Genomic DNA, 72,089 nt, shown 5'->3' with positions numbered 1-72,089 from the left:
TGTTTCTCACTTTTCTCTCTCGTCTCTTCTGTTTCTTGTTTTTCTCTCTCGTCTCTTCTGTTTCTCGTTTCTCTCTCGTCTCTTCTGTTTCCCGTTTCTCTCTCTCGTCTCTTCTGTTTCTCGTTTCTCTCTCGTCTCTTCTGTTTCTCGTTTCTCTCTCTCGTCTCTTCTGTTTCCCGTTTTTCTCCCTCGTCTCTTCTGTTTCTCGTTTTTCTCTCTCGTCTCTTCTGTTTCTCGTTTTTCTCCCTCGTCTCTTCTGTTTCTCGTTTTTCTCCCTCGTCTCTTCTGTTTCCCGTTTTTCTCTCTCGTCTCTTCTGTTTCTCGTTTTTCTCTCTCGTCTCTTCTGTTTCTCGTTTTTCTCTCGTCTCTTCTGTTTCTCGTTTTTCTCTCGTCTCTTCTGTTTCTCGTTTTTCTCTCTCGTCTCTTCTGTTTCTCGTTTTTCTCCCTCGTCTCTTCTGTTTCCCGTTTTTCTCCCTCGTCTCTTCTGTTTCTCGTTTTTCTCCCTCGTCTCTTCTGTTTCTCGTTTTTCTCTCGTCTCTTCTGTTTCTCGTTTTTCTCTCGTCTCTTCTGTTTCTCGTTTTTCTCTCTCGTCTCTTCTGTTTCTCGTTTTTCTCCCTCGTCTCTTCTGTTTCCCGTTTTTCTCCCTCGTCTCTTCTGTTTCTCGTTTTTCTCCCTCGTCTCTTCTGTTTCTCGTTTTTCTCTCGTCTCTTCTGTTTCTCGTTTTTCTCTCTCGTCTCTTCTGTTTCTCGTTTTTCTCCCTCGTCTCTTCTGTTTCCCGTTTTTCTCCCTCGTCTCTTCTGTTTCTCGTTTTTCTCCCTCGTCTCTTCTGTTTCTCGTTTTTCTCTCTCGTCTCTTCTGTTTCTCGTTTTTCTCTCGTCTCTTCTGTTTCTCGTTTTTCTCTCTCGTCTCTTCTGTTTCTCGTTTTTCTCCCTCGTCTCTTCTGTTTCTCGTTTTTCTCCCTCGTCTCTTCTGTTTCCCGTTTTTCTCTCTCGTCTCTTCTGTTTCTCGTTTTTCTCTCTCGTCTCTTCTGTTTCTCGTTTTTCTCTCGTCTCTTCTGTTTCTCGTTTTTCTCTCGTCTCTTCTGTTTCTCGTTTTTCTCTCTCGTCTCTTCTGTTTCTCGTTTTTCTCTCTCGTCTCTTCTGTTTCTCGTTTTTCTCCCTCGTCTCTTCTGTTTCTCGTTTTTCTCCCTCGTCTCTTCTGTTTCTCGTTTTTCTCTCTCGTCTCTTCTGTTTCTCGTTTTTCTCCCTCGTCTCTTCTGTTTCTCGTTTTTCTCTCTCGTCTCTTCTGTTTCCCGTTTTTCTCTCTCGTCTCTTCTGTTTCTCGTTTTTCTCCCTCGTCTCTTCTGTTTCTCGTTTTTCTCCCTCGTCTCTTCTGTTTCTCGCTTTTCTCACTCGTCTTTTCTGTTTCCTGTTTTCTCTCTCTCGTCTCTTCTGTTTCTCATTTCACTCTTGTCTCTTCTGATCCCGTTGTTCTCCCGTCTCTTCTGTTTCTCATTTCACTCTTGTCTCTTCTGATCCCGTTGTTCTCCCGTCTCTTCTGTTTCTCGTTTTTCTCTCTCGTCTCTGTTATCTCTCGCTCACTCATGTACTGTTGGTCTGCAGGTGATCCGCAACTATGAGCTGGTGGGTCGAGTGAACCTGGACCAGCTGGACCTCCTGAAGGACAAGATGAAGGACATGAGCAGCAGTGAGGAAGAGGAGCGAGAGGAAACAGAGCCTGTGGAGGAGGAAGCAGAGGAAGAGGAAGAGCTGCCAATGGAGGAGGAAGAGGAGGAGAAGCTGCCGGAGGACAGACAGGAGGAGACCAGCTGCCAGACTGAGGACGCAGGTAACAGATAAACTTCTTCATCTGCTGAAAAATGTTAATTCAATGTTGTAGACTGCATTTCCAGAATGAAAATAAAGGCAGATTTAAAATGTTGTTTACACACGAGTTTAAAGTTTAAAGGTGATTTTTAGATCCTATAATTAATAAAAGAAATAAAAATAGAATAACATTGTTTTTGAGAACAAAAATGAAGTGAATTGAAAGATAGATAAGAATATATATAGTAATTTATATAAATATAACTGCATGTTATGCTGTATGGGATTGTAATATACAGTCACCGGCCACTTTATTAGGTACACCTGTTCAGCTGCTCATTAACGCAGATTTCAGCCAATCACATGGCAGCAGCTCACTGCATTTAGGCATTTAGACATGGTCAAGACAATCTGCTGCAGTTCAGAGCGAGCATCAGAATGGGGAAGAAAGGGGATTTAAGACACTATTTGTGAGTATTTCAGAAACTGCTGATCTACTGGGATTTTCACGCACAACCATCTCTAGGGTTTACAGAGAATGCTCTGACAAAGAGGAAATATCCAGTGAGCGGCAGTTCTGTGGGCGCAAATGCCTTGTTGATGAGGTCAGAGGAGAATGGCCAGACTGGTTCAGCTGATAGAAAGGCAACAGTAACTCAAATAAGCACTCGCTACAACTGAGCTCTGCAGAAGAGCATCTCTGAACACACAACACGGCCAACCTTGAGGCGGATGGGCTACAGCAGCAGAAGAGCACACCGGGTGCCGCTCCTGTCAGCTAAGAACAGGAAACTGAGGCTACAATTCACACAGACTCACCAAAACTGGACAATAGAAGATTGGAGAAACGTTGCTGCTCTGATGAGTCTCCATTTCTGCTGACACATTCAGATGCTCGACTCAGACAACATGAAAGCATGGATCATCCTGCCTTGTATCAGCGGTTCAGGCTGGTGGTGGTGGTGTAATGGTGTGGGGGAGATTTTCTTTGGGTCCATTAGTACCAATTGAGCATCAACGCCACAGCCTACCTGAGTATTGCTGCTGACCATGTCCATCCCTTTATGAGCACAGTGTCTCCATCTTCTGATGGCTACTTCCAGCAGGATAACGCAGCATGTCATAAAGCTCAATCATCTCAGACTGGTGAACATGACGATGAGTTCACTGTACTCAAATGGCCTCCACAGTCACCAGAGCTCAATCCAATAGAGCAGCTTTGGGATGTGGTGGAACGGGAGATTGGCATCATGGATCTGCAGCAACTGCGTGATGCTATCATGTCAATACTGTTTTCAGAATAAAAACAAGCATGTTTTCGGAAATATTATAAAGTGTAATATAGATAGATAGATAGATAGATAGATAGATAGATAGATAGATAGATAGATAGATAGATAGATAGATAGATAGAGCTATGATTATAACCGCATGGTTTGGTGTGTGTGATCAGAATATAGCGCTGAATATATCAAACGTATAGCTTGTATTCAAAACACTTTAGATGAGCACCTTATAAATGTATACATATCTCTGAGAATGACTGCTGAAGTGTTCTAGTTGTCTAGCAATGATTCTTTCTCAGATCTTGTGTCTGGTCTTGTTGTTGTAGATGCTGCAGATGTTGCGTCTCCAGAATCTCCAGGCAGCGTTGCAGTGAAGCGTTTTCCATGCGAGTTCTGCGGCCGCACGTTCACACTGAGCACAGAATGGGAACGACACGTCCTCCGACACGGCATGTGAGTCTACACAGCACTCTTCTTGTTTGCTCACTCATTGGTTGATTGAGGGGATTATTGTTTGCAGGTGTGATGTGTAGAGTAACTATATCTTGAGCTCTCCTGTGTGATCTGATGACGGCCATGTAGGTTGTCATATTAAAACTGTGTGCTGATTTGTTCACCTTTTCTATAGTTTACACACCACTGACATGAGCTTACCAGCCCCAACACACACACACACACACACACACAGATACACTTTTGAACATAGATATGAACATGAAATGTTTACCTTTAATGATTGCCGATCTTCAATGCTTTGCTGCATCATAGATTTAAGGTTGTTGTAATTTTAAGGAAGACACTCGTCAGATTGTAGCTGATGTAAAAAAAAAAGTTCAAAAAGTCAAAAAAAAAGTTCATCGTCTTATGAAAATAATATAACAATAAATGTATATTTTATTATATAACAGTAAATATGTATTTTACAAAATCAGTTTGAGCCCTTCAGTACTATTTAATTTGGCTGCAATAACAGACATGACCACCAGATGACTTTCAGTTTACATTAGTGTGCATATAATGTAGTGTAAGTAGTGTTTTGAGGAGCATAAAGCATATTTTTTCATACTTTTGACAATATTTCTTAAGTAGTATGGGCAGGTTGGTGGTAATTGATTTGAATTTAGCCTCTAAAAACATGTTACAAATTGATTGCTGTAGCAAAGTAATGCTTTACTCTGACGAGTATCCTTATTGCAGATTAACAAAAAACTGTTTCTCAATATTATTTAGCAAAATTCAGTCACTAGATATGTAAACTAGAAATGTTAAGCTTTCAAATGATAAACAGTTTGTCATGACTGCTTTGTTTATGTTATAATAATATGGTTTAAAAATGTAAACGAAAATATTCCCGCAGGTTATATATAGGGTGACAGTAAATGTGTTTTAATCTATTTCTCTTCCTGCATATCTTGAAACAGCAGTAAAATCTCTATTCCGAAGAGTTAGACCTTTCCAACCATATACAGTGTGTCATGATTAGAGTTTAATTGATTTACAATAGTAAGAGCTGTTGACGCTGACCTTCATTCGTGCTTTCAGGACTGTTAACGGCAGCAAGACAGAGGGCAGTCCTGTTCCCTCCTCAGCGCTGCCTCTGATTGGTCCCCTGGCTGTGATTGACAGAGAGCTGGACCAATCCGGCGACACCGACGATCAATCCGACCAATCCAAGTGTCAGAATCCGAACGAAGAAGAAAAAAAGACGCTGGAGACCAAAAACGACCCATAGGAGTAAAAGGAACGCTGTAGAGAAACTCAAGAATGTCGTACGTTTGTGGTTTTCGTCTGTCCGTTTTTCATCGGTTTGGTTGCAGAACAACATTTGGCTGCTTCATGATTGTTTGGGTGTCTCGGCTCGGAGGTTTGCTAGATGTTTCATGTTTGTTCAGTTGCTGAATCTTACACTGAATTTTACAAAGTGTGACTTGGTCCCTCAGGACAGATGTTGATATATTGGTAACCAATAGTGAATGAAACTGTGAGTCTGATGTCGCGCTGGAATCTCGAGTCCCTCCGCCCAGAGATTTCCCATGATCCTTCATTCCAAAGCCCCCTTTTTTCCACTTCCCATGCACTTTTAAGAGTAAAACCCTGAACCGTACCAATCGAATGTCTTCCGCGCGCACACACTGATAGTCTTGAAGACGGTGTGTCGGCGCTTCAGAAGCTTCTTCAGGAGGGACTCGGATTCTCTCCAGATGTCGCCTGACAGTTTTACTTTTTTACATTTTAGCCTTGTGTTAATCTTCCTGTAGCTGAATTCCTTGAGGAATAGTTGTCATCTTATTTATCTAGATTTATCAGAGGTTTGATTCTTTTAGACGTGATTTTAGAGAGTGTGTGTGTGTGTGTGTGTGTGTGTGTCCCGCTCCCCTAAACAAAACAAAAAAAGAAACTGGTAGCAGGGTGCTACTGGGGAAAGATCTCTTGCACTTCTGCTTGACTTTAATAACGGCTGATGCTCTTCGTCTATTGGTCCAGAGACGTTCCTGATGGATCTAATTGGTCGATTATCCTCCCTGTTCTGCATCTGATTGGCTGATTCAGATTAAAGGAACTCTTCCCGAATGTTCAGTTATAGCTTAACGTTTCTACAGCGTTTGTTTTTAAATGTCATGAATGTTTTCAGATCCAAAATCTAAAAGTAGTGCTCCATAATGCTACCACACAGTCTCCAAGACACAACATTTGAGAAGGGATGTTGTGAACACTTGTGTGGAGTAATGTTCTGCTCAGTGTTCTTTATTTGTTGTTAGCTGTGTGAAACGCTTACATTCAACGTTATGATCAAACATTCTTCCAGGAGCGTTAGGAGAGCGTCTGTTCAGAGTTTTCTGGTCTGTAGTAACGTTCGTAACACTTTTATACATCTTTCATTGATTCCTAAATGCTTCTCTTTTGGTTTAGAAAGCATTTAAAATACTTTTCCCTTAATATTACTCAAACAATGCAAACAGGGACAGTTTGAACTAGAGATCAGCTGAAATGACACCCGAACCCGCGGCTTCATACGAATCCTCCACCCGCCCACACATAAAGTTTCATCTGATGTATGTATGCGCACCCGACCCGCGCACGATCGTAGTTTTAATAATTGAATTCTTGGTTTTTGGCATGATGATAGGTCAGCGTGGATATTAACAGCAGATTCAGTGAGCTGTAATCAGCGCATCTGTGATAGTGAAATAATACGTTAATCGTAAACGTTTTTAAATGTATTTATAAAAACAGACGTTTGTCTTTAGACAACATTTTCTTCGTTTTCAAACACAGAAAGTAACAATAAGACATCTGAGCTTTTACAGATACAGGAACAAGATAAAAAAAGGGTGCCGCTTCAGTGTAAACAGCAGCCATGCTGTGTTTGCTTGGCCGTTTTCTTCGCACTGCTGAAACAGAACAGCATCTACTGTGCCTGCATTGCATCCAAAACACGGCCAGCTGCACTGAATGAGCGTTCGCTCGCTCCGCTTGTTGTAGGAATGAACATCATTCTCCTCGCATGGTGCTGCAGTCGTGGAATTAAGCCGTCTTGTTTCTCCAGAACGAGAGCAGATTTTCCTCTGATGACTCCTCTAACTGAACCTGGTCACACTTTACAATAAGGTTCATTAGTTAATGTTAATTAATGCATTTACTAACATGAACAAACAATAAACAATACATTTACTACAGTATCTGTTCATGTTAGTTAATATAAATACAGTAGTTCATTGTTAGTTCATGTTAACTCATCACGGTGCATTAACTAATGTTAACAAGCATGGACTTAATTGTTAATAATGCATTAGTAAATGTTCAGTTTTGATTAATAAATGCTGTACATGTGTTGTTCATGTTAGTAAATGCATCATTTAATGAACCTTAATGTAAAGTGTAACCCTGAACCTTTGAACAGTAGGCTACTCTTGCACTTCATCCATTATTATTGGCCGTCTCATCCACTCTCTGCTTTTTCACTGGTCCACTGCCATGTCCAATAGTATCTGGATGCAGCCTTTATGATGCAAGCTGAGACTGCATCACTCAGAGATGCAATGTCAGACACAATGCACTCGATGGAGCGAGTGACGTCACTGTGAATGGTAGGGTTAGGCGAGTCCATTAAAAAGCATTGGATGCAGCCCAGATTGCACTGCACCAGGTCTGCAGACAGACCCCTCTCGCCATGTCCCGCTACATCCACCTGCAACCCACCCGCAATTAATCATAATGTTCATATAATGAACATAAGAGAACATGTTCTTCCAGTGCTATAACTAAAGGCCGGATAACACTGAATGCTCCTTCTTCTAATGTTCTCCAAGTGTTTTTCCTTCATGATGCAGTTGAGGACAAAATTATTAATTATCATAACTAATAATATTGACCTTAGCAGTTTTTACATTTAAAATATACATATATATTCCAGCAAAACTAGAAGAAGCAAGACTTTCTCCAGAAAAAGCATATAGGAAAATACTGTGGTGGAAAAATGACTTATTAGAGATATTAGAAAAGGCTTGAGTGACTGTGTGTGTGTTTCTGAAAATCTTTTGTTGGACATGAATATAACATTCAAAAATAATAATAATAATATTAATATAATAATTAGTGCTGGGCAAAAATGAATCGCAATTAATCACATCCAAAATAAAACTTTGTTTTGACATAATGTGTGTGTGTGTGTGTGTGTGTGTGTGTGTGTGTGTGTGTGTGTGTGTGTGTGTGTGTTTGTGTGTGTGTGTTATATATTTATTATATATAAATGCACACGGCGTCACAGTGGCGCAGTAGGTAGTGTTATTGCCTCACAGCAAGAAGGTCGCTGGTTCGAGCCTCGGTCGGATCAGTTGGCATTTCTGTGTGGAGTTTGCATACTCTGCCCTTTTTCCTCTGGGTGCTCTGGTTTCCCCCACAGTCTAAACACATGCACTATAGGGGAATTGGGTAAGCCAAATTGTCCATAGTGTATGTACGTGTGTGAATGAGTGTGTGTGGATTTACCAGTGATGGGTTTCAGCTGAAAGGCATCCGCTGTGTAAAACACAAGCTGGATAAGTTGGCAGTTCATTCCACTGTGGCGACCCCAGATTAATAAATGGACTAAGCCGAATAGAGAATGAATCAATGACATGCCAACTGAGCCGAGGATCGAAGCAGCGACCTGTGAGACGACAGCACTACCTACTGCGCCACTGCGTCGCCCACATGCATGCATATATTTGAGAAAAAGTTTCTTTATATTTAGATATCAAATAAATTATTCAAATATATATCAATTGAAATATCTATGTTCCAAAATAGTTTTCTATAGTTTTGTTTATTTGTATTTGTGTGTATCACATAATACGTCATAAATATAATACACCAGCCTGATCTCACAAGAAAACGTAAGTATTTTACGTTTTGCCAGTTTAGTGGCTAATTCGTACGAATTCGTACGATTTCAGTCGTACGAAATGATACGATTTTAAAAAGGAGGCGTGGCACCTGACCCCACCCCTAACCCCAACCGTCATTGGGGGATACGCAAATCGTACTAAATTGTACGAATTAGATCTTACGAATTCATACGAATAAGCCACTAAATGAAAAAGTTACGAACTGCCGTGAGATTGTGTTGAATACACACAGATGTGTTATGTCAAAATAAATGTTTATTCTGGATGTGATTAATCATTATTAATCTTTGTTCAGCACTAGTTGTTATAGATTAATTCAGAAAACATTCATAAGTAGCGTACCAATAATGTTTGAATATCCAATAATGTTCAACATGATCACATTGTTCTGTTAGCACACGCAGAACCCAGAAGAACGCTGTGAGGACATTAAGGAATAATGTTTTCATAACGCTTGCAGCACCTCTGAATGAAAGAGTGTATTTGGTGTGTCCTGTTATGCTGTTTCTACACTGGACTAGTGCTGTCAGGCCTCCTGCACACTGTGGTGATCTTTACTTGTTTATCTCCAGCATTTTTGGAGAGATTTTTGCCATTAGTTTCCACTGATTTTCCAGTTGAGTGAATGTGCAAAATCCCTCCCTGACACTAGATGGCGCTTAATGCAAAACAGAAATACTTCAGAACACAAGGTGGCGCTTCGCAGCATTACGCCTTTGACATGGTTATTGCTAGATCAGATATGGTTTGTGGCCGGAAGTTAATGAGAATTGGTTCTATTATTTATAAAATTTTCAATTTATTGTATTTTATTACCGTCCACCCCCACCCTCACAGTAATAATAATTATATTAAATTGTATTTGTAATGCGCTTTTCTTAAACTCAAAGCGCTACAGGCAGAATACCAGCAACACAAGGTGAGCAAAACAGCACAATAAAAGATGCAATAAAACAATAAAAATATGAAGCGTAAGATGGAATAAAAAGTTAACGAAATCTCATTGGTCAGACAGTTTTATCACAGCGCTTCTTGCCAAAAAATAAATCCGAGGCATTTTACAAATGTTTTTTTTTAAATAAAAAGAGCTGCATAAAAAACTGAGGTAATTGAGTCCCTTTCAGATTTAAGTACATGTGTTGACTAATCTCATTGGTCAGACAGTTTTAAACGCTCTGCGTCAAACCCAAAAACACGAACTCGAGGTGTTTTTTTTTTTCGTGTGTGTGATGATTTTTTGGCATATCAGTGCATATTTTGTGCATCACACTCATGTTAACTCTCTTCTTTTAGTCACGAGGCGTTAAGCGTCAGTTATAATCGTCTTGATGATTTCGTAATTTTACAAATTCAATTTTAATAAAAAGTGCATTTAGTTATAGCTGCTTAAAAAATGAGCTAATTACCTTTCACAATTAAGTAAATGTCTTCACAAGTCTCATTGGTGGGACTGTGTTTACCGTGGCACATCATGCCAAAAAATTTTATTCTCGCTTTATACGCGCCTGGTATTTTACACATGGATGCTCACACTCGCATTAGCATTCTTTATGTAGAGTGCAAAACGTTTATTTAGCTGTAAAACGTTGCCATGATAATCGTCCCAGTGTGCACATGGCCATTTTGAGTTCCTATAAGCTGAGGACGAATGAAAGGGATTCCTGCATGTAGCTACTTAACGAAACTAAGGTAATTACCTTTCAGAATTAAGCAAAGAATTACCAAGTACAGTTACATAAGTACAGTTTTACAATTATTTCTTTACCAATTACTTTAGTTGAATAGTCTTTAAAGTACATCATGCCAGAAAACGAGTCTTAGGTGCTGAAAACATTGTGAAAAGTGCTCACGATAATCGTCCCAGTGTGCAGGTGCCCATTTTGAGTTCCTATAAGCTGAAGGATGAATGAAAAAGCAATCGGGCGAAAGTTCTGGATTGTTCCTCTAAACAAACGCTCTCCTCATCGAAATGCGAGACGTGGTTCCCTTTTAAAAATAAAGTAAATTTTCACCAATCTCATTGGTTAGACCATTTTTACACGTTGCGTCATATAAAAAAAAAGTAAAAACGAACCTGAGGTGTTAGTTGTGCGTTTTGCGTATCGGTGTGCACACTCACATTAGCACACTTTGTTTAGTCATGAGGCGTTAAACATCAGCATAACTGTCCTAATAATTTCCTAATTTTATGTAATTTTCAAATTATTGTTATTTAAATTAAATAAAAAAGTATTTCGTGTTTAAAAAAAAAACTGAGCAAACTACCTTTCACAATTAAAGTTCTTCTGTATTCCTATTGGTCAGACCATTTTAAACCTGATGCGTCATGACAAAAAATATCATGAGGTGTTTTTAATTTAATGTTGTGGACGTTACGTCAGTATCTGACGTCAGTATGACGCTGGTTTAAGATGTCGACTCGATGTTGGATTTTGGTCACTTTCCAACACAACCTAAAATCAACCAAATATCAACGTCATTTCATGATGTAATTGGACGTCACAATAACGTTGTCCTTAGGCGATCTAAATCTAGCCTAATATTAACGTCTTATGACGTTGTGTGTCTGCTGGGTTTTTAGTTTCTATAAGCTGAAGGACGATTGAAAAAGCGATCGTGCGACTGTTCCTCTAAGCAAACGTTCTCGTCCTTTAAATACAAGACGCGGTTATCTTCCAGAATGAAGTACATTTCTCCACCAATCTCATTGGCCGGATTTTTTTACGTGACGCGTCATACCAAAAAACCAACAGCAGAATTTTTTTGATTTGTCGCTCACATCAGCGTTTTTTATTAAAAGGGTAAAACGTTTATTTATTCATAAAACGTTGGTTTTGTCGTAAAACATTGCCGTTTTAATTGCACATGATCGTCATCTCAGTGTGCGCGAGACTTTGTGACTTTATCTAAGCTACAAATGAAAGCGATTCCTGCTTTTAGATTATAGCTGCTCAGAAAACTGAGCATTAAGTAAATTTCTCCAACAATCTTATTGGTTGAATCATTTTAACGTGGCGCGTCATACCAAAAAAATAAATTGAGGCGTCTTTTATTTTATTTTTTTTTATTCGCTTTTGTGTCTGCCGTTTTACACAAGCTCACATTACCCCCTCTTTATTTAAGGCATTAAAAATTGTTGATAAGTGCGCACGATAATCGTCCCAGTGTGCACGAGACTGTTTTTAGTTCATATAAGCTGAAGGACGAATGAAAAAGCGACCGTGCGACAGTTCTCGACTGTTCCTCCAAACGAACGTTCTCCTCCTTTAAATGCGAGACGTGTGAAGTCGTCGTACCGTAAGGCTCAGATTGTTGAACATGAAAAAATACTAAAAAAAGAAGAAGCTGCTGGAAAAACCCTGAAGCCTTACAGACTCTTGTGTTTCTGCGGGGCCCGGCGGCTCCTCCAGGGGCCAAACCTGTATAAAGTCAGTGTTTGAGAAGAGCTCTGTTCCTTTAAGTGTCGTTCTCATATTTAACTTAAACAAAAGCTGAAGAATAGAAAGAGAAAATACCGATCGATAGCTACCTTTTTATTTCATTTCTAGCTCTCCACTGTTGTAAATCGTCTGGTTAAGAAACAAGTACTTTAAAAATAAAAAAAGAGTTGTTTTTGTAGCCGTTGAGGGCGCAGATGAGGGTCTGTCCATCCGTCTGTCCGTCCGTCTGTCTGTCTGTGGTAACACACTGGATCTATACTGTACATATATTACGCTTGACTGGGTTTCTTCCCTTTAATCCTCTGCTAGATCCTCCTGTACTCCTGATGAGTTCTGATGGTGGCTTGTGACGTCGACTAGACTGGTTGTTTACAGTTTTATTCCTTTTGATTTCTCTATATTCTGTACATATTGTAATTCATTGTCTTTTTTTAACTTGGTAATAAAGTTATCAGATAACCTAAACGCCTGCGCTGCTGTCTGATATTCTTTCAGTGGGGGGATGAGCATTGCCTTTTAAATAAATTTCTTTATTTAAATTTTTTTTTTTCATTTTTTTTTTAATGCTTTGTTTTTATTTAAATATCATTTATTTGTTTAATTAACTTCATTATTTATTTATTCATTTTCCTTCGGCTTAGTCCTTTTACACACTCATACACTACGGCCAGTGTAGTTGATCAGTTCCCCTATAGCGCATGTGTTTGGACTGTGGGGGAAACCGGAGCACCCGGAGGAAACCCACACCAACACGGGGAGAACATGCAAACTCCACACAGAAACACCAACTGACCCAGCAGAGACTCGAACCAGCGACCTTCCAATAATTTTCAATTGACCTTCTTGCTGTGAGGCCACATTTATTCATTGTTATTTTATTTTTTATTATTGTTTTGTTTTTCTCTGGTTATCTTCATTTGTTTATGAATAAATTTTAATTCTTTATTTTATTCATTTTTATTTTCTTTATTGTCATTTGATTATAAATTTAATTGTTTATTTATTTATTTTTTAATTTATTAATGTGTTTTGTTTTATTTATGTCAATTTATTTGTTTGTTTATTTGTAGTTTTTTATTGATGTTTTTATTTGGTTATCTATCCATTTGTTTGTTAATTAAATGTATGTATTTTTTTATTTATTTGTATTGATGTGTTTTGGTTTTATTCATGTCAATTTTTTATTCTTTTTTCATTTATATGAATTTTTTTGTTTTTATTTGATTATTAATTTATTATAAAAAATGTATTGATGTGTTTTGTTTTTATTTATGTCAATTTATTTGTTTGTTTATTTATTTTTTGCTTTTATTTGGTTATCTGTTCATTTATTTGTAAATAAATGTAATAATTATTTTATTTTTGTTTTATTGATGCGTTTAGTTTTTATCTGTCATGTCAATTTTATTATTTATTTATTTATTTTGTTTATTGTTATTTTTTTATTCTGTTTTTATTGATTTATTTTGTGAGATGGGTTGTGGATGGAAGGGCATCCGCTGCGTAAAACATGCTGGATAAGTTGGCGGTTCATTCCGCTGTGGTGACCCGGATTAATAAAGGGACAAAGCCGAAAAGAAAATGAATGAATTAATTATTTTGTTTTGTTTTGGGTTTCTAGCAATTGTTAATTAATTATTAATTTTATTTATTTATTCATTTTCATCCGCTTTTCCTGGGGTCGGTCCGTGGGGGCAGCAGTCTCAGAAGAGAAGCCCAGACTTTCCTCTCCCCATACAATTCCTCCAGCTCCTCCGGGGGGATCCTGAGACATTCCCAGACCAGCTGAGAGACATAGTCCCTCCAGCGTGTCCTGGGTCTTCCCTTAAGCCTCCTCCCGGTGGGAAATGCCTGGAACATCTCCCTAGGTAGGCGTCGAGGAGGCATCCGAAACAGATCCCCGAGCCACCTCAGCGGACTTCTCTGCATGTGGAGGAGCAGCGGCTCTACTCTGAGCTCCTCACCATATCTATAAGAGTGCGCCCTGACACCCTGAGGAGGAAACTCATTTTGGCTGCTTGTATCTGAGATCTTGTCCAGTAAATCGAGAGCTTTGCCTTTCGGCTCAACTCCTTCTTTACCACAATGGTCTGAGACCACATTACTACTGCACTGATCCGCCTGTCAATCTCACACTCCATCTTCTGCTCCATCGTGAACAAAACCCCAAGAGACTTGACCTCCTCCACCAGGGGTAAGGACTGTTCTCCAACCTGGACATTATTATTTAACTTATTTATTTATTGTTATTTTATTCATTTATTTTACTGTTATTGATGTTTTGTTTATGTGGTTGTCTATCAGTTTGTTTGCTAAAATACTAGTATCTTAAAATAATAATTATATACATAATTTATTGTATATATAAATATATCCAATAAATAAATACCATTTTAAACAATAAAAACAACAAGAACAACAGTAATGGAATAGTTTTAGAGGCAATAAACATTCAAACACATCAGATGAGCGTCTTCATTGCAGATGAAAATGATCATATTTAGGTCTGAGAATTTATAATTATTAATAATATTGAGCTGGTTATTAATGTTATTAACATTTTTTTTTCCTTTAACCACTGTGGATAAAAATAGTTATGATCATATATTTATGTCTGATGTTAATTTTTTGTTTATTCATTTTTACTAATATTATTACCTTGTGCTGTTCATGCTTTGTTATTTCCTTTATCCACGACAGATGAAAATAATTATGATCATATTTTTTTATTATATTAATATTTCTGTCTGAAATTTAAACAAGGACATGATTAATATTTCCTTGAGCGCTTTATTGATACGATTAGTGTGTGTTTGGTCAGATGATAAAGAGGTCAGGTCTGAATCTGGAGTGTGTGAAGCTGCTCTTATAAAGCTTGATTTCACAGATATAACATCATCTTTTAAAAATATCTGCCAGACATGAGGGATCAGCGGATCAGAGCTGCGCACACACACACACACACACACACACACACACACACACACACACACTAGTGTTTCTGCAGGAAAAAAAACCCCGGAGAGTCTTCAGAGCTTCAAACAGCTCAGAAACAGATGATCAGATACGGAAAACACACACACACACACACACACACACACACACCACCACCAGACAGAGTTACAGATGATCTGATCATTAATAATCTGATAGATTACACATTAATGGTAAAGTAATCTGATACTTCACATTTAGATTACTTTTGTGCTAACACTGACGTCAGATATGGTGGAGCAAGAGAATCCTGAGCTAATTACACACACACACACACACACACACAACCATCACTCTCACACACTATATTACACACACACTCACTCGCTCTCTCTTTCTCACACACACACACACACACTATTACATACACACTCTCTATTTCTCACACGCACACTCTTACATACACACACTCTCTTACACACACATTACACACACAACCATCACTCTCACACACTATATTACACACACACACTCACTCACTCTCTCTTTCTCTCTCACACACACACACACACACACCATTACATACACACTCTCTATTTCTCACACACACGCACACTCACTTTTACATATGCACTCTCTCTTTCTCACACACACACTCTTAGATACACACACACACAACCATCACTCTCACACACTATATTACATACACACTCTCTCGATCTCTTTCTCACACAAACACACACTATTACATACACACTCTCTCTTTCTCACACACACACATACAACCAAACTATCAGTCACAAACACACTCTTACACTCTCTTTCTCACACACACACACACACACACAACCATCTCTCACACACTATATTACACACACACACACTCACTCGCTCTCTCATTCTCACTTACACAAACACATACACACACAACCATCACTCTCACACACTATATTATATTCACACTCTCTCGCTCTCTCTTTCTCACACACACATACACACACAACCATCACTCTCACACACTTATATAAACAATCTCTCGCTCTCTCTTTCACACACACACAAACGCACACAACCACACTATAACTCACACACACTCTTACACACACACACTATTACATACACACTCTCTCTTTCTCTTACACACACTGTTCCTCACAAACACACTCACCTACATACACACACTGAGAACCACACATACTCTCACACACGCAACTACACCATTGCTCACAACCACACTCTCTCTCCTTACACACACACTATTCAATGCACACACTGAAAAAACTCATTTACACACACACACACACACACACACACACTCACACACACAAGCAAAACAAAAATACACAAGCACACACACACACACACGCAAACAAGTTCTCTCTCACACACACAAAAGACCAATACTCTCTATTACAAACATACACACACAAACACATACACTCACTCTCTATCACACACACACACACACTCAGACAACCACGTCGATGACCTGATTACGTTACCTCACTGAGTGTGAATCCACTAATATAGACTGTTCATGGGTGACACGGTGGCTCAGTGGTGTCGCACTGTGGCCTCACAGCACTCAGGACGCTGGTTCGAGTCTCGGCTGGGTCAGTGTGTGTTTCTGTGTGGAGTTTGCATGTTCTCCCTCTGTTGGCGTGGGTTTCCTCCGGGTGCTAAACTAAATTGGTCGTAGTGTATGAGTGTGTGTGTGAATGAGTGTGCATGGGTGTTTCCCAGTACTGGGTTGCTGCTGGAAGGGCATCCACTGCGTTAAACATATGCTGAAATAGTTGGCGGTTCATTCCGCTGTGGCGTTCCCTGATAAATAAAGGGACTAAGCTGAAGGATTTGGATTACTTTTGTGGTAACGTTTATTTGATATAGTAAGGCAAATGTAATCCTGTCATTTTGAGACACACTTATTCTCCCACACACAAACACAACTCACACCATCACACACACAACTGTTGATTCAGCTCAATTTAAATAAGCAGCTTGAGCAGACAGCACAGGTCGTGTTCTGAGTGTGTGTTATTAGCTGAGCTTGTCCCTTTTCTGTTGGCATGATCACGGGTAGTGTGTGCTCCTGCAGGTCTGCTGACGTACACAGGAGATTCTGTGGCCCCGCCGGCCCCGACTGTTCCTGCATCTGTTGCGTTTCCACTCGCTCCGTTTGCTGGAGGAGCTGCGGGAAAAGGAGAAAACGATGGAGAGAGGGGTCTGGCTGCAGACCAGCTGCACATGCACACGTCTCAGGCCATGTCCACACAGGTATTATATGGAGTTTTCCCTGTGTTCATTAAACACACACACACACACACACACACACACACACAAATGCAATGTGATGCATGTGAACTGTGGATGAAGCCTCCGGCAGACTGTTCCCAGAGTTACAGAAAATCTTCATCCAGGCTGCAGTTTTCAGAAACTTCTCTACATTCTATATATTTATTTATGAATTGGTCTTACACTTCATACTTTCAGATTTTGCATAGTAGATGTATTAAGTCTGGTACTTTTACCATGAACCCATATTGGTAGATGTTGATATTTTAGAAGTTTTGGGATGTCTTAAAAATGAATTGAGTGTGTTAACTAGCGACATTAGGAGTTAAGAAATGCAATAATGTTTTTTCTCTGTATCTGAGTATTGCTGCTGACCATGTCCATCCCTTTATGAGCACAGTGTCTCCATCTTCTGATGGCTACTTCCAGCAGGATAACGCAGCATGTCATAAAGCTCAATCATCTCAGACTGGTTTCTTGAACATGACGATGAGTTCACTGTACTCAAATGGCCTCCACAGTCACCAGAGCTCAATCCAATAGAGCAGCTTTGGGATGTGGTGGAACGGGAGATTGGCATCATGGATGTGCAGCCGACAAATCTGCAGCAACTGTGTGATGCTATCATGACAATATGGAGCAAAATCTCTGAGGAATATTTCCAGTAGCTTGCTGAATCTCTGCCATGAAGGATTAAGGCAGTTCTGAAGGCAAAAGGGGTCCAATTTATAGGCTACAAATCCCCTTATATAAGCAATTAGACTTTTAAAATGTCTTTATCTGTTTTTTTGCATCTAAACGCAACAGAATAAACAAACAAATAAATGAATGTAACTGTAAATTTTATACTGTGATAAAAGTCTTTAGATACTTTTAATATTTGTATTTTCCGTCATCTCGCGATCTCTGCGTTTTATACGCGCGCAGTGACGCAGGCACGTCGGAGCGCGGCGCATGCGCAGTGTGGCGAAAGGGGGGACGGGCCGTGGAGTGTTTATGCGCGTAATGGCGGCGGACAGGCTGTGATGAACCACGGCCAAAAACCCACAGCCAGCGATCCAGCCCTCGGTCACTTTCCACACCGGCGACACGGAAGAACGCGAAAATGCAGATCACTCTGAAAACCCTCCAGCAGCAGACGTTTAAAATCGACATCGACGCGGAGGAGACGGTGAGCACCGAGCGCGAGGAGCACGGCTAATGCTTCGGCTAAGGCTAACACAGTGTGTCAGCAGAGTCGGGAAAACACGCACGATAAACTCCCGTCACACACACCTGCATACACACATACACACCGTCGGTCTGTGTGGGAACGAGAACGCGCTCGGGTTCACGCGCTACGCTGAGGTGGTTAGCATTAGCATGTTAGCCGCCATGAGAGTGAGTTTTTACTTTCAGCCAAACAGCAGGAAAGTTTCATAAATGAGACGTAAAAGTGTCGCAGTTGCTCCAGAATACCGTCAAACATCATCTGGCCGTCAGTGTGATCTTTTAGATGAGTCTGAGCTACACTTCGAGGACAGTTAGTGTGTTTTAGCAAGTCATGCTGTGTGCTGTCGAGGTTTTCATGTGTGTTAGTTGTGTGATATACATGAACACACTGTCCGTCTCTGTGTGTGTGATAATGGAGTAGGGTTCATGTGACAATGTATGATATGTAAGTGACTGAAACTGTGTAATCGGCTGTAAAGTTGTTTGATAGTAATTGACACGTTGATTTCAGGAGATTTTCAGGAGAAATCAGGAGATTTAGTGTTTTATTTTAGATGGAAACTGTTCGTCTTGCTCTCATTCAGCATCTGGTCTCATAAAATATCATTACAAACATTGGTGGAGGTTATATGTAGCTTCTCTGGAACCCAGTGACTCTCACTTCAGTGTTTGTCAGGATTTCTCTTTGATGCCATGTGGAATTTGCTCAGTGCTTAGTTTCGTTTGTGTACAGAACAGCTATGAGGTGAATAAACAACAAAATGACATATTATTATTAATATTAAAACCTTTACTTTGCCAGGAAAGAAGCATTGAGATTAATAATATCTTAGATGAGCGTCCTGGCCAAGATTAGGCAGTATATGTCACATGATGGGTCTAACAAACAAAAACCAATTGCCAGTTAACATGAATCACACATTGACAAACAAACTATTCAAAACATCTACACGCCTGTGTCCCAATTTCTAAGTCATTTATACTCTTTTTAACTGAGTTTCCACACGTGGACAGCACATTTTTAGCTCTTAAGTGGCTATTTAAAATACTTTGTGTTTTATATTTTGTTACAGACACACAGTGTCATCCTGCAACTGTTTTGCTGCATATGAAATGTCCCAAACCCTATTTTTAACTGTCCAAATGGGAAATAAATGATTTTACTCTCTGATAGTCAAAGCAAGAAAAAAAAAATCTATGTTAAATTTGCATTAAAAAATCGGGAATAAGTGTTTTATGTATATTGGGACCACGAGTTCACATATATGGACATCATTTTTCTCTAAAAGTACAGCATATCAAAAGATGATATTTGAATTTTCATTCTAATTAGGTTCCAATAAGCCCAAATAGCAGGCGAGGCAGTGGCGCAGTAGGTAGTGCTGTCGCCTCACAGCAAGAAGGTCGCTGGGTCACTGGTTCGAACCTCGGCTCAGTTGGCGTTTCTGTGTGGAGTTTGCATGTTCTCCCTGCCTTTGTGGGTGCTCCGGTTTCCCCCACAGTCCAAACACATGCGGTACAGGTGAATTGGGTAGGCTAAATTGTCCGTGGTGTATGAGTGTGTGTGTGTGTGGATGTTTCCCAGTGATGGGTTGCGGCTGGAAGGGCATCCGCTGCGTAAAAACGTGCTGGATAAGTTGGCGGTTGATTCCGCTGTGGCGACCCTGGATTAATAAAGGGACTAAGCCGACAAGAAAATAAATGAATGAATGAAGCCCAAATAGCAAAGAGGAATGCATGTACAGAAACACCTTAAGAGGTTAAAAGCATTTAGTGAAATACATTTTTTAAACTTTGTTGTAGATTACTCCATGCAAAAGGTGCTGCACATTAAAAAGCCTTTTCCTCCATCTCAGTTCTTACTTTAGCAACAGACAGTAAATAAATATCCTGTGACCGAAGGCCATAGTTACTGACCGACATTTTACAAATGTAATTCTGTAGATATGATGGAAGCAAACCCAGTATGGATTTGTAAATAGGGAAATGCCAATGCTTGAGCCTACACATGGACAAAGCAGACCAACATACCCTAGTATACAGCATGCAATGATGAATAAGGGATTTAAAATTAGGGAGTTGTAACGGTATGAGTTTTTTACGGTATGATAATCGTCTAAAACAATACCACGGTTTGACGGTTTCGCGGTATACGGTATTAAATAGTAATTCTCATAGCAAAGACCCTGAAAAGAATAAGAACACGTTTTCTGACTGAACAAAGGTTTTATTTCAACAAACTTTTGAAAGAACCATTTTAATAGAACTATAGAAGTCTTTTATAAAAATAAACTGAAAAATCTCCCATTTTAATAAATTAAATTAGAAGGAATAAACAAGCCGGGTCTTTTAAGATTAGACAAAAATAAACTTAAACTGTCCTTCCTGATAAGCAGGATAAATGGGAGACCAAAAGTGCAATACCAAGTTTATGGCTGTAAACATGTATTTAAAGTGTTGTTTTTTTCAGTCTAGGTTGTGATGAAGAAATGTAAGCATGTTGAGATTTTCAGGACTTAATCTTGACCGCTGAGGTGAGAGAATGTGTCCACTTGTACAATGAACAAATAAAGAAATAAGAAAATAATAAATAATGTGTCAAAGTCCAAATAAACATGGTGCAAATCCTCAGTAAAAAATAGATATAAATATTTACTATACTATAAATAGTTACATAACGAAACTAGATTCAATATGGAACATCCTTAGGTTTTATGTGCCAGCATGGATATGGTTGTCTGTGGATATGGATTTGGATATGGTTGTCTGCAATCTTCATTTGCGTCTTTTGAAAACAGCAAGAGCAGCAGTTCGTCTTTGCTGTGTCACTGTTTTGTCATGTTTCTGTGCTGCTGTGCATGCAAAAGTACTTAGTATGAGAATTATTTCATGCAAAACTTTTTTTTTTTGCGTTTTATTTAGCCGCGCATAAATGTATGCCTATCTCTCATTCCGTGTTGTTCAAAAAGCTCATGTTGGTCCACAAACAAAAGCGAAACCTATGCTTATTGGTTGTGATATAGCGAGTTTGAACCAATCTGGGCATGGAGGAGGGACAATGCATCAATGTATCATGTCTGATTTGTCCGGAGACACAGTGACGAGCGTTTCTTTGTCAAATCAGCGTTGTCAAATTTTGATGACGTAACCGCACTGATTCCGGAGCCTCTGAAAGTCCACGAATGGTATGTGCAGCACTGGAAAGCTGAGATTCTCTTCTTTATGCCAATCTTTGAATTGTATGAATCTGATCAGCGGATCAAAATTTATTAAACATTTAAGAGCAATACTTATTTTTAGCCACGGGCGGCTGTCTCGGTCTTTAAGGGTTAAAACCGTTGATATGCAATTGTTCATGGTATGATAATCGTGCACGTTCAAATCGTGGTAAACCGTCATACCGGTATATTGTTACAACCCTAGTATGAATCTTAGTGCATCATGGTAAACAGCATCCAACGCATTTAGACTTTGAGATGAAGTATGCATATAGATAACATCACCGTAGTCCCAATATCAACATAAATGTTGCATCAACCAGCTTCTTTTTAGCATAAATTCTAAAATAGAAGCCTAAAATCACTTTTAATTTTTTCACCACACAAACAGCGGTATTAGAGAAACGCTCCTCGTTCAGTCAGATAATTGTGTGAGAGCAATTGAGGTTAAGTTGGTTTTATATTCACATATTCATTCAGTGACAACTCATGACAGTCCCTATATTTATGACCATGGAACGTTGAGTATTGGGTCATCACTTGTAAGTATGACTTCAAAACAACATTACCACTGTTTAATTGACTGTGAACACTGTTGTACTTTGATAGTCATTTGCTGCTGTTGTGATTTTTCTATTTGTATTTTGCACTTAATCATTTTGTAAAATCATATTAAGGAGAAAGTCTGACATTACCTCAATGTGAGAGCGATGTATTGCTGCTGTGGGTCAGTAGGTGGCGCTGTGTGTTTGTGCAGAAACAGTACACTGCTGCTCTTGTTCTTGTGTAGTTCAGCAGTGTTGATGACTAGACTAATAGTGGTGAGCAATAGATATTTACATTAGATGTCGCCTACCCTGTTGTTGTCTATTGGAAGGAATCCGTCGATAGAGCCGCCATTTTAGTACAGGGTAACGCTTCTTTGAAATGAATGCGGGACAAAGCTGCAGTGGAGGACTGGGCATACAGAGCCAGAGATATAAATGTATATATGCATGTAGGGATGCAAAGATTAACAAATTTCACTACTAACCACACTTTAATTCGTCACGGTTAATTAATCGTGAAGGCTTCTCAACACTGTGTTTCTGCATGCAGCAAAACTGCTGCAACTTAAAGTGATGCTAACTGAGTGCTAGTTTGAAGTTCCAAGCTTGTTCTGTACACCATGTACACTGGATTAACTATGGCTGAGGCTAATAACTAATTGCCTGTCACATATCGCGTCTTTTGCACACGCAAGTTCGTTTTATCCAATGGAGGCGCGTGGCTTGCATATATGGAGTGACAGACTCGTGCTTTACAGATGCACCTACTAGTTAAACAAGAATGCCGCGAGCGCCCTACACTGAGAAAAAAAAGATGCAAAATTTAAAATACCAATTTTGTTATATAGTTGATGAAAAGGTTCAGCAGCTTTTGAATACATTTATTCATTGTAAAAGGGAAATACTTAGCTTTTTTTGTAACTTAGATTTACTTTAGACAAATACTTACTATTTATTTATTTATTTATTTTTAATATGTATTTTAATTTATTTAAAAAATAGTTTTAAATGTACTTATTAATTTATTTTAAATTAATTTATTTACAATTTTTTATATATTTTCATTTATTTTACATTTATTTACATTTAGCTTATTTATTTTGATTTATTACAATTTATATAAATTTATTTACATTTTATTTGTTCATTTATTATAATTATTTTTATTTATTTAAAATAATACATTTTTCTTTATTTTAAATTTCATTATTAAAATTTTATTTATTGACATTTATTTACAGAATAAAATTGTTGCTTATGTTTAAATGCCAAAACTTTTTTTTACTTATTTTTTAGTCCAAAGAGAAATGGACAATTGTTTTTTTTTTTAATTATTTTGAGATATTATTTGGTCACTGAGCAGCAATAAACAACACTTTATAATATAAGGAGTTTTTATGTGATTTTTCTAAACTAGCAGTGTTTTGAAATTAATGAATGCATAATAATCGAGGTAACCATGATTATCCCTATATGCATATCTATGATCGGGAGTTTTCCCGGTTGTCATTATGTAAATTTTTTTTTTTTCAAATGCGAAAATTATAATTTTACATCACATTTCTACATCAATGGAGCAGTCACTGCACGGGTATTTCTGACAAGGGGTGTGTGTTTGTGTGTATGGAAATGTACTAGGGTTGTAACGGTATGAATTTTTCACGGTATGATAATCGTCTAAAACAATACCACGGTTTGACGGTTTCGCGGTATACGGTATGTTACAAATGTTACAAAATAACAGAACAGTGAAGCAAATTTGACTTTTTCCAAATAATATATTTTTAGTTACTATAAACAACACCACTTACAATGAACAAATAAAAATAAGAAAATAATAAATAATGTGTCAAAGTCCAAATAAACATGGTGCAAATCCTCAGTAAAAAATAGATATAAATATTTACTATACTATAAATAGTTACATAACGAAACTAGATTCAATATGGAACATCCTTAGGTTTTATGTGCCAGCATGGATATGGTTGTCTGTGGATATGGATTTGGATATGGTTGTCTGCAATGCAGACAAACAGCTGCATCTTCATTTGCGTCTTTTGAAAACAGTAAGAGCAGCAGTTCGTCTTTGCTGTGTCACTGTTTTGTCATGTTTCTGTGCTGCTGTGCATGCAAAAGTACTTAGTATGAGAATTATTTCATGAAAAACTTTTTTTTTTTTTTGCATTTTATTTAGCCGCGCATAAATGTATGCCTTTCTCTCATTCCGTGTTGTTCAAAAAGCTTGGTCCACAAACAAAAGCGAAACCTATGCTTATTGGTTGTGATATAGCGAGTTTGAACCAATCTGGGCATGGAGGAGGGACAATGCATCAATGTATCATGTCTGGTTTGTCCGGAGACACAGTGACGAGCGTTTCTTTGTCAAATCAGCATTGTCAAATGTTGATGACGTAACCGCACTGATTCCGGAGCCTCTGAAAGTCCGCGAATGTTATGTGATACAGCACTGGAAAGCTGAGATTCTCTTCTTTATGCCAATCTTTGAATTGTATGAATCGGATCAGCGGATCAAAAGTTATTAAACATTTAAGAGCAATACTTATTTTTAGCCGCGGGCGGCTGTCTCGGTCTTTAAGGGTTAAAACCGTTGATATGCAATTGTTCATGGTATGATAATCGTGCACGTTCAAATCGTGGTAAACCGTCATACCGGTATATTGTTACAACCCTAAAATGTACTATCCACCCTCCCTGTTAAATTTGATCTAAATTGTATCCGAGTGTTTAGTGCATGTTGGTGCTCCTTTGCCGTATGGTCAGTGCAGTAGAGACTGCATTATCATCAATAACGTCACTTGTTGGAAACTATATAACATACAAAACCGTAAAAAAACAAAGTCTTCCCTATGGAATGTTCTGCCTTTGTGCTTTGTTTCAATTGTTTGCTCGTTACTACACCCGTATTCAGCACTAAAGTCCAGCATCTTCACACTGGCTTTAGTCTTGATCAGTGCGGTTGAATGACTTTTGTGCTGACAGCCCTGTACAAATGCGGCAGCGCTGATGACGCATGCTCAGGGTCCGTATGCAATATCTACTGTATATATCTATGATGGTGGTGAGTGTGTGAGGCTTCGAGAAACACTCAAAGCAAATGTGTCGGAGGCTTCAAAACATTTTGAAAACCGTCTCTATAGTGACACCAGTGGTCGTTTTATGTATTGCTCTGAAATAGCTTCAGCAAAGAAACAGTTATGCAAATTCAGGAATTATAACGCGCTTTGTACCATCTAATGATCATGTGGTTTAGGAGAGTGGTTAGTGATCCAATTAGGATTAAACCCAGCTTAAAGCAACTATAGTTGTTTAATATGTGTGTTTGTGTTGCTCTGTTCTTTTAATTTGCCATCAGGCTGACATAAAAAAACAAAACAAAAAAAACTCTTTATAAATAAATGTTGAGATTTGAGTTTTTGTACAAGCTGGGATCCGAACTCGGGTCTCCCGCACCCCAGTTTCACTAGATTTTGCGGCTGGGCTAAATGCACACTGACTTGTAATTTCAGCCAGCCAGCCCCAGTGCCCCAGTTTCCATTACAAAATCTCGACGTTAAAGGCCTGATTTCTTGATCAGTGAAGGTCACCGTTTTTTAACAAATCACATCTTAAACGTGGCAATTCTTGTATAGGACAACAATTGACTGGAAGCCCTGGGGCTGGCTGACTGAAGTTAAAAGTCCATGTGCATACACCACATTATGTGTTTTGTTTATAACCCTGTCAATCAAACTCGGATATGCCACGTCTCAAAACACCAGTGAAATGCCCCGATCCTTTGAAATCCTGTGTTAGTTTTGCGTCAGCCATCTCTATAGATTGAACTCTATCACACATTAACACACATGCACTGAATCACACTTCTGGAGTTTACACCGAGAACACAACAGTGTTGCTTTCAGAAACTGCTCCATTGAAATTATATCAAAGCTTTACATTTCAAGCCCCCAAATTTGTGTAGTCTTCAATATTTGAACTGCTGATGCTCATGCTAGTGTTTTGGAAGTTTTCTAAAATTAGACAGATTAGGTTTTATTTTTGCTTTATTTGTTAAAGCCACAGTTCACCCAACATGTCAATTCTGCCATTTACTATTGTTCCAAACCTGCTTCAGTTTCTCCTGTTCAACACAAGTAAAGATATTCTGATGAATGCTGTATACACAAACAAAGACACTGATGTCCATAGTGTTTTTATTCTTACTATTGATGTCAGTTTATTCCAGCATTTCCCAGTGTATCTTCATTTGTTTTCAACAGAGGAAAGAAATCTACTCTGTAGATAATTATATGATCAGTAAGTCCTGACAGTGCATGTTCTTTGGTCATTGTAACTTATTCGACTAAGTTAATCATGTTCTAACTTAATTTTATAAGCTGTTTAGGTCAGTTTAACTAAATAGAAGTTCAATAGACTCGTAAGGTTAATTTGATTCAATGTAAAAATTGAAGGCAAGCTGGATTTTTCAGTGTTTAGAACCACTTGAGTGAGAGTAAATGAAGGGGATTTTGTGTATGTGTGTGTGAACTGTCCCTATAATGCCACCTTTGTCAGTTTAATCACACATGCGCAGCTCCAGTGGAGGTAAACCACAGGTCTGAAATCTGCTGAAGCTTCAGGAAGGAAGACACTGGGTCAGTTTTAGTCCACATTTCCTGTTTATCAGACCTGCTGTCATTCAAGAGCAGCTTTAGACATTTTAGGACCTAAAACCGACCATAACCATAAAGTTGACCTTATTATGTCCCAGCATTGGTGTTTATTTGAGGTAACAGCACCTATAAATTCTTAAAACCAGATAAGCATCATTAACCACATGTTTAATTAGATTGTGTTGAGCTTTAATTCTGAGGTGAAATGGTTTTATTTTGTTCATGTTTTTTGAAGCAATTTTTATTTTAATTCCTATTTTTTATTTATTATTATTTTTAACACTTTTGATATAAATACAGTTATAAAAGCTTAATTTATATCTGTATTACATTTTTCCTGCCGTTAAAATAGCCATTGAAGACAAACAAACAAGCAAATTCTCAGATATGTGTTTTCTTTTAAATCTGGCAATAATGTGCTTTTTTTTTGTGCAAACATGCCTCAGATCCGGTTCAGTATAAAACATTTGCATATTTAATTTGATCTCAGACTCAATCAACCCTTTGTTAGTCAAGTCTTAGCTTTTTGAGTTATTACAGATAGATAACACATTCTGCAGCTCTTCAGAAAACAGTATTGTCATTATTCTGATCAAGTGTTGATTCAGTGCAGATCAATACATGTTTAAAGTTCATCAGTTTTCTATCAAGTTCTGTTTCAGCTCTTTATCAGTTCTGTAGAAGACAATCGCCTCATTGTTTAGTAAAGTATTGATTCATTTCAGTTCAATAACAGGGTTAATACAGCACTGAATAAAAGCAAAGATGAAAGTGAAATAAACAGTGTTTTATGGTTTTCATGGCAAGTAAATAGTATTGTAAAATAACACTGCAAAATCCTTTTCCGTATCAATAATGCAATAAAATTATTCTTTATTCTGGTTACAAATGATCAAATGTCTTGTTTTCGGAATACTTTGGAATCTGTCAGGCCTTAAAAGCAACATCCTTTTTTAAGTTTATTTGATGACTTTATTTTACCCTAGAAATGTATGATTAAGGTCAGCATCTGTTTTCATAATGTCTAAAGGCACTCAGACAACAAATCATTCTTAACTTTATTTCCTAAAACAAAAAGACATTTCTTAAGGATGTTTGGTGAATCTGGCTCCAGATGTTGTGTTATCTGTGGGTCTGATGATGTGTGTGTAAACCGTGTGTGTTCGCTCTCTCCTGATCGGACTTTGATTTGTGTTTGTGTCATTCACAGGTAAAAGCCTTAAAGGAAAAAATCGAGAATGAAAAGGGAAAAGACGGGTTTCCAGTGGCGGGACAGAAGTTGATATACGCAGGTGAGTCCTTTTTTCACCCGTTTCCACTGAGTGGTACAGTACATGGTACGGATCACCTTTATTAGGCTTGCGTTTGTACTGCCGAAAGGGTACCAAAGGCGGGCGTACTGTATGAGCGAAAGTTTCAGTCGACGTCATTCTTGCTAGAGGGAATGTCTACAGTAAAGCTGCACGGGTCGTTCACAGATCATTTGAGAAGCACTTCTCACAAAACAGCTTTATACACATAAATACTGTATAAATGTTCATTACTAATCTTTCTATCAACATGATCTGATTATAACTGCAGATCAATGACCGTGTGCAATAGCCTACTGTAATGTCTGATTATATAAACATATAAACGCATACAGACCCTTACAGTTTCTGATATGTGACCAATTACAGAAAAGACTACACACAGCAGACATTTAGTCCTTCGTCAGCACATGTAGCCTCTGTTAGAAAGTGTTTCCGTCATTCCCAGTTCATTATAGGCTTCTCCTTTGTTTTTTCACGCTTCACTCTTGTGTTTGTCCGCTTCTGAAAGGATCAGATGTCAGAGGCTCTTCAATAATCAGGCATGTTATTGTCATCAGCTCAAGAAGTTTGTTATTTTAAATAAAGACGTGCGGTGAGCACAAGCAGAAAGTGAAACCGCTCAGGATATGGTCAGCCTTGTAAACAACTATGGGGCACAGGGTAGTTCTGCTCTTCTTCTTGGTTTTGTGGCTGTACATCAAGATGACGACAGTTTGTTTGAGCTCGGCTCGACCATGGCTTGTTGTATATATTATTATGGTGTAATGTCTCAGCTGTGTTTTTGAAAATAGCAATTCCTTTGTTTTCATTCTTCTGACTCTTTGCATGAGTGAGTGACGTATCTCTGTTAACCTTCCGAAAGGGTACCCAAAAAGTGGTAGGGTATGGTTACCAGTGTAAAACGCCATAAAAGCGTACTGAACCAAACCACTCAGTGAAAATGGGCCATTTTTTTCCAGTGTTAGATTGGACGGATGTGGCCTGCTGTTACAGGGGATTTCCCCATAGTCTGCATTTGTTGTTTAGTTCTTATACCTCATTGTATTGGAAAAATCAGACATTGTGATATTTTGGTTTTTAGCAATTCTATATTATAATATGGGTGTGTAAATATAAGAACGATATAACTATAACATTTCACCTGATAGCTCTATTTGGAAAGAAGTCATTAATTTAGATTGATTGGGATGATTTTGCATGCATGTGCATCTGCAAAATATAATGACGTTAAAAGCATATATAAATGCAATATAGCACAGATGATCTTTTGAAGTCAAACAGAACAGTAATTCAATAATTAAATCTAAAATGATACTTTATAGTCTTTATTGTGTGATTAAATCATCGTTAAAGCCACAAACGTTATAATTTCTTGTGCCTAAATGGTTTAAACTAACTTGGAAGTCTTGACATGGGTCTTAAAACACATCTGAGATGAACAACTTTCATTCTGTTGGGGTTAAAGATTGCAGTGAACTGTGTTGCTGGTTATTATAATCCCAATTTAACATTGCAGATCCTGTAGTGTGATCCTTGCAGATTCACACAATGCCATATCAATGCTGAAGCGATATATTGTTTAGCCCTAATGTTGTGTCTTATTCTTTAAATCTGCTTGCTTGTATAACTACTTTAATTTACCATTGCATATAAAACATGCCAAATAAATAAACTTGCCTTGCTCATAATGCCGTGATGTATAATAAGTGTTAATGCAGGGCTGGAGTTTGACAGATGATTGACAGGTTGAGAGTTGATGAGTCATGTGCTGTTTACTTGAATTATTGTTGCAGGTAAAATCCTGAGCGATGACACGGCGCTCAAGGAGTACAAGATAGACGAGAAGAACTTCGTGGTGGTTATGGTCACAAAGGTGAGGCTTTATCAGTGTGTGATTGTGCAGAGGTATTTACGATGCGTTTGGGTAATGACATTTCAAATGTTAAAGAGGAATTCATAAAACATACACAAGTATAATGTAATGGAGTAATACATGTTATTGTTTAGAGATTGAAGCGGTGTATAAAGGGGAACTCTTGTGCACTGATGACTTTTATAAGGGGATTAAACAGTTGTGTGTTTGTTTATTATGCATGAGTGATGCACTTACATAGAAACAAAAGCACCCAGCCCTAGTTTGTAATGCTGAGTGAATACTGAGAATGTGATGTGTTATTGTGTGTGTGCAGCCTAAGTCAGCGTCTGCGCCGGCTCCTCCCTCCTCCTCCTCCTCTTCTTCCTCCAGCACTACAGCATCAGCGTCTGCGGCTCCGTCTGCAGCTCCAGTATCTGAGAGTCCGTCTGAAGAAGAGAAGAAACCCAGCGAGGAGAAACCCAGCAGTGACCCAGCACCCGCCACCACACCTGTCAGGTAGACACACACACCCAGCAGTGACCCAGCACTCGCCACTACATCTGTCAGGTACACACACACACACACACACACACACACACACAGCAGTGACCCAGCACCTGCCACCACACCTGTCAGGTAGACACACACACACCCAGCATTGACCCAGCACCCGCGACTACACCTGTCAGGTAGACACACACACACACACCCAGCAGTGACCCAGCACCCGTCACTACACCTGTCAGGTACACACACACCCAGCAGTGACCCAGCACCCGCCACTACACCTGTCAGGTAGACACACACACACACACACACACACACACACACCCAGCAGTGACCCAGCACCCGTCACTACACCTGTCAGGTACACACACACCCAGCAGTGACCCAGCACCCGCCACTACACCTGTCAGGTAGACACACACACACACACCCAGCAGTGACCCAGCACCCGTCACTACACCTGTCAGGTACACACACACCCAGCAGTGACCCAGCACCCGCCACTACACCTGTCAGGTAGACACACACACACACACACACACACACACACACCCAGCAGTGACCCAGCACCCGTCACTACACCTGTCAGGTACACACACACCCAGCAGTGACCCAGCACCCGCCACTACACCTGTCAGGTAGACACACACACACACACACACACACACCCAGCAGTGACCCAGCACCCGTCACTACACCTGTCAGGTACACACACACCCAGCAGTGACCCAGCACCCGCCACTACACCTGTCAGGTAGACACACACACACACACACACACACACACACACACACACACCCAGCAGTGACCCAGCACCCGCCACTACACCTGTCAGGTAGACACACACACACACACCCAGCAGTGACCCAGCACCCGCCACTACACCTGTCAGGTAGACACACACACACACACACACACACCCAGCAGTGACCCAGCACCTGCCACTACACCTGTCAGGTAGACACACACACACACACACACCCAGCAGTGACCCAGCACCCGCCACTACACCTGTCAGGTAGACGCACACACACACACACCCCCAGCAGTGACCCAGCACCTGCCACTACACCTGTCAGGTAGACACACACACACACACACACCCCCAGCAGTGACCCAGCACCTGCCACTACACCTGTCAGGTAGACGCACACACACACCCCCAGCAGTGACCCAGCACCTGCCACTACACCTGTCAGGTAGACACACACACACACACACCCCCAGCAGTGACCCAGCACCTGCCACTACACCTGTCAGGTAGACGCACACACACACACACACACACACACCCAGCAGTGACCCAGCACCCGCCACTATACCTCTCAGATAGAGACACACACACACACACACACACACACACAGCAGTGACCTAGCACCTGCCACCACACCTGTCAGGTACACAAACACACACCCAGCCTGGACCCTGTGCCCGCCACTACACATGTCAGGCACACACACATACACACACACACACACACACACACACACACACACACACACACACACACACACACACACACACGTGCCCAGCATGTGTCAGGTACACACAGGCCCAGCAACCTCATGCCCGCCACTATACCTGTCAGGTACACACACACCCAGCATATCTAATACCAGCCACCACATCTGTCAGGTACACGCGCACACACACACAAACACACATGCCCAGCACCCACCACTACACTTGTCAGGTACACAACTGCACACACACTCATTTAAACTCACACACACACTCATACTCACAATACGCAGAAGAAGCATCAAGCGCGAGTGGTTTACATGTTAAGTTCGGGTTAAGACACGAATACACATCCTGCGGCGCGAATATGGCGCTATTGACGCAATTCTCGCGAATAAAGTGACACGGGTTGAGCGTTTCGTGCGATTGACAGCCTTAACGCGTGAATCACTCGAGCCCAAAAACATTTGCGCTGCGTTAACCAATCAGGAGCTTGCTTATGTGCGGGCGTGATTATGACATAGCACCTGTTGTTGGTGTGCCAGGGGGGAAATCCTCTTGTTGGAAATCCACAGTTAATCAAACTGGGCTGCGCTCAGTCTGAAGCACCGCTGAAAGACTCCATCATCCAGGTGTAGTTTCTAGAGCCGCTGCACCTCTGAATGGATCTAGTGGACTCGGACACGACTCCAAACGAATCAACGCTGTTTTTCAGTCTTCATAAAGCACAAACACAGCCTTCTCTCATTAAAATCCATGTTAGCCATTTAGCAATGAAGCTAGAGTCACCGGACAGACAGAAACCCTGCTCATCATGCAAATCCACGTCTATTTTCAGGGTTCTTACGGGTGCTGGAAATCCTGGAAAATGCTTGATTTTTATTTTAGTGTTTTCAAGGTTAGAAAAGTGCTTGGATTTTAGAAGAACTGCTTGAACCTGCTTGAATCAGCAGGATTGAAATTGTGACTGTTTTGGTTGCATATGTGCACAATTTTGTCTATGTGACCTCAATATATATGTTTTAATTTTGTCTATGTGACCTACATATTTAATATGTGATCCCAAATATATTTGGGAGCATTTGTGCGAGTGGATAAATTGTTGTCGTGCGACCAGTTTTCATTGCAAAATGTTCACCGCATGCTCACATTTATGGAGCTAATAAATGCCAAAACAATTTGAATTCGAATTGTGTTAAATTGAATTATTAACAATTGTAAGTTATTAATAATGATTATATTCTATTAGAAATGTTTTGAATTTGTATTTCTAAACTGATTATCTGAAATTTAAGACAACTAAATGTGTAAAGTCAGGTTTTTATAGACCTATTTTTAAACCTAAAACGACAATCCAATGACTGTAAAGAAGAAATAGCAATGCACATGAAATATCATGTACGACACCCAAACAAAATCTGACTGTAAGCTCATTTCTTGAGATATCAACTTTACGTAGAAAGAGACCAAACTTAAAAGCATTTTTAGTTTTTTTTTTTTTTTCATTTTTGGGTAAACTATCCCAATAAATCCAAAATATCTCCAATAAATTTAAAGTGCTCAATAAATTTTATTTTTTTAAAATAGCACAATTGATTTGAATGTGAAAAAATACATACAATATATATATATATATATAAACATAATTAGCCGTGGTTCTTATTTGCAGGAAAAGCATACAAATGTACCTTGAAAGTGCTTGAAAAGTGCTGGAATTTGTAGTTGGAAAATGTGTAAGAACCCTGTATTGTGAAGTGAATTTGATGCGTGAGTGAAGCGAGTAAACTCTAAGCGCGCTATCATACACCCGGCGCAGTGTGGCGCAAGGCGCGGCGCAATAGTCTTTTGGTAGTTTCAGCTTGGTGCAAGAGTGGTTTTGAGGCGTTGCGCTACGCTGTTTAAATAGCAAATGCATTAGCGCTCATATGTGCGCTCATAGGTGTTCTGCTCTAAAAAGGAAGGTGTTCTGAGGCGGACCGCTGGCGCGTTGCTATTTTGAGAAACTATAATAGATTTTTCATTAGACCAAAACTAACCCGGTCTAAACTCCAGCGCAGAGTTGCGCCTCGCTTACACACTGCTTAATACACACAAGAGAGCAATAGGCAAACATCTTTACATGTGAAAACATTTAAATATTAAGGATATATATAGGATATAATAAGAATAGATATAGGATATAAATATAAAGGATTAAAATATTACAAAACATATTATTTTCCAGCCTACATAAATATGAAAAACCACTGCTTTATGTCTTCATCTCGGGAGGCTTTTTCAGTTCATTCATAACAATTTGCTTTTGTATAATGTTATTATTATTAGCAGTATTATTTATTATATCCATATTTATATTTGCTTTATTAAAAACAAGCTCAGATTTGCCCACCTGCAAGTTTTAGACCATATGGGGCAGCAGGTGTATTGGGATATAACTTGTTATTATTGTTCATTTATTAGTTTGCTGGAAATTAGAACTGAATTTAGAAATAGTTTTGAAACTGATATTTGCTCTTAATAAACGCAAATAATTATTTATAGACTAATTGATGTCTGCGTAAAGGTTTCCCTATCCAAAAGTGAAAGTGATCCATTATCTCTCATTCTCACGCAGGAGATGCTCTGTTTAACTGTTTTCTGTTAATAAGCTGTGAACTGTTTGCTTGTGAAATGCTCAGTTTTTCCACTTAGACTTACTTTGCGTCCTGTAAATAGCGAATGCGCTCTTGGCGCGACGCAGCTGCCTCTTAAAGGGAATGGGAGATGAGACTCTGATTGATTTATTCTCAAAACACACCTATAACTCATTAAGAGAATAAACTCAACCCTTTTAGACCATGAGCCACGGCGCAAAGCGCATTTTCCCGTCCTTAAATTAGAAAAAATGCGTTCTGACATGCCCTGAAAGCGTTTGCGCGCTGCGTTTTGCGCTCTGCGCTAAATGTTCACGCGTCTGTTTATTCGCAGATAGTGCAATTTATCCACGCTTGCTGCGTCTGGTGTGCACAGAGCATAATACACACACACAACAGATGTGCACACACTCATACACACACTCTCTCACTGACTCCCTCAAAAAACTCATTTAAGCACACACACACACACACACACACAGCAGCACGTGTTTTCTTTCACGCTTTTAAAAGCATGAATGAATAAAAAATCATCAATAAATGAAGCCGCTGGAATATGATGCAATAATCGACAAACATACTGAAAACATTGACATTAAGAAAAGTAAAGCTCTCACTGCTGTGCTCATTGCTTTATATTGAGCTTTAACATCTTCCTTTGGTTTCTTTTCTTGCAGTTCTGGTTCTTTACCCAATGCAAACATATTTGAAGAGGCGACGTCTGCGCTGGGTAAATATACACACATTCACATCTCCAACACTGTTCACTGGAGCAATTATTCAGTCATTCATTCTCTCTTCGGCTTAGTTCCTTTATTAATCTGGGGTCGCCACGGTGGAATGAACCGCCAACTTATCCAGCATGTTTTACACAGCGGATGCCTTTCCAGCTGCAACCCATTACTGGGAAACATCCATTCACACTCATACACTACACACAATTTAACTTCCCCAATTCACCTATAGTGCATGTGTTTGGACTATGGAACTCGAACCAGCGACCTTCTTGCAGTGAGGCGATTGTGCTATCCACTGCGCCACCGTGACGCCTGCTGGATGTGTTGTTATTAATTATTTAAAAAGGCCTTTAGAGTCATTGAACTTGGTGTTCAAGAGTGGGAGTCCTGTACAATACTCAGAAATAGGTGGATGAAACATAGCTGTTGGTGTTTTAGGTTAAATGATCAGTTGTTGTGTTGCACACACGATGGTCATGTCATGTGTTGTGTTTGCAGTAACAGGTCAGTCCTATGAGAACATGGTGACGGAGATCATGTTGATGGGATATGAGCGAGACCGCGTGGTGGCAGCGCTGAGGGCCAGTTTCAACAATCCTGACCGAGCGGTGGAGTATCTGCTCACGGTGAGACCATTTATACATGCAGACACACTAATGCCGAGTTCAGACTGCAGGATTTTCAAACTAGTCGTGTCACAGATGTTTTCACACTGCTTGACTATCTGGGCCAGCGTTTCGTCGCTGCTTTGTTTACACTGCAAGATGGATCTGCGACAGGGGCTTTCACATTGCATGACTTTACCATAGGAAGAATCGCCGACAAGTTCATCCAAACTATGTCTCACAGCCAAAAACACGTAGTATATCTTTCGTTATTAACTACATAATGAGAAAGAAGCCTTTAATGGGGTAGAAAATGTACATGTTTGCTCACCTGGATTTAAAGGGAATTGGCCATTTCTCCTCAACTTAAGTTGATAATAAACAATTTTCTTTCTGTATGAAACGTCAAACAGACACGGTTGCTCCTGTCAAACCTCCAGTAGTTTTTCCTCCATTTCGTGGGTCCAGATAAACCGAAAAAGAGCGCTTTTACCTTCTCCCCCAGCCTCCCGCTGGCCTGCAGCAGGTATACACACACGCACACACACACACACAAGTGAATGCCGCTCTCTCATTGGCTGTAGGCGATCGCTGATCTTATTTTCAGTCAAAACTCAATTCACACACATGATTTGAATCGCCGACAGCTCCAGATATTCAGCACGCCAAATATCTCGCAGGCATCGGCGATTCTCTCAGATCGCGTCTTTGATAGTTCATACTGTGTGATTGTCACTCACGTGCACGAGCAGCGATTTACCTGTAATTTCAGGCATTTGTCTGCGATTTCTCAAAACCTGTCGGCGAGCCAAAATCAGGGCTAAAATCACGCAGTCTGAACTCGGCATAAACCGCAGAGATTATAGGAGCAATTCCATGCAAATGTCAACCTTACCATGAACGAAATTAAGTTTTCAGCAGAATAACGAAACCCTTTCTAGGATGTTTGAGTAGGCTTGTGTTTTACAGTACTGTAATATACTCAAATATGTCGGTCTGTTTTCAAACTATTATATTTGATTTGCCAAAGTCACACAAGAGCCAGTTTCACATCTGACACATCCATAATGAAGCTTTTAAATGCAAAAATATAAGGTAGAATCAAATCAATCCTATTTGTTTTATAGACTTTTTTTTCTTGGCTGCTGCATGGAGGGCGCTATAGTGACCAGCGTCTTCCCGTAGAATGTTTAGAACTTCCGTTTACAGCGTTTATATCTGGTAATTTGCACTCCGAAAATGGGTTTCAATAACATTTTGAGTGGATTACGGAGTGTTTTTGTGACACAACTTTGAAAGGTGTGTGTTAAAGCCGTTATTCTGTCTGATGTGGATCAAGCGCGAGGAAAAAACGTTCTCCTAGTTTGTGTCTGCAGTCAGAAATACAGCGTGTGTGTGTTTCCGACCTGTCAGCTGTTAGCTCAGCGGCTCTTCAATTCACTCACAAACACACACACACACACACACACACACACACACACACACACACACAACACTTCACTCCATTATAGAGCAAACCAGATGACTGGCTTGAAACTTAACAGGTGTAAGCTTAAAAGTCATGCAATTTCCTAAAATGACCAATTAAAGTCTGTTTTTGACACTCTGCTGGCTGATCTGCATGTCGATTCTAATCGGGAGCCGTATATGTTTCATTTAGTTAGACTGTGTGCAGTATTTACCATGGTATGTGTTTTTCTGTCACTTCAAAACGCCTCTTTATTTTATATATCTTTCAGTCGATGTGTCAATGGGACAAGGCGTGTGTGTGTTAAATATTTTGGTTTAGGTTGGTTATATATTTGAAAAAAGTCAGAAGCGGTTGACTTAAGCGATGGCGAGGCTCCATTAAAACCACACAAAGATGCAGTCTGACCAGGTATTACATTTACAAGATAAATTTTTTAGATACATTTTTAATTAGTGTTAAGTGCAGGCCTTTATTCTAATATTTGCCTGGCTTTATTTATATGTTGAGAGCAGGACCCGAGCATGTGATATCATGTGAGGTGGTGTGGTAGCTTGACAACAGAGCCGCGACGTCAGCACACCAGGGGGGTATTCCAGAAAGCTGGGTTAACTTACCATCTGCTAAAACCTAAACTCTCGGTTGATTTACCCAAAACCTGCTTACCGCGAGTATGTTGGTTCCAAAACAGGTGACAAGAGTTAGTTAAATCAACCTCCTGAAGATAACCGCGGGTTAATGCGCGTGCACGGCACACACCTGAAGGCATTTTCAATAGATCGCCGAATTCACAAGTCACCATAAAAAGTCACGGTGAGGAAAAAAAGGGCAACGCACTTTACAGAGGCGAAGCTGGAGGTTTTAAACACAGAGATTACACATCTGCTTCAACGAAGGAAAGAAATATAGAATAAGAAATAGATAAGAAAAGAAAAAATAAATAATAAGAAAGTTTGTTAGTTCATTAAATTACACATGCCACCCTCCATTTTATTGTAATGATAAATTAAACTACTCTTTAACATCCTTTTTGAGTATGTTGTGTAACCATTCATGCATTTATTTTTCTTGCCATTAATTTCTTAAGGCCACAATATGTGTATTGACTAATAAGGCTTATAGAAATTGTAATCTTTCTGGAGCTAGAACTCTGTCCAAAGTCATTAAACACAGAAACATTATCATAAAAGGTAATATTTAATTACTGGAGCTCTTTATTTAACACTCTAGAATATTCTTTCTGACATGCAGCTAATAGAAAGAGGCCTGTCTAACTGCTGTGTCCTATAATAAAGGCTTTTCAGTGGTTGAGTTTTTGACTTAAACCACACACTCTGTCACTGTTGTAAGTGATTGTTGTCAGATAGCTTTAGGTTCTTTTTATTTTGCATGCAAACGAAGTTCCTTCTGCCTCAACTAACAAGCAGTGTAAGAATTTTCTGCACTTTTCCATATTTGAATATTACTCTTGGATCACAAAATCTTTTATCTACATATTTAAATTGTAAAGTAGCTGTATAAGGTCCATCTTCAAAGATAAAGTCACATGAGCATCAACTTAAGGTGAGAAATGTATATGAAAAATATGTTACACGTTGAAAGGTGTGTATAAAGCAGTGTACAAAATCATTCATTTTATTTCAGGAAATGAAGAAATGAACAGACCAAAATATTTGATTAAACATGTTTTTTTGACTAATTATATATTTTTAGCACTCTTCCATCTGTTTTGTCTGCTTGGGTCACTGAGATTTCCTCTGGGTCAGGCTGCAGGTACGTGTCATCGTATAAGGCAGAAAAGGGTATCTTTTGTCCTCCAGCAAGTAACAATGTAGTGCCCAGTAATGATTCTATTTTATAATACAAATATAATAAAAATAAACATTGTGTAAAGCAACAATTGCTTTATAGTTTTTTTTTTACTATATTTGTGTTATACACTTGAATCATTACTTCCTGAAAATCAGCCATTTAGCCTCAACATAGTGATGAGGTGGGGTCATCACATATGAGCTGGTAGGTGGAAGCAGCAATAAGTTCACACCAAGATTAAGGATAGAAAATTAAGTTGTACCTGCACACTTATACTTTGGACAAATTTTATATTATCAGTGTCCTTTAGTGACTGATGGAGCTTTAAAATCGGCTGCAATTAATGCACACAATAGCATTTAGAAACCCTGAAAAAAATATTATATTAAAAAATGTAGGTGTGTGTGCGTGAATGTATATATAAGAACGACGTCCTACATCTTAAATTAAAGATATATTTTCCTACAAAAGACAAAGCTGCCACTTATAATATTATACAGAAAAATGTGAGGGTGCAGAAGAAGAGAAAAAACACAAGATCTATAAGTGAGATTCGAACTCGCTCCGCTGTGCGCTCCGTTGTTCTTTATAGACGCACTATCCACTACGCTATTCCCGTGCTCTAAATTATCTGTGTAATGATACACAGTAATGTATGACCAAGGAACTGTACAAAAGTGTAAAAAACAGTTCAGTGCCAGGCGTACTGTACAGGTGGTCCTACTGCCACATTGTACAGTTGCCTAAAATGCCCTGACGCGAATACAAAGAGCTGCACTGAATGTTTTTTATGGTAAGCGCAGACCCGCGGTTTGTCACATTTGATTTCAAAAAGGTTTGTTAAATACATTAACATTATAAATTTGGTTATGAAAAAAACTATGCACTTATAACCCTCTCACAACGAAAAAACTTGTATCTGTGTGTCCACATCCATAAATATTCTCATCAAAAGAGCACGCAATGCTCAGTAAACTCTCTGAAACAGACAAACTCTGGAACATAGCAACTTACTCTCTGAACATAACCTGCTCCGGAGCAGGTTATCTTCACAGAGTAAGTTGCTATGGCTACTTAACATACCCAGAAGTTACCTCCGATTTTGGAACCAAAGTTGAGGTTATCCACCTACTTACTCTCAAACTTACCCGTGTATGTCACATAACCTGCTTTCTGGAATAGCCCCCAGGCTCGCAATTGCGACAATTTTGGTCGCATATCCACTCAAAATTTAATCTGTGATATTCTAAAACTGAACACTGAAGACGATCGCCTTTCATTTTAAACTGAAACTGCGGCTCATAACAGAGCGGTATTGCGCCGGTGGTCATCGCCAGAATCCTGCTCTGCCCCTCTCATATATTGGGCCAGCGGACTCACCTGCTTTATTCCCCACAAACACAGAGAAATGTAAATCAGCGCATAATGAGACTGAGCATTAAAAATGACACAAACCCAAACCAAAACTTATAAAGAGTGGCAGAAGTGAGAGTTTTCTTCCTTTGTCTGTTCTTTCTTGAGATGTATATTATTTTTCTATTTATTTACTGATGACTGCTTTGCAGCTTTCAGCCTTGAATTGAATGATTTACTATAGTCTTTTGTTTGTTTTCCAGCAGAAATAGTCTTTATTAAATTGACATATAAAAACAACAGTGCAAAATAAATATTTCTTACTGCAGATGCCAACCATCAATTATTAATTATTCAACATTCATTTAGCAATTATTGCACAAATATCAAAAGTGATCACAGCGTTAGCTAGATGGTTGTTTCTGGTTTTTGTTGGTCCTAGTTGATGTTGTTTTCAAATACAATAAATCTGTTAATATACAATTTGCAGTGGTGCTCATTCATTTTTGGTGGGTGCTCCTAATTTTTTTCTGGTGCTCCTAATATTTTTTTCTGGTGCTCCTAATTTTTTTTCTGGTGCTCCTAATTTTTTTTCTGGTGCTCCTAATTTTTTTTCTGGTGCTCCTAATTTTTTTTTTCTGGTGCTCCTAATTTTTTTTCTGGTGCTCCTAATATTTTTTTCTGGTGCTCATACATTTTTTTCTGGTGCTCCTAATTTTTTTTTCTGGTGCTCCTAATTTTTTTTTCTGGTGCTCCTAATTTTTTTTTCTGGTGCTCATACATTTTTTTCTGGTGCTCCTAATTTTTTTTTCTGGTGCTCATACATTTTTTTCTGGTGCTCCTAATTTTTTTTCTGGTGCTCCTAATTTTTTTTTTCTGGTGCTCCTAATTTTTTTTTTCTGGTGCTCCTAATTTTTTTTCTGGTGCTCCTAATTTTTTTTTTCTGGTGCTCCTAATTTTTTTTCTGGTGCTCATAAATTTTTTTCTGATGCTTCTAATTTTTTTCTGGTGCTCCTACACTTTCTGGTGCTCATAAATTTTTTTCTGGTGCTCCAAAAAAATTTTTCTGGTGCTCCTAAATTGTTTTTGGTGCTCCTACACTTGTTTCCGATGCTCCTAAGTTTTTTCTGATGCTCCTAATTTTTTATTTATTTTTTTATTTTTTGTGTGTGTGTTCCTAATTTTTTTTTGTGGTGCTCCTAAATTTGTTTCCGGTGCTCCTACATTTTTTTTAATGGTGCTCCTACACTTTTTCTGATGCACCTAAGTTTTTTTCTCATGCTCCTAAATTTTTACTGGTGCTCTTAACTTTTTTTCTGATGCGCCTACATTTTTTCTGGTGCTCCTAAATTGTTTTTGGTGCTACACTTTTTCTGATGCTTCTAAATTTTTGAAGTCGGGAAGTTGGGAACACCAGTGCTGCCAAGTAGAAAAGTTCATTTTGAGCTCTGCCACACAGAATCTATTGGCACAGTTCAGCACGATTGTCTAACCATGCCGAGAACGGTTTATAATCATGCCATGCCATTCCTGGTTCAGTGTAGAAACAACTGTAACCGTACCGAACTGTTGTTAAAAGAGCAGCTATTGAAATTGATGACATGACATTGATTAAACTATGGACAAAGGCTGATTGTGACATCTTGATGAATCTCTCTGCTTTACTTAAATCTATGTTATCTGCAATATGTTCTTCCATTTGGAAAGATATTTCATTTACACCTCTACAGTTGCAGCTCTAAGTCGTGCTGGTATACATTTTTTTAAGGTATTAAAAAGGTAGTAAAAGGTATTCAATTCAACTTGAGAAATTCTGTGTAAATCCAGTATTGAACGGTTCTGTTCAGTGGTTCACATATACTTAAGCATGTGTTGATGAACAGAATAATAACCTCAGAGCGTAATATTGAGTGTGTGTGTGTGTGTGTGTGTGTGTTCAGGGTATCCCAGCGGAGGGTGAGGGCAGTGTTGTGGGTGCAGTGGATGCAGTGTCTCCCTCAGGGAGCACTCCAGCTTCAGCTCCAGCTCCTGCTATATCCACAGGTCTCTCCTCTCCGTCCAGCACAGCTCCAGCACAGCCCAGCTCAGCATCCGGAGGTCTGACACTCGCACACAGACCCCATAATACCAGCTCTGTCAGGGCTCACACAGTAGCCACTCAGTCTAATTGCATTACTGTTTGTGTGCGTGTGTGTGTGTGTGTGTGTGTGTGTGTGTGTGTGTGTAGCGAACCCTCTGGAGTTCCTGAGGAACCAGCCGCAGTTCCTGCAGATGAGGCAGATCATCCAGCAGAACCCGTCACTGCTCCCGGCTCTACTGCAGCAGATCGGCAGGGAAAACCCACAGCTCCTGCAGGTGCTCAATACATACTCACAGAGACACACATACTTACACTCGCACATACTCACTCATGCATGCATATATATATTTTTTTTTTTATTCCAGCTAGTGTGTGTGTATAATCATTAGCTTAGCTATGTCTTGACAGATCGTGAGGTCAGATCCTAATGAATGTGAAGTACACGTAATTAAGGTTTTCAATATGCGAGGTGTGCGATCTGTCCTCAGAAATGTGTTTCCTGTTTAACAGCAAATCAGCAGCCACCAGGAGCAGTTCATCCAGATGCTGAATGAGCCAGTGCAGGAGGCGGGACAAGGGGGTGGGGCAGGGGGTGTGGCTGAGGCTGGGGGTGGGCACATGAACTACATCCAAGTCACACCCCAGGAGAAAGAAGCTATTGAGCGGGTAAAACGACACTGACAGTCACAGTGCAGCATTTCTTATTCTTTATTATTCGCCCTCATTTTAATTAAGTATTAAAGATGTTTGAACACTCATCTGTATTTAATTTTACATGTTTACAACACAAAATTTAAAGCAAATTTAAAAATACTCAAAATGCTAAAGAGATGAGTTATTAGAAATTATTTAAAAAGGAAAATATAAATAAACAGTTTGTTAAAAGCATTGGTTAAATATATTTGAACTAAAATCAATATGTCTTCAGATGTATTTATTTAATTTATTTTACAAGAAACAACAAAGTTATAAAATACTCAAATACAAAAGAAGTTGGTCATTAGAAATTAATTATTAAAGTTTTGTAAAAATATTATTTTTACAAAGTAAAAGTAAATATTAGTTTTCTTTCAACATTTTTAATTGTTTAAAATACTAAAGTTTTCTTTGACTGTATTTAATTCACTTTTACAGCAAATTAAAAGCTACTAAAAATGTGTTTAATTGTTGATAAATCTCTTTTAAACAGCACCTTAAAAATATTAAACAATTAAATTAATTAAAATTTTGCCTTGGACTGTAATCAATATATTGATATTATTTAATAAGATAATATCTTTAACAAGAAACGGCAAAATAAAAAATACTCTCTAAATTAAAAATATTATATCGATTTTTTAAACTACTTTTAATAACTAATCTCTAAGTATTAAAATAATGTAATAATTTAGCCTTCTAACTATATTTAAACTATATTTAATTTAATTGTATTCATTTTTAAAACAAGAAAAGACTAACAAAAACATACTCAAAATACAGTTTTATGTTCAATTGAGACATTTATTGTTTATTATTATTGATTTAATAAAAACAAAAAACAAAAATACTCAAATAATACAAAATAAAATAATTACATTACAAAATAAAATATATAGTTGAACCTATTATAAAGATTTTGTTTAAACATTTATTAAAATAATTTACATTTTTTGCCTTCAGCTGTATTTAATTTAATTTTATTCATTTTTGCTACATGAAACCACAAAAAGAGACTCAAAAATACTAAAGTTATTGTTTAAAGTTAAAATATCTTAAATGTTACCTGAAATTAAATAATTAATTTATATTTTGCCTTTGTTGTTTAATATGTTTTACAACAAGATGCAGCAAACTAAAATACCCTCAAAAAACAGGTTAGTCATTGAAAATGATGAAATTAGAATTTTTTTACAACATTTTTAAACAATAACTAATTTCTAAAGTATTAAGAGTTTCATTTAGCCTTTAGCTATACTGAGTTTAATTGTATTAATTTAAAACAAGAAACAAAAACTCAAAATACAGTTTTGCATTTAATCCAGACCTTATTTACATTTCTTGCTTATTTTATACATTTTGGACTAAAGGAAACTTAAATAATCCAAAAGAAGTTAGTCATCATAAATAATTTATTAAAAGTATCAATTAAAAATGTTGAGAAACAATTATATTTTTTTAAAGTAGTAAAATAATTAACCTTTTGCCTTCAACTATAATTAATTTAATTTGTACTACAAACGGCAAAAAGATGCTCAAAATACAAAAGGTATTGTTTAATGATGACAAATCTCTCTTAAACAGCTCTTTAGAAATATTAAATAATTCAAAATAACTTCAATTTAGTCTTAAACTGTATTTAATTATTTTTCTTTTACAAGAAACGACAAAGTTAAACTCAATTAGCTTTACATTCCCTCAAGACCTTGTTTACACTGTCTGCTTTCTACAATTATTTAATACATTTTGGACAAAAAAGCTGCTCAAAACACCAAAGTTATTGTTTAATGTTGACAAATCTCTCCTAAACAGCACTTAAAAGTTTAGCCTTGGACTGTATTTAATTAATTATAATTTTTTTTACAAGAAAAAACACACTCAAACACTTAAAAACAAGTAGTTTTATATTTAATCGAGACCTTGTTGACATTCCCTGCTTTATTTAATAATTTCTAAAATAAAAAACACTGGTTAAATGTCCTCTTTTTCCAGCGATTAACCTCTGCAAGCTGTTATTATCTTTATCTTTAACTATACTTTCTCTGGCTTAACTCTCCGCAAGAGTGCAACTTATACTTTTAAAGTCAAGTTCAACTAATTAGACTTTAATTAAAGCGATATACAGATGGAGCATCAGTGCTGGCAGACGATCAAAGGTGTTGAATCTGTTCCCCAAACGGACACCAGGAGATTTAGCTTTTATATTTCTAACCTCTCCATGTGTTTCCTCTGTGTTTCCTCCAGCTAAAAGCCCTCGGATTCCCTGAAGGACTCGTTATACAGGCCTATTTCGCTTGTGAGAAGAATGAAAATTTGGCCGCAAACTTCCTTTTACAACAGAACTTTGACGACGATTAGAGGAGTGGCGGCGTTTTCATCATTTCCCACCCTCTTATGTTGTTTTGTTTTCTTTTCGAATGATTATTTTGGAGAAGAAAATCTATACAAATACACTCTTTACTCTCTCTCTCTCACACACACACACACACACACACACACGCACGCACGCACGCACAGGTTGTCATGTTCTGTCTAGAACACACTAGATGACATGAAAACGTCCGTCTGGAGGCTGAAATCAATCAGTAAAAGCCTTCTTTCTTCATTAACTCTTGCCTGTGTGTGTGTGTGTGTGTGTGTGTGTGAAACCTGTTTGTTTTCATCTGTTCTTTTTTATGACCAATAAAGAGCATTGTTTTCTCCATTGTTAGCGGGTTTTGAGGGAGCTCTGGAGTTTATTTTTGTCCCTCAATATGCATTTATTTTGGTTTAATTACATGTTCAGGCTTATTTTGAACAATGATAATACCCCAAATACTAGTTTTAAATGACAGTCAAGATTTTAAATGAGCAAAATAAGCTTGATCTCTCTTTTTAAAAGTGAATGGGGTTTCTTTTGCGGTGATAACAGACATCATATATGGACCTTTGATATACTTTAAGATCCATTAAAGCATGTATAGGGCTTCCATGGTTTGACGTTAGGATCTCTATACTGTCGTTTTTACAGGGAAATAAACGTTTTCGATGTAAAATGCGGATTATTTGTTATTTTATTTGGCTGTGAGGAGGTCATGGTGTTTAACATGCCGATTAAAGGCTCTATACACACAAACAATAATATAATTTAGATTTACGAGTGTGTATTTAACAAATATTGGATCGAGTTGAACAAGGTGGGTCGATTGATGCCTAAAACATGCAAGCTATTTAATAAATAGGTAATCATAAGGATCTTACGCTAACCTATGACTGGAACTGCGCATGAGCAGAAAGAACGCGCGCGCGGGTCTCTGACAGGAATGGCGCGAAATACGGATCCTTCACAACATGTTTACACAAATATCTCAAGTTTGGTTTTGTGTTATAGTAAAATAAATATTCAGATTGATCGCAGCGATGCGAGGGGTGCACATGAAGGTAAGACAAACACACTATACAAAATCTAAATATTAGAATACATGTCCGCTAGCTGCTGATTAGCTAACAAGTCAGACTTAGTTTGGAGTTAATTTTTGTTTAGAGATCACTCACTAAGAAGTATATTGAAGCCCCGAAATCAGCTTTAATTGCCTCGAAATGAAAACACTTGCTTCAACGCCTGTTTGGGGTAGCTATGGAGTGATAAGATTGTATAAATATGATCAATAGTCATTAATATCACCGGAATAAACCTTAATCGTCGAATTTCCCAGCATATTAACGCACTAAAGCAGCTGTTTGTCATCATTTAATTAAAAAACGTTGAAATTGACTGCCTTTTTTTCGGTTGTGACTGATGTTGTCCCCCAGAGGGCGCTGTTCACCGCGAGTATTTAGACTGAGACTGATTGAATAATATGCTAGTTTATGTTTTAATAAAAACTGCAGAGATGACCGAGTATTACATTCATTTTAGCATGTTTAGATAAATCGTATGGCAGTTAACATTACATTACGAATTTCAAACATTTGGCGAGTTTTGTATATATATTTAAATATTCAAATTGAATATTCATTGTTTAATTAAACACGCTATTTTGCATACATTCCAGTTCCAAAATCGAAACGTTGGATTAAGTTCTTTTTTCAGTTGTTTATTGACATGAAGTGTTTCTTTTGGATATTTTAATCACTCCAAAAATGATGTAAACAATCAGAAAACTTTTTTTTTTTTTTTTAGTAGAATAAAATAAACATTGAATTATTCATTGATGAATCCCTCTTCTAGAACCTTCACAATACAGATAGGAGTGAAACTGTAAAGCTGTGTGAGCGTAATTCGATTATATTAATGGGAATAAATCTGCAGTTTGGTGCTGCTGAAATTTAGATTATTGCTCAGATTGGCAGAAAAAAAACTAAAAGCATCCTTTATAAATGCACACGTTCTCTGTAATGTACAGACACAAATTAATACAGTGTAAAAAGAAAAAAAAGAAACGTAAATGTGTATTTATAATGTTTTATTTCCATTCATACTTAAAAAACATGCAAAAAAAAAAGCCTAAAATCACAAGGTTTTTTTTCTCTGTAGTGTCTTTCATTAAAACAATGTAAAGTGTGTAATGTTTAGTGTAAATCCTTTTAATCCCTGTGTGATCAAAGGCTGTAAATAAGAAAAAAGACTTGTTATGATGATGCATTATATGGTGGCCATATTGGAGAGCAAAACACAAACAAAGCTACTGAATTGAACCAAACTCGCGTGTTTAGCTGATTATTTCTGCTGAATATGATCATTGTTGTTGTGTTTTGGGCAGAACAAATAGTTAAACGGGAACATTTCTAGTACTATATGCTGACAAAAGTTATATCAAATTAAACGAATGATAAATCCTGACGTAAACGCAAACCCTCTACAGATCACTTTATTTCTTTTGTGTAAAATTAGTTTTATTTTTGTTGTGACCTTTTTATATAGCAAATTAATTTATTGATATTATTAATATTTGTTCTTTTATTTAACTCCCAACCTCCTTATTTATATTATTATTGTTATTATTATTATCAAAATGACCGTGCATCATCCCCTCGATTTCTAATCTTCGATGTTTTATTATGATTTAAAAAAATAATAATAATTATATATATATATATATATATATATATATATATATATATATATATATATATATATATATATATATATATATATATATATATATATATTATTATTACCGGCATTGATTATGCCCTGGGTAGCACTGTGTCCTCACAGCACTCAGGTCTCTGGTTTGAGTCCCGGCTGGGTCAGTTGGTGTTTCTGTGTGGAGTTTGCGTGTTCTCCCCGTGTTGGTGTTGGTTTCCTCCGGGTGCTCCGGTTTCCCCCACAGCCCAAACACATGCGCTATAGGGGAACTGATCAACTACACTGGCTGTAGTGTATGAGTCTGTATAGGTGTTTCCCAGTACTGTGTTGCAGCTGGAAGGCTACCCACTGTGTAAAATATATTCTGGAATAGTTGGTGGTTCATGGATGAATGAATGATTATGCCCTTTATTATTATTATGATTATTATTATGATTATATCTGTTATTATTGGGGCTGTGTGTTATTGTACTGTGTGTTCCTCTAATGACACTTTTCCAGCCCTATATGCACAATAATACACACACATATGTACTTGCATACGCTACATAATATAATTAATAATAATTATTTAGTAAGAGAGCATTATTAAGTTATTTTCTTTAATTAAATGTCATATTACTAAAATCTAGGAAAACCTTATGGCAAATTCTAAGAATGGAAATACTAATGCAACATCTTATTTTTAATAGTTCGTATTATTATTATCATCATTATTATTGCTATTATTATTATTATTTTATCATAATTATTATTATCGTTATTATCATTATTATTATTTTTTATTATTATCATCATTATTATTATCGTTATTATTTTATTATTATTATCATAATTAATATTATTTTATTATTATTATTATCAGTATTATTTTTATCATTTTTATTATTATTACTATCATTATTATTATCTTTATTATCATTTTTATTTTTATCATTATTATTATCATTATTATTGTTAGTATTATTATTATTATCATTATAATTATTTTGTTATTGTTATTATTATCATAATTATTTTTATTATTATCATTATGATTATTAATATAATTATCATTATTATTATTATTATTATTATTATCATTCATTTATTGTTTTTCTTTTCGTCTTAGTCCCTTTATTAATCCGGGGTGGCCACATGTTTTAAGCAGCAGATGCCCTTCAAGCTGCAACCTATCTCTGGGAAATATTATCATTATTATTATTATTTTAATTTTTTTATCTTCATTATTATTATTAATATCATTATAATTTTTTTATTATTATGGTTATCATTATTATGGTGCATCATTATTATACACCTTGAAAGTAAAAATCAGATTAATAAATGATTCAGTCTTTAAACGTGATCATTAAATCTTGATCCAAGCAAATGTTCAGACATGTTCCAACCAAATCTATTATTCGTGCATTATTAATAATTTTCCCACACAATAAATTGAAACATTTAATGTTGTTTATTATTGGATTGCATTCATACATAAAATACAAAAAACCTTAATTAAAAAAGTATTTACAAATGTACAAAGCGTGAGATTATATTACAGGAATCTGACTATAAACAAAAAAACTTTGTTCAGAGTTAATTTTTGTTTCTTATATAAAAATATGAATGTCTTACATATCAAAAATTATTGCACCTCGCGAGCGACCACAGTGCAGTGTGTAGATTGCCATCACCGAGAAGAGAGTGTGTAAAACTCACAGACGTCCATTAAAATACACCGTATCTTTGGTACCGTACTCAACACACACGGCTGTACGCAGCACCGTCTCATAACACGCTTATAAATTACTCTGTACCTGAAATTAATGGCTTTATAAAGCAATCCTGATATTCATATGCAGATTAAATCATTCACCCTTCTGGAAAGTTTGTATTCTCTTGTAAAATATTTCCCCAAGTGATGTTTAACATTATTAGTCTCATCATGATTATCTAGAGCTGAATTTAAAGCTTCTTTTTATATAATATATGGGAGCATGTATATTAGTGCTGGGCACAGATTACTCTCATCCAAAATAAAGGCATGTTTTGATGTAGTGTGTGTGTGTGTATGTATGTATGTATATATTATGATGACAATACAAGCATGCAATTAATCATGATCAATTTTTGCCCAGCGCCAAATCTATTATAAATATTCTTTATCAATTTATAAGTAAATATTTGTTTTGTATTTCATGCATGTTCATATATTTATACACACACACACACACACACACACACATATATATATATATATATATATATATATATATATATATATATATATATATATATATATATATATTTACAGTGCATCCTGAAAGTATTAATATTGCTTGACTTTTTCCACATTTGTTTGTGTTGCTTATGTTACAGTCTTTTCCTATAGTCCTACAGTCTATATTCCTAAATGGATTAAACTGATTAATTTCCTCAACATTCTACACACAATCCCCCATAATGACAATGAGAAGAAAGAGTTTTTTAATTGTTGCAAATTTATTAAAATTAAAAAAGCTGATTAATCAGATGTACATCAGTGTTCACAGGCTTTGCTCAACACTTTGTTGATGCTCCTTACAGCCTCAAGTCTTCCTGAATGTGATGCACGAGCTCTGCACAGCTGTCTTTGGGAATTTCTGCCCGTTCCTCTTTGCAGGACCTCTTAAGCTCTATCAGGTTGGATGGGAAGTGATGGTGTACAGCCGTTTTCTGATCTCTCCAGAGATGTTCAATAGGATTTAGATCTGGGGTCTGGCTGGGCCACTCAAGCACATTCGCTGTGTTGTTGTTGTGCCGCTGCATTGATATGTTGGCGGTGTGCTTTGGGTCATTGTCCTGCTGGAAGATGAAGCGTCGCCCCAGTCTGAGGTGGAGAGCACTCTTGTGCAGGTCTTCATTCAGGATGTCTCTGTACATCGCTGCATTCATCTTTCCCTCTATCCTGACTAGTCTTCCAGTTCCTGCTGCTGAAACACATCCCCACAGCATGATGCCAACACCACCATGCTGCACTGTAGGGATGCTGTTAGCCTGCTGATGAGCGCCGCCTGCTGTTCTCCAAACGTAACGCCTGGCGTTCACTCCAAACAGTTCAGTTTGAGTCTCATCAGAGCAGAGAGTTTAGTTTCTGATGCTCTGAGAGTCCTTCAGATGGTGAACTCCAGGCGGGGAGTGTCTTCCGTCTGCCCGCTCGACCATACAGATGCCTGATTGGTGGATTGCTGCACAGATGGTTGTCCTTCTGTAAGGTTCTCCTCTCTCCACAGAAGAGCACTGGAGCTCAGACAGAGTGACCATCGGGTTATTGATCACCTGACTAAGGCTCTTCTCCCCCCCGATCACTCAGCTTAGATGTCCGGCCAGCTCTAGGAAGAGTCCTGGTGGTCAAACATCTTCACTTACGGATGATGGAGGCCGCTGTGCTCACTGGAACTTTCAGAGCAGCAGAAATGTTTCCTTTCCCAGTATTGTGTTGAACTCCAATGAAGCTGCTGAAACATCTCCAGAATGATCAGAGGAGACAGAATGAACCTGAGCTCCATTTAGAGCTTCACGGCAAATCCTGTAAATACTGATGTACATGTGATTTTACAGCTTTAAATTTTTTTTATATATTTGCAGCAATTTGTAAAACTCTTTCTTCACATTCTCATTATGGGGGATTGTGTGTAGAATGTTGAGGAAATCTATCAGTTTAATCCATTTTGGAATTAGACTGTAACATAAACACATGTGGAAAAAGTCAGCTGCTGTCAATACTTCCCGGGTGCACTGTATATAATCGTGTGTGTGTGTGTGTGTGTGTGTGTGTGTGTGTGTGTGTATATATATATATATATAAGTACAATAAATAGACTAAATAAATAATAAATATGCAAATAAATTAAATAATAGCTATCTCCTATAATTTTCTTAAAGAAAGTCATATTTCTTTGTTCATGTGGAAAAAATTTTCAAGATCAAATTTAAGGTTAATATTATTAACCTCCTTATGAAATATTTTTCTCCGTTGTCTCCAGAACAAACCACTGTTACACAATGACTTGCCTAATGAACCTAATTAAGCCTTTGAATGTCACTTTAATACCAGTATCTTGAAGAATATCTAGTCAATATTAAGCACTGTCATCATGGCAAAGACCAATGAAATCAGTTCTATTATGTTTAAAATATCTTTAAACTCGTGACTTGGGAAATTTTCCTAAAAGAATAAAACTTTGACATGAGGGTAAATGATTCAGACTTCAGCTGTATTTCCAGTCTTGATTTGGCACTTGGTATCTCCAAGTTTTGTCGTAAGCAGATGCGGGTTCCAGTATTGTCCCAGTGTGCAGAAACAGACAGGGCTCTCGGCTTGAGTCACCAGCATGTTGGAAGACGACGACAAAAAGGGAAAACAAAAGAAATAAACAAACTAAACAAAGTCCCAAACCCTGATGCTGTGGACAACACAGCTCGTCATGGAGATTTGTTGACTTGCTTAGGGCGATCGTATGTGCCGTCTTTAACGATAATCATCCTGGCCAGAATTACTATAGTCTAAAATAATTGTTATATAGAGCAAGTGCTTCATTACGTATACTTATGAATTATGCACTATTAGCTCAATGACATGAAATGTTCAGTTTGCGCAGTAACACTTGAATAAAAAAACGCATGTTTGGTGCATTGCTTTGACTGATCTCTCTAAATGCATTCTCACGCATCACGATTGGTCAATTATGCACAATCCCTGCACGCTATTGGTCAAAGTACTTTTTTATGTTTATTATTGCCATCAAATTATTAGTTATGATCAACTGAATCTGAATTAAAAGGTTGTATTTACATTTATATATATATATATATAATAACAAAATTACATATTATTATATAAGTAAATATTTTAGTATTTTATGTTTGTATATATGTCATAGTTTACACATGTATATGTAAAAGTTTTCTATATTTATGTACGTTTATATATTGTATGTGTTTGTATTTATATATACATAAGAAATATACAGTACACAGACATATTATGTAAATAATTCAAAATAAAAGTTTGCATTTATATATATTATATGTGTGAATTGAGTGTGTATAAGCAAATATTTATTTGAGAAAATATTTATTTAAATTTATATATAAAACATTCAGACATCTAATACAAATGCATTATGTATATGTATGTTATATGTTATGTAATTTTTTTTATATTTTTGCACATATATATATATATATATATATGAGCAATATCACATGAGTAGCAGTGCGTTATGGCTGTATATCGGCACTTGTGGGAGGCGTGCATTGGCACGAGGCCACAGGCTGAGTGCCTTAGTGCCCCAACCAGTGCCAATATACAGCCATATTGCACTGCTACGAGTGTGATGTTGTGTTTATACAACAGTTTGACGCCATAACTGTGTATATAAAAACAAAATCAAACATGGAGAGTCTCAAAAACCCTTTTGTATGAGGAACTACTTTCTTCCAGATTCAAATCATAAGCTGACAGTTAAACAGCTGAACAAGCATCTTTTAAACTTTAGATCTGTAGTGTCTGCTTTTTGCTTGCTGTATGTGGGCGGAGTAATACACAAAGGGTAAAGAGGCTCTACGGGTGCTGATATTACTTAAATATATCACAGCTATCAGCCAATCAGATTCGAGAACCACACATACATACATACATACATGCATACATACACACACACATATATATATATATATATATATATATGTATATGTGTATATATATATGTATATGTGTGTATATATATATATATATATATATATATATATATATATATATATATATATATATATATATATGTATATGTGTGTGTGTGTATATATATATATATATATATATATATATATATATATATATATGTATATATGTGTGTGTGTGTGTGTGTGTGTGTATATGTGTATATATATATGTGTGTGTGTATGTATATGTGTATATATAAGTGTGTGTGTGTTTTGTATTTATATATTTATAGATATATTTTAATATATATATATTTAAAGCATATATTATGTAAATACACACATTTATTTCAGTTGTGATTAATCAATATGTTCAGTGGCTATAAAAACAATCCAGATGTAGTAATCATGGCCAGGATGCGTTAATAAAAAGGCACATTTGCGCACCCTACTATTGATCAAAGGCAACACGTGGTTCACTGCACCACCAGTATCTTCGCTCATCGGGCTCTTAGCTATAGATGGTGCTATAGATGTTTTGTCTATAGATGGCGCTGTAGATGTCTTGTCTATAAATGGTGCTGTAGATGTTTTGTCTATAGATGGCACTGTAGAAGTCTTGTCTATAGATGGTGCTGTACATGTCTTGTCTATAGATGTCACCTATAAATGTCTTGTCTATAGATGGCGCTGTACATGTCTTGGCTATAGATGGCACTGTAGATGTTTTGTTTATTGATGTTTTGGCTGTAGATATCTTGTCTATAGATGGCGCTGTAGATGTTTTGGCTGTAGATGTCTTGTCTATAGATGGCCCTGTAGGTGTTTTGTCTATAGATGCACTGTAGATGTTTTGGCTATAGATGGCGCTTCATGTGCAGCGCGAGATGATCGGAGCGGGAAAAGGCTCTGTCGCATTTCAGGCACTGAAACGGCCGAATGCCTGTGTGTTTGCGGTAGTGTCGCGTCAGCTCGTCTGAACGGGCGAATTTCCAGCCACATCCCTCCCAGTCACAGTGGTACGGCTTTTCTCCTGAACACACACACACACACACACACACACACACACACACACACACACAAAACAGTTAGTGTTTCAGCGTGAGGAGCGAACGAGAACAGTCACACTGACTCTTGTGATTCACATACACACACATATATTCAGATAAACATTCACACGAATGCACACACACACACACACACACACACACATACATACATACAAACATTCATACATACATTCATACATACACACACACGCACACACATACACACAAACACATACATGCATTAACAGACTAACAAACTAGTGTTTCAGCCTGAGGTGCTAACGAAAACAATCACATTATCCCTTGGGGTTCACACACACACACCCAAACCCACACACACTCACACACTCATCTCTACACAGATGAATAGAAGAGGGAAGTCAGACAGCATTGTGGTTTTCATTCACCAGGATCAGTATCATTAACCTGCTGTCTGAGCAGCGCACACACACACACAAAACGTAACACCCACTGCTGCGCACACACACGACACCCGCATGTGCACCCACATGAAAAAACACTTCAGTAATTAACAGTCCAGTTAACTCTGGAGATATCCTCATATATTGGGTGTAACACACTTGACTGCAGTGTTGTTCATTGTAGTATTAATAAAAATGATGAAGCATCTTTTCATGTGGGCAGTGATGTGTTAAGGTGTGTGTGTGTTAGGGTGTGTGTGCGTTTTAGGGTGTGTATGTGTGTTAAGGTGTGGGTGTGTGCTAGGGTGTGGCAGGCAGCACGTGGGTGGGTGTGTCTTAGGGTGTGTACGCATGTTAGTGCGTGTGTGTGTGTGTGTATATATGTGTATGCATGTCTGTTAATACTCGTGTATGTGTGTGCACCTATGTGTTTATTTGTGTGCGTGTGCACATGCAGATGATGGAAGAAGAATTCAGCATGCCTCAATGAAGTTTGGAGCGCATATTTGATGCATATGGAGTTAAAATGCACATCTGTAAATGCATTACTTCTTTACTAAAAGGAAATAAGTCTATAAACTACTGTTTACTGCAATGAGTGTGTTACAAGAAGTGATATGATTAAATACTCAAGTAAAAAAAACAGCTTTTTATCTCCCTTATATTTCCAGCCAGGATTTAATGAACTTGCAATATTGCTGAAAACACAGACCATTCAGTTCTGATATATAAACATTTTTTTTAAAGTAAATGTAAAAAGTTCTGAGATTTCAGTTTGTATGTGTTCTCTGCGTGTAAACTTGTAAACAAACATTTGTGACCGGTTCATAAGATCGGCTAGGGGTTTATTTCTGAACTATCATTAGCCAACTAAGATCGCAAGTTCCGTCATTACAAGCATAGTTTATTGATTTGGCATTTTCCAAATCCATCGTTTTAACGAACATCGTAAATTTAAGCACTCGCAACTTCAACTCTGTAGCTGTAGTTAGAAACAGTTCCTGGCTGTGTTCTATTTCCACTTATCCCCCCTATGCTCTATTCATTTAGAACATTCTAGCATTTAAACGTGGAATGACAAAAAAAAAGCTCATCTCTCTTAGGTGTAATTTGCTTTCAAACTATTTTCACAATTCAGTTTTAGCGATCCTCATGTTTACAATTGCGCTCCCTTCACAGTGCACTTTAAAAACATTGATGTTATTTTGAATAATGTATTATAGTGCATGTTTTTACCAAATCTAATATTGGATCTTATTTTAAATGCGTGTGCGTGTAAAACAATATCATTTGCACAAAGAAATGATGGGGTTCTTCTCTAAAGAAGTAGTTCCTCCACCCCTCATCATTATGGGTGTTTTAAGTTGTAGCTAACGTGGTTTAAGCCACAGGTGTCAAACTCAGTTCCTGGAGGGCCGCAGCTCTGCACAGTTTAGCTCCAGCTCTAATTAAACACACCTGATCAAACTAATTGATCCTTCAGGCTTGTTTGAAACCTTCAGGTAAGTGTGTTGGAGCAGGGTTGGAACTAAACTGTGCAGGGCTTCAGCCCTCCAGGAATTGAGTTTGACACCCCTGGTTTAAGCGATGGATCTGCCACAGAGACACTTCGGGTTTTGGGAAACACTCGTCACTACATCGTTCTTTTTCCAAACGATGCATCATACAATGATAGTTCAGCCACGAGTTACGAGCATCCTTAGTTTGTGTGTGTGTGTGTGTGTGTGTGTGTGTGTGTGTGTGTGTGTGTGTGTGTGTGTGTGTGTGTGTATGCATGTCTTATAATAAAAGTTTTTTACTGTATTAAATACATTACGCTTATGGGGAGTCCTCATAAACCACCAATAACAACCTCTATGAGTGTGTTAACACTACAACCGTCTCACTCAAATGCTGTCACAGATGTGCTGCAGCTGACGTGTGTGTGTGTGTCAGCTGACCTGTGTGTGTCCTGTGGTGGGCTTTCAGGTGTGAGCTCTTAGTGTATGTTTTCCCGCAGCCGGCGTAGTCACAGGTGTGTGTGGCGATCCGCTTCCTTGGCCAGGAGCGCCGGCCCCGCTTGGGTTTGGATTCTTCCGGCAACCCCTCGGCTGGGGAAATGAGCTCTGCCGAGAAAAAAAATGCATGTTAGCATTAGCATCACCAGATCTACCTTTCTACAAACCCCTGACCAAACACACACACAAAGCAGACAATGAAGTCTTTTCACATGACAAGTTTAACACTCATCAGCATCTTAAATCCTTGAACGTTTTAATGTTTTGATTTCTTTTAAAAAATGTATGAAGATTTATGTGTGTATTATATCATCTCTGCATCAAATTACAGCAAGCAAACTCCCGCTTGTGTGAGGTGTGTGTGTGTGTGTGTAACACCGTGTGTATGGGGGCAGAAGAGTGAATCGGACATTATTCTCTCTTCTGGCTGCCGTTTTCAGTCTCACACTGTTGTTTTCCTCTTGCTGAAAGTCTTGATGACACCATCCTGGAGTGTTTCTGTCATTATTTCAGCAAATAGGACTGCAGAATAATGATGTGCTGTACTCTCACATACACTGCGCTCTGAGTTAACACACTATGACCACTTCTGCTGCACAGGAGAAACGCATGTAAAAAGGCTCCTTGATGATCTTCTGATATTTTTTAACCTTTAATTCAACCAGAAAAGGCTCTCTGAGATGAATAATCTCTTTTACAGGAGTCCTCTTACCTATCTAAGACTGAGTTTACAGGACAAACTACACTTTGAGAACTTAAAGGGATCGTTCACCCAAAAATGAAAATGTCCTGTTAAATTACTCCCTCACAGGTCATCCAAGATGTAGCTGAATTTCTTTCTTCAGATTATTCAAAAACATTAAAGCAGATTTTGAGCTGGATTCATGGTCATTGGTGCTTCATATAATGGCAGTGAATGGTTGACCGGGGAATACCAAACAAGGGCAGAGAGGCGGAGCTAAGCATTGTGCTTAGACTGGCTTTCCTATAGGGTATATGCCGAGCTAGTGTTGTTCCCATGCTGATACACTTCCAGTGAGCTGTTATTGTGAACTTTTTTCCATTTTATACGGTTCCTTATACAGCATCGATGTTGTAATGTCATTAAAATACATTCAGTTAAATAAACTTTAGCATTTATTTGGTTGCTCAGGCGTAAAACGAGACAAAAAGCTGTTTACTCGCACGCGCCCATCAGAATCGGCAGGCTAACGCAGAAGCTCCATGGAATATACTGGGGTAAAATAAATGCTCATATTATAAAGACATGGCGTGGGAATGTAATTTAATGCAGTGCTTCTTGTACAATCTGAGACTCACTTTAAATCGGACATCACTCAGCCAGTGGAGATCGCTGATTTATAAAAAAATCAGACTTTAAACGCACCGGATTTTGCATTGACATTCAATTCGCCGGAAGCGCTTAACCCAGGTTACTGGCATATTAAAAGTCCTATTAGCATGCTTCGGCATATTCCCCATTGGAGAAACACTGAATACTTCATTACCTGCGACTCGCTTGTGTTCTGACCACTTGTGCTTGGCTGTACACTATATCAATAAAGTGTTTAGTCTTTTAAAAACACTGCTGTAACACACTGAGCCACTAAACATTGCTCTTATGACGTTTCTCTACAGGAGGAAACACAAATTACGTACAAACACTTCAGATATAGTGTGTGTTAGTAAATGCATTACTATTGATGAACTCCAGCAGAACACTGTATGATTACACTTCAGATGACTGATCTAGAGCCCACAGCTGATCAATCTGGCAGATTCTGAAGTGCATCACAGCTCTATAGAACATTATAAATGATCTAAAATAAAACAAATGCATTTATAGAGATGGTATATAAGGATATAATTTCACTCAGCTGGGAAACAGAGGTCATGTGAACGGTTTGAGAGCACAATTAAATGCACACAGCATGCCATATCATCTGATAACAGTAGGAGATAATTCCAGAAGGCATCTGACTGTGTGAAGAAACATTAAACAACAGAAATACGATGAATATGCCCAGTTCAGCAGCTAATCAGCCGTCAGCTGTGGTGACGGCGACCAGGAAGACCTAGCTGTCACTCAAGTGGCCACACCCTTAATTATGCAAACTTAATATAACTTAAACAAAACGGATGAGTTATAAAACAATTCACCACCTCACAGTTGTCATGGAGGGTAATATTCGCTGTATGAAGCGTTGTTTGTGCCAGTGTTAACACCTTGCTTTCGGCTGTAAAGTCGGCCAGCATCATTTTAACAGTGGGCTCAATAGAAATCTGCTCTATTATGGAGCCAGGACTAGTAGGCATACTAATATTACACACATATTTGTTTGAGCATGCTGTGGATTAAAGCTAATAATATTGTGAATTCTATTCAGTTTCTTTCACAGATCGATTATTTTGCTTCACCAGAGCTCAGTGTGTCATCAGGAGCTGTGGCTATTGATCAGGACTCATTTGTTTGTGTTTATTTTTTAAACCTGTCACCATTCCCTGCCATTAACTGAAGCACCAAACCACACTGATTCAGCTCAACATCTGCTTTACTGTTCGCCTCTGTACTGAATCTCTGATGACCTGTGGGTAAATTAACAGGACGTTTTCATTTCTGGGTGAACTATCCCTATAAAGGCTGCTGTGATCTGATCATCTGGCAGATTCAGAAAATTCAGACTCTTTTCTGCAGTGTGCAGAGCGGCCAACAAGAACTAATGGTATAGGATCAAAATCCTGCCAAATGTCTCGCAGTCGTGGATCAAAAAATAATAAGCGTAAATCCATAAATTTATTTTATATGTAAAATTATGACGTGTAAAAGCAAAATCTAAATAAGAAACCTAAGATAATGAGTGTAGGGTGGCACAGTGGCTCTGGGTCAGTTGGTGTTTCTGTGTGGAGTTTGCATGTTCTCCCTGTGTTGGCGTGGGTTTCCTCTGGGTGCTCCCCCCACAGTCCAAACACATGCACTATAGGGGAGTGATGAACTACATTGGCCGTAGTGTATGAGTGTGTTTGGGTGTTTCCCAGTACTGGGTTGCAGCTGGAAGGGCTGCGTAAAACATATGCTGGAATAGTTAGCAATTCATTCCACTGGTAACCCCTGATGAATAAGGGACTAAGCCGAAGGAAAATATATTAAGGAATAACTGGAAACTGCGAGCCATTGACATCCATAGTATGAAAAACAAATAGAAGTCAATGGCTACATTCTTCAAAACATCTTCTTTTGTGTTCAACAGAAGAAAGAAACTCAAACAGGTTTGGAACAAGTGAATGGTGAGGAAATGCTGAGAAAATGTTCATTTTTAGCTAAATCCGGAGTGTTCAGACCTGTTTCTGGAGGTCACTGCTGTCCTGCAGGGTTCAACCCTAATTAAACACACCTGAACCGGCTAATCCAGATCTGCAGACTCACTAGAAACTTGCAGACGAGCGTGTTTGGGCTGGTTGGAGATATAATCTGCAGGACATTGGCCCTCCAGAAAGATCATTGGACATCCTGGTTTGCGTTTGCAAATTTACTTGGAGAAAACGATCTTTGAAAGTTCATCTAAATGTAATCTTTAAAGTTAATTAATCTGTACAGCTGATGTGATCTACTGTTATTAGCCTTTTCTGAAATCAGTAAACAATGTTATTATTGAAATGACCGAATAAAATCATGACCAGGCTAATCCTGTTTCTGATGAAGAGTGAATATACAGTTAAAGTCAGAAATATTTGCCCCCTTTAAATTTTTTTTTCTTTTTTTAAATATTTCCTGAATTATGCTTAACAGAGCAAGGACATTTTCACAGTATGTCTCATTATATTTTTTTCCATTTTAGGGTCAATATTATTCGCCTCTTTAAGCTATATTTGTTTCTGATAGAACAAACCATCAATTATACAATAACTTGCCTAATTACCCTAACCTGCCTAGTTACCCTAATTACCCTAGTGAAGCCTTTAAATGTCACTTTAAGCTGTATAGAAGTGTCTTGAAGAATATCTAGTCTAATATTATTTACTGTCATCATGATGAAGAGGAAATAAATCAGTTATTAGAGATGAGTTATTAACACTATTATGATTAGAGATGTGCAGAAGAAATCTCTCCGTTAATGATTACAGTTATTAGTGATTACAATTATGACCAAAATAATCGTGATTATGATTTTTCCCATAATCGATCAGCCCCAGTTAATATATATATATATTAGTGCTGTCAAAATTAGTGCATTAACGCATGCGATTAATTTGAAATATTTAATGCAAAAAAAATCAACACAATTAACGCAGTTGCAGTTTTTTTTTTTTTTTTTACTTCCTTTTGTGGTGGACGTGTGTTCAACATGCAAAGAAATATGGATAAGACCAAGAAAGCACTTTTTGAAGGCAAGTTTTAGTATAAAATAATTTGTCGCATCACCAGGCTCTCCAGAGTTTCATGCAATTTCAGGTGTTTCGTTTTTAATCTTTCGACTTCTGTTTAAATGGTATTTGATACCGCATGGCGAACGGAAAGAAAAACCTCCGCATTTCGTGACTCGGTGGTCCTTTAAGGTAATCAAAAATCACTGTTTACATGGTCTTCTCTAAATAAAAGTATTATCTTAATCATATTAAAATCGGAGTATTGGTGTCCATGTAAATGAAGTGCCAGATGAAGTCGCGAGCTGTCAAAAGACCGCATTCCTCTGCCGTTTCAGCATGCGCCCTCCAATGTCAATGTTTCATTAAGTTTGAGGTGTTTCCCCCTTAAACGCAAGTGTCTGGTTTGCGTTGTTGTGTCAGAATCCTTGTGAAAAACAGCCATACTTTAGAATGCTTAGTTTACGCAAATTTGATGAACGCGATCATGCGTGTTGAATCTGAAGAGAGTCGCTCCGGCTGCGCTGTCCTGCACGCGATGTGTGTGTGAGTGTGTATGTCTGTGTGTTTGCGCATAAAATCAAAAAGTTACGAATTGCCGTGAGATTGCGTTGCACTCTCAGCTCACATCATTTAAAAGAAAAGGTCCACATTGTCCCCCGATAATGTCATCAGACTGGACTGTTTTAGCAACTGGCCGAATATAAAGAAGGACAACTCAACTCACAGCAATACAACTTTACAATGAGTGCAATTGTTTGTATTCAATACTTAATTGTTATTATAATTTTCCATTTTCCATATCTGCAATGCCGGTATTTCAGCTTTTTTAGAATCCAACTTGGAGATCAATGTTTTCTTTATTGGCATTGATTGTTTTGAAATTTGTTTTCAAATGGCTTTAACATGCTTGTGTTTCTGCAATAAATATGGCTGTCAAGCCAGGATTTTGATGGTTTATTGTGGGTTTGTTGTTTACATGAAGAAATCTGTGTTACAAGTTTAACAAAAATTTAATAAATAATTTTATTTTGAATTCAAATAGATTTTGTCTTGTGTTTACATTAATTTTACATTTGAATAGCCAAAATTACAAGTTTCAGTCTTTTAAATGTGATTAAATCGTGATTAATTAAAAAAATTGTGATTAATAAATTTTGTTTATGGATCGACAGCAGGGCCGGAGTGGGACTCCTTTTTAGCTATGGAGTTTCAAGCCTTAGACCGGCCCACCTATATTAAAATAACGCTATTTCCAATTCAGTTTCTAATGACACTAACATGTCTTTTTCAAGGACACAGCTGCTTTAGAACTTCAAATGTTTTTCATAAATATTATATGTCTTAACACTGAAAATGAAAAAAATATATTATATTCTGGAGAGGTTCGAACTCGGATCGGCGGCGTCAAAACGTATCGTGCTAACCACTAGACCACGATGGCGCTATTAAGCACTGCATTGTTATCTGCTGCTATTGACGTCTACTCTTTTTTTTTTTTTTTTTTTTTACCCTACTCTTTTTCTCCCTTTTTTAGATTTCTGATCAAGTTATGTCAGATTTATTAATGTAGTGAATCATCTGATTTTCATTGAGCAGGTGTAATATTCATTAATATTAATTAATATTCACTAAGGTGCCGCTGTTTGAGGTGGAATGGAGTGCAGCCCGCAGGTTAATGATGATCATCATTAACCTGCGGCCTGCATATAGCTCACGGGGCTGCGAGAAAATAAATAAAAAGAGCGGAGCTGTGGCAAAATAATGAATAAAAAGAGTGAGGCTATGGTCAAATAAACAAATAAATGAAAAAAGTGCAACTGCTGAGAGTGCAAGCAGCTAGGGACACCGGCCCTCGCGGCCAAAAAACAGACCGGCCCACAAGATTATTCTACATCATTATATGTGACATTACCACAAAAGTAATCCAGGTGTAATCAGATTACTTAACTGTAAACAAATGTGTAATGAACAATTTTATCATCCAATCTGTAGTCAGTAAGCAACATAATAATAGAAATGACTGAATGTATTCACCTTGGTACTGCAGTGACTGTGCCGGAGCCTGCGGAAATCCAGAATAAGCTGTATTTGGGTGATATCCGGAGCCGAGCCCCGGAGCCTGTGGATGCTCATCCGGAGACAGTGAAGATCTGGCGCCCCGTCCTGAACTAAACGCGTGAGGGTCCAACATCGAGCCCTGATGCACTCCAGACTGTGCCGAGCTCCCTCTGAGATGCAGATCCATGGGCCGGCTGGCCGTACATGTGCTCGGACACTCCTGCTTTATTCTAGGACATGCAAACGGGACCGCGGAAGCATCCTTGCTAATGCTAACCCCCTGGTTGTAATCAGACATGTCCATAGTGGTCTTGACTACAAATTTCCCGTGGAGGCTTGTAGGTTGGAGATACGCAGGATCCAATTCCGGCCTCATTAATTCAGCCACGAAACCTCCTGATGGAGAAACGTCGCTGATATCTGGGATGGTGTACAGCATGCTGCCCTCCTGGCCCTGAGGAGAGGGCATGGGGAAGGTGTAGTGTGTAGGGGACGATGCTGGGATAGTCCTGGAAGTGCTGGCCTGCTGCTGTTGTTGCTGTTGAAGCAAGCTGTTCGACAGAATAAAGTCATAGTCCAGCAGCTCCAGCTCCTCCGGCTCAATCTTGGCCATGACTGGCGGGACGTCCTGGTCAGCGCAGGTCGCACCTGTAGACATGCAGGGGCGTTTCAGGTGAGACATCTCCTCCTTCCATCTCTTATTGCAAACACACAGACACATGCAGGAGAAGGGAACAAGACAAGGTCAGGGTTAAACACGTGTTCAATAATGGCACGCTTATTTGTGCATGCTGCCTCACTGTCTGATCAGGCCAGTATTAAAGGATGCACGCTAATAATCGACAAGGTAAGACTCCAAAAAAATTATTAACAAAATAAAAGATGCTTATCTAAAGGTGTTTATCAAATTAAATTAATTGTGCATTCTAACAATCAACAAAATTATTCATTCATTCATTCATTTTCTTGTTGGCTTAGTCCCTTTATTAATCCGGGGTCGCTACAGCGGAATGAACCGCCAACTTATCCAGCAAGTTTTTACGTAGCGGATGCCGTTCCAGCCGCAACCCATCTTTGGGAAACATCCACACACACATTCACACACACACTCATACACTACGGACAATTTAGCCTACCCAATTCACCTGTACCGCATGTGTTTGGACTGTGGGGGAAACCGGAGCACCCGGAGGAAACCCACGCAAAGGCAGGGAGAACATGCAAACTCCACACAGAAACACCAACTGAGCCGAAGTTCGAACCAGCGACCCATTGACCTTCTTGCTGTGAGGCGACAGCACTACCTACTGCGCCACTGCCTCGCCTTTCAACAAAATTAAGGCTCCAAAAATCTAATTTAAAGATGCTTTTGAGGTAATTATTGAACAAAACAATGCTCAATTTGTAATCAGGTGTCTTGATTGTTAATCAAGGTAATTCTCAAAATAAAGGACTTTTATTTGTGCATGCTACTGTTTGACATAGTAAGTCTCAAACTAATCGAATTAAAGGACCTTAATGAGATCATAATCAAATTGAAGCACGCTTATTTGCTGATCTACAAAGGTAAGTCTCTCTTTATTATTTTTTTTATCAAATTAAATTATTAGTGCATGCTAATAATCGACTAAATTAAGTCTCAAACAATGTAAAGGACTCTTATGAGATGATCATTGAATAATTTAATTAAACTATGCTTATTTGTGCATGCAAACAATCAATTACCTTAATTTGTTAATCAATTATCCAAAACAATTATAAATTTAAAGGACTCTTATTTGTGCATGCTACTATTAGACAGTTTTGCTGCTGTCACACTGCGGTCGATTAAACTCGATTGGACTTACGCAGTCAAGTGATGTGATTTCGCAGGTCAGAGTTCACCAAGCCTGAACTTTGCAATGCAGCGAACTGCGAAACTTGACTCATGACCTTGCGTTTCCGGTCTGACGCATTCGCATGTGTATGAATGGAAGTCTATGGGGACAAAAGTCCAGTGTGACCGCAGCTAAACTCTCAAGCAAATCTAATTAAAGGACCCTTATGAGATCATAATCAAATTAAAGCAGGCTTATTTGCAAATCTACAAAGGTAAGTCTCTTTTTTTATCAAATTAAATATTAGTGCATGCTAATAATCGACTAAATTAAGTCTCAAAAAAATGTAAAGGACGCTTATAAGATAAACATTGAATTATTTAATTAAACTATGCTTATTTGTGCATGCAAATAATCAATTACCTTGATTGTTAATCAATTCTCAAAAAACGATGATCAAATTAAAGGACTCTTATTTGTGCATGCTACTATTAGACAAAGTAAAGCTGCAGTCACGGTAGAGTTTGAGCTTGTGAAATTCTGTCGTGCGGAGCTGTGAAAAGGGGCGGAATTAAACAAGATGATTAGACATTTAAATAAGCGAGCGATTGCTCCATGTTTTACATTTCTGTCCAGAGAGGTCATGTTTTGATCCTTAGTTTGTCTCACGCAGTCAAGTGGTGCGATTTCACAGGTCAGAGTTCACCAAGCTTGAACTTTGCAACGCAGCAACCTGCAAAACTTGTCGCACAACCTTGCGTTTTCGGTCTGACATATTTGCGTGTGTATAAATGGAAGTTTATAGGGAGAAAAGTCCAGTGTGACCGCAGCTTAACTCTCAAGCAAATCTAATTAAAGGACCCGAATGAGATCATAATCAAATTAAAGCAGGCTTATTTGTGCATTATAATCGACAAGGCAAGTATAAACAAAATTATTAGCGAAATAGATGATGCTTATTTGTGCATGCTAACAATCAAGGCAAGTCTCACTTTTGTTTTAAGTAAATGTAATCATTTGTGCGTGCTTATAATCGACAAGGTCATTCTCAAAAAGATCAATATCGAATTAAAGGACGATAATTCTTGCATGCTGCATAGGAAAAACAGCCTGGTATGTCAAGACCAACATGCTGATATGATGTGATTTAAATAGCATCTGTTTTTTATTCTTTACAGTAAACACTGTAGTGTTTTTATGCCATAATATAGTAAAGTACTTGAATCGATCTGTTGTGGTGATTCTATAGTTGCTGTGGTAAAGCAACAACCAGTGGTGTCAAGTGACAAATCACAAATACTCAACTGACTGTAATGGAGTAGTTTTTCTCAGGAATTGTACTTTAATAAGTAGCTTTAAAAATGAGTAAATGAGTATCTGAGTCTGAGTATTTATGAAGTCACTACCTTCTTTTTTTCTTGTCTGTGGTGATTGGCTAAAGTAGAATAATTAGACCTGTGACTTCCATCCAAATCAAATCGCACATAGAAAAATTGCATCATACTGAACAACCTCAAGTTACTTCAGAATTACTAATTGCATAATTAAAAATGTATTTAAATGACTTTATTATTTATCAAGTTAAATATGTGTTAAAACATGACACTTTTCTAAGTAATGTCCGCATATGTCATTTAGACGACTTATTTTCATTAATTTCATTAACAGTTTGTTTGACTGTTAAAGGCACCCAGCCACACACAACATCATCAGACGTTAATATTAGGCTAGATTTAGATCACCAGCATGTAACGATGTAAAATGACGTTGATGTTTGGTTGATTTTAAGTTGTGTTGGAAAGTAACCAATATGCAATGTCTGTCCAACTTTGTACATAGACGTCGGCCTTCTGAAACGTTGGTTTCTGACGTCAACTCTATTTTCATTTCCAAAAAAAACTGCAACATCCCACGACATTGGGGTACAACGTCAATCTGACGTCATGTTTTCATCCTGTTCCTGCTGAGGGATAGTTTACCCAAAAAATAGAAATGTGCTTTTTATGTACTCTCCCTCAAGTAGTTACAAACCTTTTAGAATTTTTTTTTTATTCTGTTGAACACAAATAAAGATATTTTGAAAAATGCTGAAAACCAGTAACCATTGAATTCTATAGAATTTGTTTTTCTTATAGTAGTCATAGTTACCGAAAAAATGTTTTAACAGAATAATGCAAAAAAAAAGAGAGAGAGAGAGAGAGATGTTGACGAACTAAAAACCACTTACCATTGACTTCGAAAGTAGGAAAAACTAATACTGTGGAAGTCAATGGTTACAGGTTTTCAGCATGCTTCAAAATATCTTTTGGTGTGTGTTTTGATGAAAGAAACTCATATAGGTTTGAGGGAGAGTAAATAGTGATTAAATTGTCATGTTTGGTTGAACCATCCCTTTGAATATCCTGCACTATATGAAGATAAGTGTCCAAACATAAAGATAAACCAGTCTTATTTTGTATATTATACTGTTTTCTTCATTTTTGCTGTCACACCATGGGACGTTTTTAAAGGTACAGTTCACCCTAAACATTTAAATACTCACTATACACTCTCCCTCAAGTGGTTACAAACCTTTATAAGCTTTTTTCATCCGTTAAAAAAAAAAAGAAAAAAAGATATTTTGAAAAATGCTGAAAACCAGTAACCATTGACTTTCATAGAATTGTTTTTTTCCTACTGTAGTCGTCAATGGTTACTGAAAAATCTTCTTTTGTGTTTAACAAAATAAAAAAGCAAGATATGTTGAAGAAAATTAAAAACCACTAACCATTGACTTCTGAAGTAGGAAAAACCAATACTATGGAAGTCAATGGTTACAGGTTTTCAGCATTCTTCAAAATATATTTTTTGTGTGTGTTTAGATGAAAGAAACTCATATAGGTTTGAGGGAGAGTAAATAGTGAGTAAATTGTCATTTTTGGGTGAACTCTCCCTTTAAATATCCTGCACTATATGAAGATAAGTGTCCAAACATAAAGATAAACTGCAGACATTTTGTATATTATACAGTTTTCTTCATTTTCGCTGTCACACAATAGGATGCTTTTTAAAGAATAGTTTATCCTAAAAATTTTAATTCTAACTATACACTACAAAAAAAAGATATTTTGAAAAAATGCTGAAAACCAGTAACCATTGACTTCTATAGAATTAGTTTTTCCTACTATAGTAGTCAATGGTTACTGATAAAAAAAAAAAAAAAAAAACGTCTTTTGTGTTTAATAGAATAAAAAAAAAACAAGATATGTTGAAGAACTAAAAACCACTTACTATTGACTTCTGAAGTAGGTAAAAAAAAAACAATACTATGGAAGCCAATGGTTACAGGTTTTCAGCATTCTTCAAAATATCTGTTTTTTTGTGTGTGTTCAGATGAAAGATACTCATATAGGTTTGAGGGAGAGTAAATAGTGAGTAAATTGTCATTTTTGGGTGAACTATCTCTTTAAATATCCTGCACTATATGAAGATAAGTGTCCAAAGTTTCTCAGAATGTCTAGCATACATCATCATGAACTAATTTCTCATGTTTCCCCAAGCTCTGCTTTTCTGGAATGATTTACACAGAACAGACAGGGCTGAACTGCTTTATGTTCAATCTACTTAAATAACTTGCGTTAACTTAATGTATTTGTATTGGGGACAACATGAATGAATTGTGTGCAAACCCTGCCTTTTTACTGTATATTTAAGACTATATATATATAGATATATATATATATATATATATATATATATATATATATATATATATATATATATTATCTATAGTAGTATATACTGTAGTCATTCGGGTATATTATTAGTATAGTTGTCAATGTTATTAATGTAACTAGTCACTGTAATTAAATTACTCTTATGCTATTACAGTTGCTTATATATATATATATATATATATATATATATATATATATATATATATATATATATATATATATATATATATATATATATATATATATATAATATCATACTACAACACATCTAAAGCATGTATTAGTGTGTATCAATGCAAATACTACAGCATTATATACTTCAGTATTTTTCATCACAGCAGTTCTCCCTCTGTGCTCATGAATTATTCACTCTCTTTCAGCCATTATTGTGTTTATGTTTATAACTACAGGCCCTAAAAGAATATTTGAGGTAAAGTTGGTTTTAGATTCACACATTTGTTCAGTGACAACTTGTAACACACTTCCTATATTCTTTACCATGGTACTATTGAATATTCAGTCTGAAATCACATATACAAATGACTTCAAAACAACACCAGCACTGCCTCATTGACTGTCAACAATGTTGTATTTTGGCTGCTGATATGATTTCACTATTTATAATTAGCAAAGAATACCTTTCTGTATATTATTAAGGAGAAAGACCAAATGTGTGAAATGTAAAGCCAACTTTACCTCAGTAAAGAGAATCCATGCAAAACTAGAATCTGTACTTTATAATCAGTGCATGTGACAAATTTCAACAACTATAGAACAGATCATGCAGATTACTGTAGTAAAAGCTTGAAGAGTTCATGAATGCAAATACTGTAACACGATGAACTAGTATTTTTAATCACAGATATTTTCTCTCTGTGCTCGTCAATTACTCAGATACTCTTTATTATTATTATTATTATTATTATTATTTATTGGTATTTAGCATTTTGTTTGTTTATAGTTACAGACCCTAAAAGAGAATCCACACTGAACTAAACGCTGTACTTTTCTAATAATCAGTGCATGTTACATATTTCACAATTACGTTTTCTACAGCTAATATACCACACTAAAACTCACAGATTAAAAACCATTCGACTTTATATTATTGCAAATACTATAACATGATAAACATAATAAACTAGTATTTATTCATAACAGATATGCTCTCGTCAATTACTCACATGCACTTTTTTATTATTATTATTTAACATTTTGTTTGTGTAAAACTACAGACCCTAATAACTTTAACACTTCACTAAACGCTGCGCTTTGTAATCAGTGCATGTGACATATTTCCCAAGTAGATTTCAACAACTATACAATATATCATACTACAACACAACACAACACAACACAGATTACTGTAGTAAAAACTAAAGTTATTATTAATGCAAAAAACATAATGAACTACACTCTCAGAAATAAAGCTACGCAAGCTGTCAGCGGAGTGGTACCTTTTTCAAAAGATACACATTTGTACTTAATGGTACCTCAAAAGTGTATATATTAGTACCAAGAAAATTAAGAGGAACACTTTTGCACTTTTTATCTACTATATGTACCTTTAAGGTATTAATATGGACCTTTTAGGTACACATTTGTATCGCATCAGAGACAGCTTGCATACCCTTGCATTTCTGACAGTTTAGTAATTTTTCATCACAGATAATTTCCCCCTTAGTGCTCATGAATTACTCAGAGACTCCTTCATGCGAGTATTGTGTTGGTTTATAACTACAGACCCAAACAAAAGGAGAATATTGAGGTGAAGTTGGTTTTATATTCACACATTTGGTCAAAACAACATCAGCACTATATTTAATTGACTGTCAACAGTGTTGTACTGTGATAGTCACAGGCTGCTGATATGATCATTTGCAAAGAATTATTTGCTCAATATTATAAAAGAGAACGTCTGAATGTGTGAATATAAACTCAACTTTACTTCTGAACTTTGTAATCAGTGCATGTTACATTAGTTTTCTACATCTACTATATCACACTACAACACGCCACAGATTACTGAAGTAAAAAAACAGTAGACTTTATTATATTACTGCAAATACTGTAACATGAAGTATTTTTTCATCAGATATTTCTCTCTGCGCTCGTCAATTACTCAGATACTCTTTATTATGATTTAGCATTTTGTTTGTTTAACAACACACCCTAAAAGAGGATCCGCACTAAACTAAACGCTGTACTTTGTAATAATCAGTGCATGTCAGATATTTGACAAGTGGTTTTCTACAACTAATATATCATATTACAACACGCCTGTAGTAAATACTATTGACTTTTTATTAATGCAAATACTATAACATGATAATGAGTATTCAGTATAGACTTTTATATTAATTCAAAAAATAAATACACAATAAAACATAATAAACTAGTATTGTTTTCATCATATTTTCCTTCACTTAAACACCTCACAGCTAAAGGAGGATCCACACTAAACTAGAAGCTGTACTTTGTAATAATCAGTGCATGTCAGATATTTCCCATGCGGAGAACAGCTCGAGCCGCCGGATCGGTTCACGCCCCTGCCGCGGAGCAACAACTCTGTCATAATCTCTCGCTCGGT

The 72,089-nt window shown here is 37.5% G+C and overlaps 3 protein-coding genes across 8 annotated transcripts in view; 2 read left to right on the top strand and 1 right to left on the bottom strand.

Moving 5' to 3' along the window:
• The window catches only part of znf462 (zinc finger protein 462), a 79,645-nt gene extending 67,262 nt beyond the window's left edge, over window positions 1-12,383 (top strand). For 4 of the 6 annotated variants that reach the window (XM_021468939.3, XM_021468938.3, XM_073935598.1 and 1 more), the window contains exons 11-13: window positions 1,602-1,827; window positions 3,418-3,544; window positions 4,634-5,659. In XM_021468939.3, coding sequence (XP_021324614.2) covers window positions 1,602-1,827; window positions 3,418-3,544; window positions 4,634-4,823 — 543 coding nt within the window. In that variant the 3' untranslated portion in view covers window positions 4,824-5,659. Of the gene's footprint in view, window positions 1-1,601; window positions 1,828-3,417; window positions 3,545-4,633; window positions 5,660-12,227 lie in introns of those variants that run through there. The other 2 variants (XM_073935599.1, XM_068215945.2) reach the window with 1 other exon arrangement.
• Window positions 12,384-18,093: 5,710 nt separating this feature from the next.
• rad23b (RAD23 homolog B, nucleotide excision repair protein) lies at window positions 18,094-46,351 on the top strand. Its single transcript, NM_200564.2, has 10 exons — window positions 18,094-18,318; window positions 28,006-28,087; window positions 29,902-29,981; window positions 30,298-30,479; window positions 35,243-35,295; window positions 35,801-35,928; window positions 42,481-42,637; window positions 42,768-42,895; window positions 43,131-43,286; window positions 45,561-46,351. The coding sequence occupies exons 1-10, from the start codon at window positions 18,253-18,255 to the stop codon at window positions 45,672-45,674; spliced, it is 1,146 nt and encodes a 381-aa protein (NP_956858.2). The 5' UTR covers window positions 18,094-18,252; the 3' UTR covers window positions 45,675-46,351.
• Window positions 46,352-54,334: 7,983 nt separating this feature from the next.
• The window catches only part of klf4 (Kruppel like factor 4), an 18,256-nt gene continuing 501 nt past the window's right edge, over window positions 54,335-72,089 (bottom strand). The window contains exons 3-5 of the mRNA NM_001113483.1: window positions 63,943-64,663; window positions 57,487-57,651; window positions 54,335-55,108 (exon numbers count right to left, since the gene is read on the bottom strand). Of these exons, the coding sequence (NP_001106955.1) occupies window positions 54,933-55,108; window positions 57,487-57,651; window positions 63,943-64,663 (1,062 nt within the window). The 3' untranslated portion in view covers window positions 54,335-54,932. The remainder of the gene's footprint in view (window positions 55,109-57,486; window positions 57,652-63,942; window positions 64,664-72,089) is intronic.

The sequence above is a fragment of the Danio rerio genome, chromosome 21 (assembly GCF_049306965.1).
Source record: "Danio rerio strain Tuebingen ecotype United States chromosome 21, GRCz12tu, whole genome shotgun sequence".
NCBI classification, from domain to species: domain Eukaryota; kingdom Metazoa; phylum Chordata; class Actinopteri; order Cypriniformes; family Danionidae; genus Danio; species Danio rerio.
This window is presented reverse-complemented; position numbering and strand designations above follow the sequence as displayed.

What these genes read in the sequence shown, in the direction of transcription:
- rad23b (NM_200564.2), top strand. Translation starts at nt 18,253, where the DNA reads ATGCAGATCACTCTGAAAACCCTCCAGCAGCAGACGTTTAAAATCGAC. An exon ending in AGAGGCGACGTCTGCGCTGG is followed by an intron (nt 35,296 to 35,800) that starts GTAAATATACAC and finishes TTGTGTTTGCAG; the next exon opens with TAACAGGTCAGTCCTATGAG. An exon ending in AAAACCCACAGCTCCTGCAG is followed by an intron (nt 42,896 to 43,130) that starts GTGCTCAATACA and finishes CCTGTTTAACAG; the next exon opens with CAAATCAGCAGCCACCAGGA.